The sequence below is a fragment of the Euleptes europaea genome, chromosome 6, assembly GCF_029931775.1.
Source record: "Euleptes europaea isolate rEulEur1 chromosome 6, rEulEur1.hap1, whole genome shotgun sequence".
Lineage (NCBI taxonomy): Eukaryota > Metazoa > Chordata > Lepidosauria > Squamata > Sphaerodactylidae > Euleptes > Euleptes europaea.
The window spans coordinates 35,548,688-35,620,776 of NC_079317.1; the positions used below are offsets into that span (position 1 = coordinate 35,548,688).

The window sequence follows — 72,089 nt, forward strand, 5'->3', positions numbered from 1 at the left end:
TATGCCCATACTGATAAAGAAGCATTGGCTATCATTGCAGGAGTGATGGCATTTTGCAGTAACGTTTATAGCTGCCCTTTTGAATTATGAACTGACTGCAAGCCATTTCTTGGCCTTTTTAACTAAAGACAACAACAAAAACCCATTGATAGTATCTCTTTTTAATTATATTTATGATAATGGTAGATAAATTTTGCTAGGAGATTTCTTTTTGTGGTAGCTGTGAACACACTTATTTGTTTATCCAGTAGACTGACAGACTATGCTAAGATAATTGAAAACAAGCTTTTAAAGAAAGGCAAGCTGGGCATTATTCATACATATTTGTCACTGAAATAAAAGAAAGTTGCATTTTGAACAGTTTGTATATTGCATAGACAACTCATGAAGACATGTTGAAACATGTTTGGTCTCTTGCTCTATGATTGATAATAGAAGTGTTTGATAAATTATGATTATTTGGAGACATCCCCTACAAATTGTCCAAGTGGTCCTTGTCATATATCCACATTGATTCCATTAGGTAGGCCCTTTCCACTTCTTGTGGATTCATATTCAACATATCTAGAAGTAACTATTATTCCAGCCCTAACTTCAGGTATAGTTACATAGTTCTCTGTCAGTTGTTTTCATCCCACAGAGCGCCAGATGCTATCATCTCTTGACAAAGAGACAATTCTAAGACTTTGCTAGCCTCAACTTCATTCATTGTTACCATAGTACTTTGCAGACCTCAGGCAAATGTATAAGCTGAGCAAATGGTAAAGATCACAAAAAATGCACTGGCAATGAGAAGTGCTGTAAGAGACAGGCCCACAAGACTGGCAAGTACCCAACAACATATTACCTACTGCCATCGTCCTTAGAGGAGAGCCAGCATTGTGTAGTGGTTAAGAGCGGTGGACTCTACTCTGGAGAACTGGGTTCAATTCCCCACTCTTCCACATGAAGCCTGCTGCATGATCTTGGGCCAGTCACAGTTCTCTCAGAACTCTCTCAGCCCATGTGGAGGCAGGCAATGGCAAACCACCTCGGAACATCTTGCCTTGAAAACCCTACAGGATCACCATAAGTCAGCTGTGACTTGATGGCTCTTTCTACCACCAATGTCTTTAGAAGGGGTTTAGGCACATTCATGGAGGATAGGTCTAACTCCTGGTTTAGCGTGCTGTGATAATGGCAGAAGAAGGATATTGCATGTGTGCCCTGCTAGGGGTATTCAGAGACACTTCAGAGAGGCTGGCCACCGATGGAAACAAGAGTTGATGTTCTGATCCAATGGGGTTATTCTTGTGTTCACTCTCACTGCCCTTGTTTAGTTCTTGGGTTCATCCTTGCTTGAATTTAATTTAAGCCTTTAGAAGAGGGTAGTTTCTGCTAATACAGACATCTCACCGTAGATTCCCCACTTTGCCCCAGAGTTGTTCCTGAGCATCTGCTGCCCACCCCCAGGAACTAAATTTGCAGGAGATCGTATGCCCTACTCCACTGGGTAGAGGAAGTGGGAAAGTTCTCCTGATGGCTGGAAACATCTGATTTCTGCTGTTTTTACAGTTTTTCTATTTTGTACTGCTATGAGTTTCATTGATGGTTTTATATATGTTAAGAGTTAATTTATATATGTTAAGAGTTAATGAGTACCCAGCTTGCTGGGGGTAAAGGGAAGATGACTGGGGAAGGCACTGGCAAACCACCTTGTAAACAAAGTCTGCCTAGTAAACGTCGGGATGTGACATCACCCCATGGGTCAGGAATGACCTGGTGCTTGCACAGGGGACCTTTACCTTATATAAGAGTTAATTTTATGGTTGGTGACACTCCTAATTAATTTTGTTTTGTTTTTTTATTTATTATTTTGTTATAATCCACCTCAAGAGTAAAAATGCTAAGAGTGGAGGATGGAATTGTCTTCCAATAAATAAATGAGATCATTTTCCTGAACTGACTGCTAGTACAGAGAACTCACCAACATATACATTTTTGTGGCTGTTTTGCCAAAATGTACGGTGCTATACAATCGTTTTCATGCACACAGGAGACGCTAGAACAGAAGATCCCATCTGGCAATGGCTCCAATAGTAACATGATGTTGTGCTTGGTCTAAGGACCCAGGTGTGGGATTCAGACTTCCCCCATGGGACGTGCTGAGTTTCTTGATTTTAATCACAGCAACAGGGAAGCTGTTATCTGTGGTATTAACAGAGACTACAAGTAAAGCCTAGGTTTCAGGTTCTATAGTAGCTATGAAAAGCAAGGATTCCTTCAGAAAGGCCATAGTTTGGAGGGTGGAGTGGAGCCTGTGTCTTATTGCTCAAACTCCTTCTTAGGAACTCAGAATATTGTTGAATAATAATGGGCAGCATAATAAGGTGGAAGGAATACCTTTGTGTGGAATCTAAGTTGGGAGGCCACCCAAGAAAATCCAACAAGAGAGCAAGGCATCAATGTTTCAGATGAGAGTATCTGAACCAGTATGACCATTGTCAGAATAACGTATGTGAAATATTTAGACCACTCAAAAAGTGCTACATAAATGCAGATAATCCCTCCATCTTGCAACTCTGAACCTGTCAGGGTAACCAAACTACTCCAGGTTGGCCATTCTCATGACAGAGTAGCTTGGTTGTCTGTATCACCCTGCCAAGTGATTTTTCTATTGTTAGCTTATTCTCTTAATATCCGCCTTGAGCCCAGCTTCAGTTGGGGACTGAGGGCGGGATAGAGATTTAAACAAACAAACAAACAAACAAACAAACCATTTTAAGCCTACTTGAGCAGGACTCTGATGAGGCAGCCCAGAAATCTCTTAAATAAACAAATGAAATATTTAAGAAAATTTTGCCACATATTCCATGCAGATGTGAAATAAAATCCCCCATCAGCATTAACTCTCATGTTAAACAGTCTTGGGGGGGGGGGTTTGCTTCCCATCCAGTGACCATTTAACCACACCTTCTACCACACATTGGCAGTTAAAAAATTTCTTTCTACTTGGTAGAATAATAACAGCTGAGCTACCTGTGGGTGAGAGAGCTTAAGGGTAGTTCAGTCACCTGGATGAATTCTAGAACTTGAACCCATTAACACAAAAAACTAGATCAAGCTGTCAAAGCCACCATCATTTGGGACAATTTGAACACAGATACAATCCAGAGAAATTCAGGCACATTTGTTAATTTCACTGAAATTAATAGCTGGGCTTGTCCCCTAAGTTCTACTAAAGAATAAGAGTTAACAACTGTGTGTAAGATTGTAGCTGCTTTACAATATTTAAGATACAGATGTTAACGATTTTCACAGGTTAGTTCATAGCTCTATTGTTCCACAGAAGCCTAGCTTTGCGTGCAGCTTTCTGTTCATGACATTTTAATGCAAATGAGCTACCCTGGGGGACAGCAAGTGATTTGCATAGAAGCATACACATCAAGTTTATGGAAATGTTGTGCGCTCTCTCTTCTAAGAGAGGTGACAAATTAGCAACCCCACTGAACCAAGTTCTTTGTTTATCTAAAGATAATCTTTCTAAAATGTCACCTGACTGACTCAGAAATAATAGAGCCTTCTCAAGGGCATTGATGGACTTGGGCCCTGGGGCTGCTTTTCTAGACTGGCCCCGGGGGCAAAATCAAAGATACAATCTAGCCCAAATTCAGCACTTCTTTTCAATGTGGAAGACATTGGGTTGCCATCCTCCAGGTAGGTCCTAGAGGTAGGGTTGCCAGGCTGAGCGTGGCAACTGGCAGGAGAGTTGGGGGTGGGGACATGGTGGGAGGTGTCATCGTGAGTGTGATCATGTCACTTCTGGGGAAAACCCAGATGCAATAGTGGTAGCTTTAGGAATTTCAAGAAACTTTATTGTAAAGCCATAGAGTTACTGGCAATTCATAGGGTTGCCAGGTCCCTCTTGGCCACCAGCAAGAGGTTTTTGGGGCAGAGCCTGAGGAGGGCGGAATTTGGGGAGGGAAGGGACTTCAATGCCATAGCGTCCAATTGCCAAAGTGGCCATTTTCTCCAGGTGAACTGATCTCTTTCAGCTGGAGATCAGTTGTAATAGCAGGAGATCTACAGCTGGTACCTGGAGGTTGGCAACCCGAGGGATTCATAAAGCTATTGCTGTCACTTCTACGTTTTTCCCAGAAGTGTCATCACAATGCTTGTGAGGCTGGTGAGTTTTGGAGCGGTGGCAGGCAGTGGGAGCTCTGCAGGGTTAGCAGGCCTACCTGGAGATCTCCCAAAATTACAACTGATTTCCAGACTACAGAGGTTAGTTCCCCTGGAGCAAATAGCAACTTTGGAGGGTAGACTCCATGGAATCACATCCCTGCTTAGTGCTTTCCCCTCTCCAAACTCTGCTTTCTCCAGGTTCTGCCCCTAAATCTTCAGGAATTCCCCAAGCAGAGCTGATAACAACCCTATGATATGTGCTGTTTTTATTTTTGAAATTTTGCTCTGGCACCTTTAGCTGAGCCTGGACTTGTCAGAGATTGGGAGTTAAGAAGGGTCAGCCACGGTTCGTCCTTGGATAGGAGACCACCAAGGAAAGCTGGGTTACTACGATAAGGAAAGCAATGGCAAACAGCCTCTGCTCATCTCTTGCCTATGAACCTTGGATGGGGTCACTACAGGCTTGCCAGCTCTGGGTTGGAAAATACCTGGAGATTTTGGGGGTGGAACCTGAGGAGGGTGGGGTTTGGGGAGGGGAGGGGAGGGACTTCAATGTCATAGAGTCCAGTTGCCAAAGCGGCCATTTTCTACAGGGGAATTGATTTCTATCACCTGGAGATCAGTTATAATAACTGGAGATTTCCAGCCACCACCTGGAGGTTGGCAACCCAAGGTCACTATGAATTGGTTGTGACGTGATGGCATTTTACCGTTAATTCTAGCTTCATCGTGTTGTTGACTTTCCCATCCCAATTTTTAAAATTCTAACAAAGTATTTTTCTCTATGTCAAGTATTAGACAATACCACAGCAATGTCTTTTTGAGGCTTCAAAACAGCCTCAAAATTGGATCATGGCTGAGCTCCTGGAGCAGGGGAAGGATATATCTATCATGGTAACATTATTTGCTATAGCGATCTAGCAATTGCTGATTTTCGAAAAGCCCTCTGGTGGTGTGGGAGGAAATGACGGCCATGGGGGAGGAGCTGAGGCAAAGAAAATAGTACCAATGTGGGTGGGACCTGTCAAAACGCATGCCTTTCTGTACGTACAGTGTAAAAAGGCACTTTGTCATATTTTCAAAAAGACAGAGTAAAACCAGGTTTGGTAAGGCTCTCATAAAAGAAGTGGAAACTAGTGGATGATACAGGGATGTCATTATACGGATGCTGCAGAAAAAAGTCTTCCAATTTGGATACCAAACAGGAGCAAAACTTCCTTCTGGAAACAACCAGAATATTATGTTTTAGTTGAAAACCTTTCAGCACAAGTAACACTGTTCTCGCAGCAAAGGGATGCGGTGATTGCAGAAACATTTCATAGCAGCTTTCACGCCCAGCACAAGGACTCGAAAACTCGAAGCACCATTTTGTACCACAGCAAGAGTGGGTGGAGTTGTCAGCATGACTTACTAGCCAGACAGCTGTAGATGCTGATGCTGGAAATGGATATCAGCAGAGGGACAACATTGGCAAAATGTTCTGCAATGACCTGTAGCCAGAGTTCAATATCTCGGGTCATTTTTGTATGGAGTTTTTGTTCCAGCTTGGCTTCTTAACTACATGGTTTCCCCCTGCCCTACAAACTTACATATAATATCACTTGCTAATCATTGCTCTGCCAATTTTCTGACAACTTTCCACCATGCTTTTCAGACCACCCTTGCACCAATGTTTCTAGAAGGAATGCACAGAAGCATTGTTTGGGGGAGGGAATCTGTACAGTTTACTGCACTTTTAAAGGTCCAGCCCACATCCAACCATTTCCCCAGCCAGCTTCCTGCCCACCTCCTTTTTTTATCTCAGTTGCAGCCATTTTCCCTGGCTCCCCCTGCCATTTTTTAAAACTTCATTGACTAGATGGCCTCTATGGCCCCTTCCAACTCTATAATTCAGTCACTCATACACAGACACAGTTCCCCCCCCCCATTCTCTGGGCACCAGGGACCCCCAGAGTGGCTGGGAATGGGGAGCGGGGAGTAAGCCCCTTGCTGTTGTGTGGCATTGAATTTTGACCCAAGGGGCTTTGGGGGAGGAAAGGGGTTGCCCATAGCTGGGAGTCAGAGGCTTGGAAGCCAAGGCTGGCCAATTTAGAGAAAGAGGAGAAACAGCAGTGGAAAGAAATCCACCAGGAAGCAAACTTTTGAGAGGACTTCAGCCAGAAGTGGCCCAGCAACAGAAAAAAAAAAATACAGGACAAGCATTCCATGCTTCAATGGCCTTGGTCATCAGAACTGAGCCTTCAGAGGCTGCAATGATAAAACCTGTATGAGGGGGGAAACGCCACAAACTACCTAAAGTTAATCGAAATGCCAGCAAAATTTAACCTTTTCATAATGGATCATGTGCAAATAATTTAAAAATGCTGAGATCCACAGCCATTACTTGGAAACAGTTGTTCAGAATGAATTCAGTTGGCTTTCTGGTGAACTGGGTTTGCTTCCCCTCTCCTCCACATGAAGCCAGCTGGGTTACCTTGGGCTACCTCACAGGGTGTCTGTTGTGGGGAGGAGAGGGGAAGGTGATTGTAAGCCAGTTTGAGTCTACATTAAGTGGTGGAGAAAGTCGGCATATAAAAACCAACTCTTCTTCTTTTGAAAGAAGCTACCGAGCACATTCTCAAGCAGCAGAAAATGACAGCTACTACTCTATGATACCTGCCAGTCACATGGAACAGATGACATTAGTCACTCCATTTGTGTCCCTAGGGCGGAAAGAATGAAGCATCTTGAAAATCTGCATTCAAGAAAGATTTCTAGGGTTTATCCCAGTTCATAATTCTTCTGATGCTAGGCTGACAAATTCAACACTTACAGAACTACAGGAACTAGAAATTCCTCCTGGTGATATGAGGGGTGAAGGGCGACAGCACAGCAAGTGCTCTGGGGTGCAGAGAAGAACACATGATGGAACAGAAGAGTCTCCTTCATCCAATACAGTGCTCATTCTTTGAATCTGGTAGTGGATGAGGCTGCTTTGTCATCTAAGGAGGCTCCATGGTTTTTCTCTGTGATGTGTAGAAAATACATACATATTTATCATGTTCAACACACTTGAGAGATGTTCAGGGGGGAAAAGACATCGTATTATCCAGCCTGCCAGTTAGAATCCTTTTCCCTAGCTCTGCTTTCTGTGTTCCCATCTGTAGAAGTGAAGTAAGGGGTGCCAGAGACAGGGCTTTTTCCATGGTGGCCCCTTGCCTTTGGAATGCCTTCTCTCTTGAGGCTCACTAAGTGCCTACCGTACTTTCCTTTAGCTGCCAGGTCAAAAATTATACCTCTGTATTTAATTGAGGGATTCTATTTTAGCTTTTAGGGTCTGCTTCTGGACTGAGAACTCTTCTGTGAATATCAGTTTAGGGTGCTGATGAGCAGTGTGTTATGCAGCTTTTATGCTCTGGCTTGTTTTCATGATTTTATAGCTTGTTTTATGACTTGTTCTTATGCTGCTGGTTTTATTATCTTATTGTATTGTTTTACTTTGGGAGCCAACTCAAGCAGGTTTCTGGATAGGTGGCATATACGTGTCCTAAATGATTATGATGATGATGACAGCAAAAGCATCACCAACCTGACAAGGGGGCTTTGCCGCATTCTCATTTTCCTCACTTGTGTGGTCCTATTGCTTGGAGGGGGGGGGGTTTCCTGTGTTTTGCTCCTTCTAGTGGTTGATTTGATATTACATTGGTTTATGTCCAACATCTCTCCCTGCAGAGTTAAACACATATTCCTGCTGCCCAGTGACCATTGGGTATGCGGAGGGGGAAGGGTACATTACGAGTTCCTGGGGTTCCCTTGGTGTCAAGCCCCACCTCCGCATTGCCCTGTGTGCAGGTGGCATGACCGTGGCGGCATCTGGCAGCATCAATGGCCAGCATCAACCTAACTGGACCAAGGCAGAGAAGACACTCCTGTATGGGTTGGCAGTGGAGCATACCGGTGTGGCCCTTGCCACTGCAAGAGGCAGCTTGGCTACCACTTGCCGCACCTTTCTGGCACATGGCAGCAGAGCAGGTTCTCTGCTCTGGGCCATGAGGCCTGGATGGAGATGTCTGCCCTGAAGTGCTGCAATAATTCCTTTGACCCGGCTCAGAAGCATGTGTATGCTCTCATGGCCAAGGACGTACCATACAAGTGGGTGGTGGAGGATGGTCTGCCTGCAGCTGAGACCATAATGTGCAAAGTGATACCACCTGGCACAGTGGGTGACCACCACAACACTGAGGTTTTGTCCAGTGGGTGTGAGGCCATGGCTCATCCTTGGGTGGAGGCTTGCATTCCCCCCTCCTCATTGTAACGATACCCTTCTATACCCCCTGTAATAAGGACACCCTTGGACTCTTGTGTCTGTACATTGGGACTGTTGCTGAATGGCAGGGGAGGCACGGAGAGAGACAGCACCACACTCCAAGACACAGGAGCATCCCAGGCACCCCACCGGACGTCGCTGTACGGAGCCAGCAGGGACCTGCGAATGGCACACAGCACCTGGACCTGGAGAAGTGAAGGGGACCTGAACTCCATCTTGGATCTGAATGCAGAGCAGAACAGAGAACTCCAAAATCTGCTCCTGAGCCTCTCTGCCAGAGACTCACCCCTGCAACAGCTGCCTTCCTGGACACCTTTTGCATAACCAAAGAAACGACCAGCATATCAAGATCTGCCTGACGACTTCAGACTCAGAACAATAGCGTTCTCCCCTTCCACACCTTACAGTCCTTCTCAGGGCAAGCTAATCCCATCTTCTCCTTCCCCTCTCTGTTCCCAGTTCCTGCCAGCTGTCAATAACACAATCACTGAGTGATTGACAGTCATCAATAATCCCCTCATAATATTGTCGAAGGATTTCACAGTCAGAGTTCATTGGTTCTTGTAGGTTATCCGGGCTGTGTGACCTGCCACAGCTGCTGGCGAAACGTCAGGAAAGAAAATACCAAGACCACGGTCACACAACCCGGATAATCTACAAGAACGAATCCCCTCATATTCCGATCACCCTGGCTCCCACCTTTTCACCACTCGATATTTCTCCAATTTTGAAGCAATCTTACCTTTGTGCCCCACTGCTCACATGCCCTGTGAGTCAGTCTGTCCCAAGGGCAGAATTTGACTATAAAACAGAGAGACCTGGCACATGTCAGTGGCTTCTCATTTTGGATCCAGAACACAAGATGCGAGTCCTACACCTGGCGTGGTGTCCTTTTTCCCCTTCCCTCGTGCAGCTGCTATTCTGGAACCTCCTTCTGCAGGAAAGGTGACTATGAACCGCTTGGGAATCTCAAAACCTTTACTTTCTTAGCTCTCTGTGTGTTGGGAATTAACTGTTCGTTTGTGTGTGTATGTTTTCACCCTATTTGATTACTTTTAATAAAACCCTTAAAATTCATAAAGGCCTCCTCATTATTGGGTTGCTCTCCATTTTGGCTTGCTCACCTAGTGGCAGAATTGGTTTAGAAAGATCCCCACGCCAGCCTCTTGCAAAGCTCTATTTAGTCTCCAGCTAATTTCCCCAAATAAAGGAGACCCTCTGTGCTTGGCGTAACATCATACCCCATGTCATTTGTTCACACCCACCCTTTCCCCCTGCAGGCACCTCACTCAGTGGTAGGGTTGCCAACCCCAGGTATTAACTGAAGCTCTGCTGCTATTACAACTGATCTCCATCTGATAGAGATCAGTTCACCTGGAGAAAATAGCAGCATTGGCAACTGGACTCTATGGCATTGAAGTCCCTCCTTTCCCCAAACCCTGCCCTCCTCAGGCTCTGCCCCAAAAACCTCCTGCCAGTGGTGAAGCAGGACCTGGCAACCCTACTCCGTGGGGAGGGCATTACTGGACCATCAACTGCTGGCCGCGAGGGGGTGGCCAGGCCGTCCTGGGCCCTGGGCATCCAAGAGCCAGCCACGGAGCCAGAAGGGGAGAATGTTGGTGCCATCATGGACACCCTGTCTGCCCTGGTTGTCGCTCCACCAAGGCGGCGGTATGCAGCACCCCTCCATCCCATCGTGGTGAGCCAGGAGGAGATGGAGGCCAACGATGCGGTGTCAGACCCCAGCACCCAGGCTGGGGACCCAAATGGTGAGAGCGGTGAGGTGGCTGTGGGCATGGGGCCATGGACTCATGGATCAGCCAGGCCCACCAACACCCCTGCTCCTCTCTGCTTCCCCCTCAGCCTTTCTTCGCCCAGACTTTCCCTGCTGACATTGTGGACCACATTTTACCCTGACCTATCTACATGCTATGTAATTCTGGGAAAAGATAGATAGCTGTGTCGGTCCATAGCAAAAACCAAAGATGTTTTTTGGATATAATATATGCAATGCCGTGTGGTTTCCTCTCACAAATTAGACTGTGATTGAACACAGGAACTACCCAGTCTGAGTACTTGTGGTGGGAAAAGCAGCTATGACACATGTCTTAAAGTACAGTTTATATTTCTCTCTGGATATAATTTCTGGGAAATTCTCCCATGAGAGACAGAAGCCCCTCACTGTCATCTGCCACAGCGTTATCCTATAGAGCTCCGCTGAGCCTTAAAATAGATTTGCAACATGTCCCTTAGGTAGAGACTCTACATGTAATATAAATCAGGGGCCAGTTTCAGTGAAGTGTCTTCAACTAGACCAGGGGTCGCCAAACTCATTAGTCAAGAGAGCCAAATATCAACAGTACAACAATTGAGATTTCTTTTGAGAGCCAAATTTTTTAAACTCAAACTATATAGGTAGGTACACTGTTTATTAACTTAATAAACTTTAATTAAAGTTTAGCAGAAGTGGAAACCAGTAGAGCACCTACTGCACAGTGGGGTGGTGAATGGCTGTGGGGAGAGTGTAACCCCCCCATTCCTTTTGAAAGAGGCATAAAGTAGCAGGAAGAGGGGAAACCTGTAGTAATAGGCCAGGGGAGGGCTAACATTTGCCAGACAAAAAGGCCCACTGTTTCCTCCCCCCCCCACCATCACCCAGTGAGGGTCCAGATGTCTAGGGATCCCAGGCACAAAGGAAGAGGCCAGCAGGTCCCCGGTCTGTGTGTGTTCCATGCAAACAAACAAGGTGGAGATGCACAGTCCATCCATCCTCCCCCCCCCCCCCCGCCATGGACATGCCAGTTCCCTCCTGGCCAGAGGGAGGGACAGGTGCTCACCCCCCCCACACCATTCTGGGACCGACGGGCTCCAGATTCAGGGCAGGCGGTCGGGCGCCCGAGCAAGGTGGCTTGGCTGGAGGAGCCCCCCCCTCCCAGGCAGGGGGGCCACGCGCCCAGGCGGCTTCCACGGAGGGGAAGAAAGGAGAGTCTCCCAACTGCCCCTCCCTCCCCCGAGGCCACGGCGCCAGCCCCCTCCCCCCTCCCAGGGGTGGCCTGAGCATGGCCTTGGGCCCGCTCTGCAGCCCTGGGGGCGAGAGCAGCCGTACTGAAAGAGAGGCCCGCGTGGAAAGGAAAGGGGAGGTGGCGGCCACTGGGGCAGCTCGCTCTCTGCCTCCCCCTCCCCTCCGGGCTGCGGGCGGCCTGAAGCGAGAAAGGTGCCGCGCAGGTATTCCTCGTCCGGGCGAAGCGCACCCAAAGCAATGAGAATTTCTCTTGAGCCTTTCTGAAGAGGGACTCGAGGAGCCGACAGCAGAAGCCAGGAGGCAGCAGGTGGGCTTACCGTGCAAATATTGAAACGGCGGCTGCTTCCTCCCCTGCTTAAGAAACCCCCAATCCCCACAGCAGGCCAGCCAGCAGCAGCAGCACGTGGTCGCTCCTTTGTAATTCAAGCACCTCCTGCGCAGACTCTCTCCCCACAGCAGGCCCCCCAGCAGCAGCAACGGCACATGGTCGCTCCTACACCCAAGCGCCTCCTGCACAGACTCTCTCCCGCCCCCCGCCCCTTTCGCTACTCAGCCAGGCCCGCACATGGAAAGAGCCGCACTCAAGGGCTCAAAGAGCCGCATGCGGCTCGGGAGCCGCACTTTTGCGACCCATGAACTAGACTGTTGGAAATAAACCTGGTCACATTCATTCTCTCTCTCTCTCGCTCTCTCCTCCTTCCCCTCCACTAGAATTTCACTTGTGGTGAAAAACACAGGCAAAACAACTGCGGTGTGAAGGAGAAGGATTTCCCCTGGTGGTTCAACAAACAACACCTCAGCACTCTCGTTCTGCAGAACTCTGATAACATCAGGGCAAGGTGGAAGCTACTGGTAAAAGAGTCTGTTCTGTGAAGCTTCATCGGACACACGAAAGCGCACAATAAAACTTCAAATACCCAAAGTTGTCCTCAGTTACATCCCAACTGTTTCTCTGCAGAAGAGCAACTGGCTTTTCCCAGATGAGTCTCATCTCCATTTCTGATACCTGTTTGTGCTAAATATTATCTCTTTTACCAGAGTGTCCAAGATATTAATGTTGTCTCCCTCGGGGAGGAGTGTGTGTGTGTGTGTGTGTGTGTAAAGTCACAGCTGATTTATGGTAACTTGGTAGGGTTTTCAAGGCAAGAGATGTTTGGAGGTAGTTTGCCATTGCCTGCCTTTGCGTCGGCTGAGAGAGTTTGGAGAGAACTGTGACTGGACCAAGGTCACCCAGCAGGCTTCATGTGGAGAAGTGGGGAATCAAATCCAGTTCTCTAGATGAGTCCACCACTCTTCACCACTACACCATGCTGTCTCTTTTAATATGGTCACAATTTCAAAAATGGCATCCATACCTAAAGAGAGCTACATGCCTCCTCCCGCTTCAGAGTTCTATGACCTCATTGTTCTATGTGCCAGGCCTTTCCCTGTTTTTCTCCAGAATTACAACAGTGCTTTCTGCCAGGCATTAGGATCCCTTAATAATATGTCCAAGCTTATTTGTTTTTCAACATAAACTCTCCCAGGAATAGCAAGTTGGGATGTGCATTTATAGAGTCATAGAGTGGGAAGAGTCTCTAATCGCTTTAGTGCATCACCTAAGACTAATGTATAAGTAGAGGCCTGAGGGGGGGGGACTGTAAAAAGCTGGGGAAACATTTTTTTCCTGAGAACCTTTTCTGCCATTAATATGTAATTATAACTAACTAAGGTATTATCAGTAACTTAGGGTTAATAACCTGACCTGGATAACCCAGGCTAGCCCAATCTTGACAGATCTTGGAAGCTAAGCAAGATGAGCCCTGGTTAGTATTTGGATGGAAGATCACCCAGGAAGTCCAGGGTCTCTATGCAGAGGCAGGCAATGGCAAACCACCTCTGAATGCTTGCCTTGAAAACCCCACAGGGTCATCATAAGTCAGCTGTGACTTGACAGCAAAAAAGGGTTTTTAAAATTTAAAATAACATAGTTCAACAATATTCAGAAATCTTTACTTTTGTACATTATTCTAGCATCTGGCTGTCTGGCTTAGAGTCCAAGAAAGTCAAAACGCAGGGTAGAGAATGAAGAAAGAGTGTCAAGTGCTGTCAAGTCACTTCTGACTCATGGCAACCCTATGAATCAATGTCCTCCAAAACATCCTATCTTTAACAGCCTTGTTCAGGTCTTGCAAATTGAGGGCTGTGGCTTCCTTTATTGAGTCCATCCATCTCTTGTTGGGTCTTCCTCTTTTCCTGCTGCCTTCAACTTTTCCTAGCCTGATTATCTTTTCCAGTGACTCTTGTCTTCTCATAATGTGACCAAAGTATGATAGCCTCAGTTTAGTCATTTTAGCTTCTAGGGTCAGTTCAGGGTTGTTTTGATCTGTAACCCACTGATTTGTTTTTTTTAGCAGTCTATGGTATTTGTAACACTCTCCTCCAAGAGTAACTCAGTGGATATGCAACCAATAAGAATGTTGCCAAATCACAGATTTATATGCAGCTCTTGCCACAAAAGAGAATAGTCCTAATAAGATCTGCCTTCCAGAATGTTATTTACTAGGGAAGTGCAGGGAGGATAATATAGAATCAAAATCTGACCCAAATCAAATCCATTCTTTAATATAGTTAATATAACTAATCCTACTGATGTCATTTCCAACATCCAGACACAATCAGAAATATTCCAGTGTGGCCATTAGTCCAGCACTTTGCTACAGCAGCAGGAAGGGCAGTGAGAAGAGCCATGGGATGCAACAGATATGTGACAGGGATGTCAAACCAGAAGAGGTTCGTCCCCACTGGCACCTCTGTGCATGGCACTTCCACTTTCTGCCAACCATAGTACTATTTCCATGATTTTCAGAGAGTTTTCTGATTTGTACATAAGCATATGTATATTTGAAATGTGGTGTTGGAGGAGAGTTTTATGGATACCGTGGACTGCCAAAAAGACAAATAGCTGGGTTCTAGATCAACTCAAGCCTGAATCCTCCCTAGAAGCTAAAATGACTAAGCTGAGGCTATCGTACTTTGGTCAGAAGAAGAAGACGACAAAGAAGACAAAGAAGACGACGAAGATGACGAAGACGACGACGAAGACGACGAAGAAGAAGAGTTGGTTTTATATGCCGACTTTCTCTACCATTTAAGGAAGAATCAAATCAGCTTACAATCACCTTCCCTTCTCCTCCACACAACAGACACCCTGTGAGGTAGGTGGGGCTGAGAGAGTGTGACTAGCCCATGGTCACCCAGCTGGCTTCATGTATAGGAGAGGGGAAACAAATCCAGTTCACCAGATTAGCCTCTGCCGCTCATGTGAAGGAGTGGGGAATCAAACCCGGTTCTCCAGATCAGAGTCCACCACTCCAAACTACTGCTTTTAACCACTACACCACGTTGGTATAGTATAGTGAGAAGACAAGAGTGACTGGAAAAGACAATAACGCTAGGAAAAGTTGGAGGCAGAAGGAAAAGAAAAAGACCCAGCATGAGATGGATTGACTCGTAAGGGAAGCCCACAGCCCTCAGTTTGCAAGATCTGAGCAAGGCTGTTAATGACTGGAAGTTTTGGAGTTCGTTAATTCATAGGATTGCCATAAGTTGGAAGTGACTTGACAGCACAGAAGACCCACACACACACCTAACTACATGACATGTTTCATTGTTGGTGCTGTTCCTGCTGAGCAGGGGGGAAGCTGGGCAGCCTGGTTTTTGGAGGGGGAGGCAAGCAATTTCTTTATTTCCAGGCCAGACAGCATTATGATAACCATCTTCAAGTACTTGAAGGGCTGTCATACAGAGGATGGTGCCGAGTTGTTTTCCGTTGCCCCAGAAGGTCGGACCAGAACCAACAGGTTAAAATTAAATCTAACAGTTAGAGCAGTTTCTCAGTGGAACAGGCTTCCTCAGGAGGTTTTTAAGCAGAGGCTAGATGGCCATCTGTCAGCAATGCTGATTCTATGACCTTAGGCAGTTCATGAGAGGGAGGGCATCTTGGCCATCTTCTGGGCATGGAGTAGGGGTCACAGGGTGTGTGTGAGGGAGGTAGTTGTGAATTCCCTGCATTGTGCAGGGGGTTGGACTAGATGACCCTGGTGGTCCAACTCTATGATTCTATGATCACCCATTTATGTTTTAAGCAGGGAGTGGTTGGTTAAGGACTATTCCTGTGTACAGTCCCTAAGAATTTCAAAAACAAAACAGACTACAAGGAAAAAGGTGTTCCCACTGAAACCAGTGGGAATGAATAAGGAACAGCCAAAAAGAATCTGAACAGGTGCAAAAACGAAGGAAAAGAGTTAAAATATTAAAGAACAATAATGAACCCCAAACCACTCACATTCCTATTTGCATCCCTCCCGCTGGCTTTGAGAGGGATTTTATTTGATTTGATACAAGCAGTGGCTCCCCTGTGCCTCGGCTTGATGTTCTGTTCTGTATGATGCCTGCCCCTGCCAGGTTCACTTTGCTTGCATACCTTGACATGGAGGGGGTCAGCAGATGTTATATTTTCCTCCCCCCAACAGTAGGCAGCTCTGCCACTGGGGAAGGGAAACTGAGGCAAATGTTTAACTAGTAGAGGCTGACATGCAGGTAAGCAGTGCTGCAGACTGAGGGAGTTCCAGATGCCAGGCAACATCTGCCCTGCCATCTTAATATGTGTTCAGAGCGATCAGTAACACAAAAAAAGACAGGCCGAATTAAGGCCAAACCAGACAAGATGTAAAATGGAGGTATAATCTCTTGGTGTCCTTAAAGCCCCCTGCAGAGTGGTAGTTAAAATCTGGCAAGGAGGATCCCTTCATGGAGGGGCACAATTCCTGAGAATTTCATCCCAATGTAATGTGGGTGGTGGGGGGGAGAAAAGCAAGTATTCAAATCCAGGTCCGAGGAAGAGGAAGAAGAGGAAGAAGAAGAATTGGTTTTTATATGCCGACTTTCTCTACCACTTAAGGAAGACTCAAACCGGCTTACAATCACCTTTCCTTCCCCTCCCCACCACAGACACCCTGTGAGGTAGGTGAGGCTGAGAGAGTATGACTAGCCCAAGGTCACCCAGCGGGCTTCGTGTGTAGGAGTGGGGAAACAAATCCAGTTCACCAGATTAGCCTCCGCCTCTCATGTGGAGGAGTGGGGAATCAAACCCGGTTCTCCAGATCAGAGTCCACTGCTCCAAACCACCGCTCTTAACCACTACACCATGCTGGAGGGAAGTTAACAGCCAAAAACCAGCAGAAACAAAGTCTGAATATAAGAAAGAAAACAAGCGTTGATTCATCTGCCACGGAATGTCAGCATGTTGCGGCTGATTCTGGGGCATGTTCTAGGATCTGCAGTTCATTCAGGGCTCTAATCAAGTGCCTCACCGTTGCATCCCATGAGCGTGCAGCACAGAGCATACCCACACTCCACACATTGCATAACAAGCCCTTTCACAGTAGGCAAGGTGAGGGAAGCTAATCTTACCTTTGCAGGTTTCCTCATTGAGGAATGACTCAGAAGGATGCAAGGATCCCCAGGGGCTGAAAACCACTGGTCTAGATGGAAGGTCTATATAAGCAATGGCTGCCCTTTCTATGTTGAATTCATACTATTTTCAGCTGTATGTCATTGTCTTGACATCCTGCTAGATTCCTCTACTCACTTCTTCCTTTTTTGGCTACTTCATGCTCCTATATTAAGGTACCTTCTTCCCCCTCCCTTGTTTTCAGGAGACTGCATCAAATCTATTGGGCCATGTCTGGGTGCACAGTTGAAAATGTTCACATTCAGTTCTTAAAGACAAAAAAGGCTAAAAACCAAGCATGCAGTTCTTGAAGGACAAAGGACAAAGATACAGGAAATATGAAAAAACCAGGAAGGTGAATGTTTCTTCAAATATATAACCAGATTGAGATTGACTAGGAAAAATTCACTGTTCTCTTTTATATATTTATAGCAAGCAAAGGTATAGGGGTGAGGCAGAGAAGAGAAGGAAGAACATCTCTTCCTCCTTCTAATTATCGGGGGAGGGTGTTTCTAGAATCTAGAAAGAAGGTACCAGGAGCGGACTGTCCATTGAGCTTACAGGGAAAGTTCCCGGTGGGCCACTGCCCTGGAGGACTGATGGCAGCCAGGACCAGGAAGAGCCAAGCCTCAGTAGCTCTGCCAGTGCTGCAGGAGCCACTCAGCTGAGACCTGGCCAGCAGCCCCATTGACAAATGCCAGTCCACCCATTGCATCTCCTGCACAGCCACCAGTTGGCAGCAGTGTAGAAAGAGGCGATGGCCATTTATGCAGGGGTATTTGGCTCGCAATCCCTGCAGGACTGCTTTGAGGCTTCCTTTGCATAATTCATGATTTTCAGAAGTGACTTCACTCCCGCCTCGTTCTTTCCCTGCAGTTCTAGGATGCTGTTTTATAATGAATTTAAACTCTGGTTGATGGACCTTGGTCTGATCCAGCATGGCCTTTCTTATGTTCTTATGCATTCATACATTGTGAGTATAAAATGGAGAAGCGAATGACAGAAGCCCTGTTGGATCCTTGTTGGGGAGAATGGCAGGATATAAATGAAGTGCACGCATAAGAGACTGGTGCTCCAATTGCCTTGAATGTTTTTTTTTAATCCATAAACCAAGAGATTAAATAGCCAGGTGGGTAACAGGGGAAACAATGAGACGTCATCTGGGTTCCTTGGAATAATGGAATGAATGGATTATGTCATTCTAGAGAAAATGACTAGTGTGGAAACGCTTCAGTCCTCAGGAAAGATATGCAGGTGGCAAGGGAAATTATTTGGATTCTCAGAAATAGCCAAGTTAATTAATTATGCCATTCCAAAGGAAGTCAATAACGCGGAAGCACTGGAAAGGTCTAATCCCGCAAATTCATTGCCACCAGGCCATAGCAATGTATTTCAAAGGGCCCAGCAGATGGCACCAGAGGCCTTTTACAGCTCCTCTTCGTAGGAGAAGTTAGGTACGAAATTTACTCTCAGTTCAAAACCTGTGCTGTTTGGGGACCTTTCTAGGCAACGTGGTTTATCTGGAAGACCTTCTCCGCCTGATCTGCATTAACTGGGAGAGGTTGCTCCAAAAAGTATTCCCATTGTGGGGAAACAGCTATTTCCCATTTCAAAGGAATGAATCCAGTTGTTGGGAAATGATTTCCCTGGAAATAGGACGGTCGTGTTACTTTCACTGTGGAGGCGACACCAGAGCTATTATCACGAGCATGTGCTCTTGAGTGGAACTGGTGCTCGTGACAATGCCTTGCCACCCCCAGGCTCACCATTGCCTATCCAGACAGTTTTGAATCCCCCTTCCGTTAAAAAAAAGAGTCTCCTACCTGCTGCTTCTTTTCTTTAAAAAGAAAAGAAATGGTGTGGTCCTTCTATGGGTTGCTGCTTTGTGCATATCTTTATATATTGAAAGGTTGTTGCCTGAATGCAATGCTCTGCTTTGGCCACCAGGGGGCCTAGCCCCTTCCGTTGTGAGTGAAACATGGTCAGTGATGCTGTCAAAAGGAAGTGATGCCCCCTTGGAAAGGATCATCCGCCTGCAGACTCTGGGTTTGCAAGGCTGGTTTCATATCTGATCAGCTACTCCTTTTAAGAAAATATATATATACTGCTGAGTTGCAAGCAAATCTATTACTGACTCAGCAATGGGCTCTGTAGTGCCAGCAGATAATTATCCCAATCTTCCTTCATGTTGGTTCTTGTAGGTTATCCGGGCTGTGTAACCGTGGTCTTGGATAACCTACAAGAACCAATGAACTCTGACCGTGAAAGCCTTCGACAATATTCCTTCATGTTGTTTTCTTCTTCCACTGGTTGGCACCGTTTTTGCTTGTTATTGCTGCTCTCATGGATTACCCTTTCTTTACATGGCAGATAGGGTTGCCAACCTCCAGGTACTAGCTGGAGATCTCCCGCTATTACAACTGATCTCCAGCCGATAGAGATCAGTTCACCTGGAGAAAATGGCCGCTTTGCCAGTTGGACTCTATGGCATTGAAGTCCTTCCCCTCCCCAAACGCCGCCCTCCTCAGGCTGTGCCCCAAAAATCTCCTGCTGGTGGTGAAGAGGGACCTGGCAACCTTAATGGCAGATTAAAATAACAATAATAATGTCTTGTTACATCCAAGTGATGACAACCCCAGAGGTGGTTTGCCATTGCCTTCCTCTGCATCACAACTCCAATCTTCCTTGGGGTCTCCCATCCAAGTACTAACCATGGCTGACCCCACTTAGCTTCCAGGCTCTGACAAGATCAGGCTAGTCAGGGCTATTCAGACTGCTTTCTTCTTTTCCACCTCGAGATGTTACAGTCCATGTATAGTGGAAGGCTGGCAGCTGGAGGAAGCCAAAATTCCACACACTGCCCCTTTCGGACAACATGGCAGCTGCACATATCAGAAGGAGCCAGGAGTAGTACACCTGCCCAGTAAACACAGTTGGCAGGCTGCTGCTGGTATGTATGACTGGCACATCTGAAAAGGTTTGCTCTTTCGTTGAGTGTAAAAAGAAATGTAAAACTTTTGAGCAAGACATATTGCCAGCTAGCAAAATAGGCTTTGAAAAGCCCAGTTAGAATTCCTGCATAAATATTAGGAGTCCAAGAATTTTATCTGGCCTTGGTAGCCAGCCAGTGTGGTGTAGTGGTTAAGAGAGACAGACTCTAATCTGGAGAACCGGGTTTGATTCCCCACTCCTCCACATGAGTGGCAGACTCTAATCTGGTGGACCTGGGTGGTTTCCCCACTCCTCCACATGAAGCCAGCTGGGTGACCTTGGGCTAGTCACAGTTCTCTCTGAACTTTCTCAGCCCCACCTACCTCACAAGGTGTCTGTTGTGGGGAGAGGAAGGGAGGAGATTGTAAGCCGGTTTGATTCTCCTTAAAAGGTAAAGGCCATATCAAAACCAACTCTTCTTCTTCACTGGTGGTTGCTACTGATCCTGCACCTCCCAGAAGTCCTCTGCTACACACACTCTGGGAAGAGGGGCAGGGTCTCCTCTGGGCCCTTATGGTGGGTTTCAGAGGCACAGAACTTTTCAAAGCTTGTTGTGAAGTCAGAAACGAACCCCCCCTTCTCCCCCAGGTTCCAGGCTTAAGAAGGATGCAAGGCTTTGCCTCTGTGCTCTCCCTCAGAAGTTCAGAATGACTCTACAGTGGAGGGTGAACACAGAAATAGGGGAATGGGCAGTCCTCATAGGTGGGGAAGTTGCCTGATGATCAAATTTGTAACCCTTGGTTAATATTGATTGGGAAAGTTCAAGTAATCAACCAGTTAAGTAGCAGGGAACAACTGAAAGCATCAAACGATATGAACTCCAAAAGGAATTTATAAAAGGTTGCAGCTGATCCATCAATCTATTCAAATGGTTGCCGTCCCACCAAAACATGCAATCTGGTCATTGCATGACTTTCCTTAATTTGTCAGCTTCATTATTTCTGCTGTGTTCCCTGCTTTCAAAATAATTGCTCACACATTGTTTTGAGCAGTGGTCATTATCCACCTTGTTGTGCCTTAAGATCTAGCCAGAATCAAAATACTCATAACTGACCATTCCTGTGGTGTAATGGTTACTCTTGAGTAGGAGAGCCCAGCGTTCCCCACTCAGACATGAAACTTACCAGATTACCTTGGATCAGCCACTTTCCGTCAGCCTAACCAACTTCACAAGGTTGTTATGAGGATAAAATGGAGATCATGAAGGGTGGAAGAAGGGTGGGATAACAATATAATAAATAAGGATAATGATTTCCAAGTCTTCATTCACTACAGTGCAAATGAACCTCCAAACTAGAAACACTCCATGCTCCCACCAGTTATCTCTTCCATTTCCATATTTTCTCTTTGTTCACCGCAACATCCATATCAGGAAACTACTGTTAGGACTAGCCTCCAGACCACGATCTGTAATCTCACTTCATCCCCTGGTTTCAAATCATTGCAAGTGAGTTGTCATAATTCTCCATTTCCAGGTTTCCTTTAACCTTTGTTTCCTGTGACATTCAGATCCTAGTTTGTGATATTTGGTTATGAAAGCAAAAAAATTATGGTTGCAAAAAAACTGAAAACACAGGAAAGAACTGGCATGGAAGAGGAAGGAGAAAGAGGTATGAGAACCCACAGAGCGATTCCAGCTGTCCAAAGCCATGGAATGGAATGTTTGGACCAGGCTGCCATCTTTCCCACAATGCAGCCAAAGAGGTCTGCCACTTTTTTTTTTACACAAAACTGTTAACATCTTCCACACAAGGTTCACAGTTGTTAATCCTGCTAAGTTTCAGCAAGAGTATATGCCCTCCTTTCCAGTGGTACAAATTAACCTTACAAAGGTGGCCCTTATTGATATAACAATATTCTCAGTGTAGACACTGTCAATCACTTGCTGATTAAGCCCGCAACTTCAGTCCTGTGGGATCAAATCGATTTGCAGTTTTTGTCTCATTTGCATTTGCAATACAGCAACTCTTTTGAGGGATAGATTGAGCAAAGGCTGAGGGCCACCACACATTATAGCATAGCCTTTAATGGGAAGCCTACGTGCAGACTATAATATGAAACACAGCTCTGTGCTTTTCGACTGCATGTGCACCTAAGCGTAGGATTGTCTGATGCAGTGATTTTACGCCCTGGTCTCTTGTAATTCTACATGGAGTTGGTAATGTGAAGCAGCCCTGAGCTTCATGGCTGAGCAAAAATTTGCACATCTTATTCGCAAACCCAATACACTCCACCAAGTGACTTTTGTAGACTAGTTTCCAATGGCCTTCAAGGCAGGGATAATTCCTAAGTGGGAGCGTTTCTTGGAAGGGTGATCAGGGCTCCTGTTTGGTTATGTAGGAGAGGGAATTTTAGGAGGCAACGCTTTTCTCCCCCCTACATGACAAGCTGCATCCACTCAAAAATAAATCCTCTCTTCTGCATGACTGTAGACTGTTCCCAATTCAGGAGCTCAGATCTGGTCACTCAAGCTGTGTAACAGTTGCCCTTGGGTGAACAGGGAAAGAAAACTCTGAGGTTGGTTGGTTTTTTTCCAAATTTTCAAATGAACACATTATATTTTTATCCCACTTTCCAACAAAAACAATAGCTTCCAGAAAGGTCTGCAACAGTTAAAAACATCTGTAGGCTTGTCTTTCTCTGTAAGCCTAAGTCTGAGGGGAAATGCTGTTAAAATATTGCATCATTGGCATCTTTCCCCAGCTAGATTGTCACGAGTATACACTTGGGTTAATCATCAGTGTAGGTACTGTGATACACCTCACACAGATCTCATACATATGTGGTAGAAATGTATTAGGGCAGTGAACTATTGGGAAATGGTTGCTATAATTATTTCCAAAGGAATCGTGGATAACATTGAAATGGTACTGGAATTCTTTTTAATGAATTATGTAAGCTTTATTCCTAAGAAGTATAGAATAGTGGTTTTATACGCTGTTACTGCAGCTAGACTGACATGGGCAATAATGTGGAAACTGAGGAAAATACCAACAAGGACATCTTTCATAGATAAAATCAAGGAATCTTATGTGCTTGTCAAACAAAAAAGAAGGTGTATCAATAGGGCGTTTTGGAGGACATTGATTTATAGGGTCTCCATGAGTTGGAAGTGACTTGATAGCACTTCACACACACACACAGGATTTAGATTCAGCATGGCATGAAGTTTTGTTATGAATGGAACAGACTATGTAGTTTTTATTTTAAAATTTAAAAAAAACTAATCTATATATCATTATGATATGGTTTTGGTAGGATCATGCCCAGGCATGACAGCAAAAAACAAGACTCCAGTAGCACCTTGAAGACTGACAACATTTCTGGCAGGGAATGAGCTTCTTCAGTTTGAGCTGTGGCTCACGAAAGTTCACACCCTGCCAGAATTTTTTTATTATTATTATTATTTATTTTTATTTTTTCCGGCCAGAAATTTTGTTAGTCTTTAAGGTGCTACTGGACTCTTGCTCTTTCCTACTCCTATTGACAGACCTTACTCCCATCGAGGACGGGGTCTGTAGATGCTCTCAAACGAAATCCCAGTGGGTGTCATTATAGAATTCTACCACTGGAGGGCAGTGAGAGAATTCAAAACAGCTGTCCTCAACGGCAGAAGGCGCCTTAAATGCTACATCAGGCAGCCCTCTTTTCTGGAAGGCAGTGGATTTCCTGGAACGAGTGCCCTTCCAGCCAGGCTGGTCATTTCAGCTGCATTGCTGATTACACTGTTAAGTTCTGTAATGTGACAACACTACAGATACTGTTGCAGTGATTGACCAGTTCATGCACATAAATATTGAGATTGAGATGTACTGTAGGGTTGCCAGCTTTCAAACCATTCCCTCTATCTCTCCCTTGAATGTCAGTTTGACCTGTAAGCAATTCTCAGGTGATGTTATTTAGCTCTGTGCCATGAAAAGCTTCAACTGCTCATTTCTGCATATTAAACCTCTATTAAAAGGACAGTTCCCCCCACCCCACCCGGCTGGGCTGGCATCCTCAGATGTAAACTGACAGCATTTATGTGCATAAACCTATGTGGCTAAAATTGCCCACACTTACTGAGTGGCTGGCATTTTTACCAACCGTGGTCTTGTGCTTTGAACAAAAAAGCCTGACGTGCAGAAATTTAGTCTGCAGAACTTTTCTTAGCAGGGGTGTGAAAAGAGGCTCCTGCTTGACCATTTCCATGCCAGTCTGCTCTTGAAAGCACAGGATTGAGGCCAGCAAGAAGGCCCCCAAACCTGGCAGCATTGCAACAAAAGCCTCTGGAACTGATGGAGCAGGCCTGTGTTCTCCCTGCCTGCCCCACACGTACAGTTGCTAACTTTTTGACTGGTCCCTCTAGCTGTCCCTTTAGTATCCGCTTGAGCTGCAAGGAATTAACAGGTGATGTCATGACTTCACACCATGAAAAGCTTCAACTCCACTCATTAAGCCTCTATTAAAAGGACATGACATTCCCCCCCACACACACACCATTCAGTTGACAACTTTAGGCAACACGCCTTGGCATCATTTGGAGTGGATGTTCCCTTAACACCACTGCTGGAATTCCTACAGTTTGTCCTAATTTAGGACTGAGTCGGAATTGTCCACACCTCTTTAGAGTCTCAAGCTGCAACTCAGAAGGTTTAGAGGTAAACTAGTTTTAGGGGAAGTCAAACAGATGTCCTTCCTCCTTCCTTGGATGAGGAGCTTCATTATGACAGTACCTGAAGAATAGATATACTTAATTTAGAGGGGAAGTATTAGTTATCCAGTGACCTTTTCAAGAACTATCTCAACCTCAGACTCCATTATGCCTTTCATGAGTTATTTTTCACTGCTCCTTTTGAGTTCTTCAAGATTGGAGCAGTCTGTTCTCTCTTCTCACTCAAGCCACAAACTGTCTTAATTAGACTAATTTGCTCATAGCTGAGGCCCAGCCAAGTATGACCAAAACAAAAATGACCTCAGCTGAGCTGCAGCCAACAGGGAATAGACTGAAATGCAGCCCCGGGACCCTGACGGGAATGGAGCTGCATAGAATGCTCTTCCGCACAATTCCTGGAGTGACAGAACCACAAAAAAGTCTCACGTAAGACAAGATCCCGGATTGCGTGGTTGGAAGGCACACAGTGAAGCCTCCTTGCTGAACCCTAGCCAGGTCTGGGACTCTGGGTCTGACCACTGCCTAGAGGGGAACCCTCCCAATGGAGTCTAAGGTTGCCAACTGGGCAGGTAAAGATGTTCTGCCCTTTGAATAGAAGCGTAATGCATGGAAATGGTCAACTGAAGCTTTTTGTGGCCTGAAGTTAAATAACATTTCCTGATAATCGCTTGCAGATCAAACTGATTTTAAAGGGACTTGTTTAAAAACTGACAACCTAACTAAGGTCTTGAGCTGCTTGAGAGAAGAAAAGTGGGATATAAATCAAATAAATAAGGAAAGGTTGTTTTTTGTTGTTGTTGTTTTTTTAGAAGGAAGGTTAAAGATCTGGGATTTTTTAACTTAGAAAATTATGAATGCAAGGGGTGGGTCCCAAAAGAGTCTAATAAAACTGGGAAGAGTGTGAAGAGACTCGGGGGGGGGGGGGTTCCCTTTTAAAATTGAAATTTTAGGAATCTTCTGCCGATACTAAAAAGCAACAGAGTTAATCCAAAGCAAAAGTACTTTATCCACCACAGAGCTAGGGTATTTTTTATGGCGTTTCCCTGAGCCTCCCTTTCATTACTTGTGCCCACTTACCCAAGCTGTCAAGTGTTAGCCATTAGAACACTTCTGATTCCTTGAACAGACTAGCAGAAGAGGCCTGGAAGAGGCTCTGTGCTCTCAACAGCTGTACACCAGACTCAAATTGACACCAGTTCAGCCTTTCTCTGCATAGAGACCTAGTTGTGGGATGCACTATACCTGATGAATATCTGGCTGCCATGCAGCTCTTAAAGGCACAGAGGGAGAAATATCGCATCCCGACTGCAAAAGCAAGGCCTCTGGAACGGAACCCAGGTCTCCAGTGAGGGCCGCACCTTGATGTTTACTGCAGACGCAGAGACAGTAGCATTCTCACCTTTGTTCACCTTTGGCCAGGACCAAGCCGAGTGGGGGCGATGCGTTGTCCACATCCCTCGCTGGCTGAACACGCTGTACCATCTGGAGCTTGTTGGCTACCAGTGCTTAGTATCCCAGCTATTTTCCAGTTGTACTAGCTAACCCAAACGTAATATTGCCACTTTTTTTTTCTTCTGGCAAAGCTCCTTCATTACAGGCCGAAATGCAACCGGCCATTTTATTTTTCTTCCTCTGGAGATGCCGTGAGCGGACCTTTTAGGGGCAGAATACTGGCTGTCATGCAGCTGTTAAAATCTTAGGAACCTTTCTTCTCGAGGAAGGGTGCCAGCCTTCCATGCCAGTCAGAGCTGCAGAATCACGGGCCTGTGCTAGATGGGTGGGGGGCACAGCTTCTGACTTGGCAAAGATTCAGAGGCCAACTGACCAAAGGAAAATCTGGCTTGGCTAGTTACTGTGCTTTTAACAGCTCTGCTGCACAGAAATGAACCAGCAAAGCTTTTCATTGCATGGGAATCCCCTGCTAATGCCTGTCTGCGAGCTTGTGACTGTTAAAGGAGCAAGGACAGAAATCGATAAGAAGCTCTGCTAAGGATAGGTAGACGTAGGATGATCCTGCATTGAGCAGGGGGTTGGACTGAATAGACTGTATGGCCCAACTCTATGATTCTATGTTTGCAAGAGCCACTTCGTGCCAGCATCAGTTCTTAAGGCCTCAAAAATATGAAGTATCTTAACAGATGCTGAAGCTGCCATACAAGATCAGACTATGGGTCCAATACCGACTGTCTGTGATTCTCCATGGCCTCGAGAAGAAGAAATCCTTTTCAGCGTGACTACACAAGTCTTTGAGATGTTAGGAAACACACCTGGAACCCTGTGTATATAAAGTGCAGGCTCTTCCATGAGCCTGAGCAAATGATATTGGTGAGTTTGCTAAGGTCACTATTCCAAAATGTTGAGTTCAGAACCCATATTGTCAGTCAGTGTCTTGTCACTGAGTTCTCAGACTACAAACACTGTATCTTGAGTGTAAAAAAGTCTTTCCTGCTTTCTATGTAGAAACATGTGATCTCTCTTACTGAGCTGCAAATATTCAAGTTGAACAATAGTCTTAATCAAGCAGAATGTAAAAATAGCTTATTCACAGCACTTCAGATAGTATAGCTCACTACAACTATTTGCAGTGTAAGCCCTTCAGATATAACTGTGGCTTAATACAAACCACCTAAACACCAAAAGAACCCTGAATTTATGCTGTAAGAAAACCTTCACTGTCTAATGAGCTTTATGTGTCTTGAAGGGCTATAGGCCGTCTGTATCTTTGAAGGGGCCTTGATCTGGATAACCCAGGCTAGCCTGATCTCAACAGATCTCAGAAGCTAACAGGGTCAACCCTGGCAAGTATTTGGATGGGAGACCTCCAAGGAATACCAGGGTGTGATGTGGAAGCAGGAAATGGCAAACCGCCTCTGAATGTCTCTTGCCTTGGAAACCTCACCCAGGGTCACTATAAGTCAGATGTGACTTGAAGGCCAAAAAAAATGTATGAAGGGACTTTTGAAGAAGTTTTAGAAAGTTTAGTTTATCATCTCTTCTATTCCTGGTCTCTCAGAAGTTATTCTTACTCTCCAGAAATGAGTGGGAAGGGTGTGTGTGTACAAATTTATGGAATTTGTAAAGGGGAGAAAATGTGAATAAATCCAGCCACGTTTAATCCAGGATCAGGAAAGTGCTCTAATGCTTTGGTTCTGATCTTTGATAGCTGTCCCTGGATGCTGTTCACTTAATTCCAAGAGCATTCTGGAGACCACATCCTTGTTCCTTCCTATCATAGAGCTGCCAACAAGACTCCAAGGTGCCAGGTTAGTGCTAATGAGTGTGAAACACCCTCCTTAGCGTTTTGCCCACTAATAATGCCGAAGCTCTGGCAGATTCAGGGCAGCTGTTCTTCACACTGGGCTGTCTGGCCTTGCTCAGCAGTATACGAGCCCCCCACCCCCTTTCAGTGGAGTCTGTTCATTGGGAAGTGCACAGACCTGATTCATTCCCATTGCGCTCTAGATGCAATTAGGAGGCACCATTTGTTGCAAGGGCATTTATTGGACAACACTTAAAAAAAAAACCTTCCATGCACACAGCTATTGGCTTAGGTTTTGTATCCATTTTGGTGCCATTGTGAAACAGGATGGGCTGGAGGTTCAGCAGAGAAGCGTTTACACTTGCTGCCAGTAAAGGGGACACAGGCTTCTTCTCTCTAGAGCAGTGGTTCCCAACCTTTTTTTGACCAGGGACCACTAGGACTTTTTGTTCGGTGCAGGGACCCCAAGGTTCAAAGTAAAAATTCTGAGAATTTGAAAATAAACTTTAATCGTAACTGTTAGTTAAACATTAAACTTAGAATAATATTTGAATATATATTTTTATAATAGAGAACTTTTAATTGAAAATATTAATTTATTATGGGTTTATAACTTTGTTTCGCGGACCTTAATTTAGTTCTCGCGGACCCCTGAGGGTCCACGGACCCCTGGTTGGGAACCAGTGCTCTAGAGAGATGTCTCGTTCATCTTTGCGGACTGTGCTCCAAGTTCCCTTGTTCCAGGGAGTTCAGACATCAGCTGTACAGAGTCGGACCTTCTCTGTGGTTGCCCCAATAATTACAGGAAAACCTCATGAGCTTATTTGCGGTCCATCTCATTGCAAAAAAAAATTAAAATTGTCATTTGGGATGGAGGGCTCACTGGCTGATGCAGTGTCAAGAGGTTTTGATCTTATGTTGCTGTAATTATGAGATTTAAACAGTATTTTGTGAAGGTTTTGTGAATTGTTGTAAAATTTGTTGTAAGATACTTTGAACACTAAGAACAGTAAGCTAAAAATATTTAAATAAAAAAACCTCAGGGGCTTCTTCACAAAAGGCATACCTAACTTCTTTGGAAATCCCCAGTCCCTAATTCCCTACATGCACCATCCTGTGTGAAAATCAACACAAGTTTTTATTTTGTTACAAACCTTTGGAAACCATTCTATGGAAATCATTATAGTAAACAGAGACTTGCATGATTTCTACTCATTACGGCATTCAGTTTTTTCCCTACATGTAGGAAAAATATCACATGGAGGTGACCCTTAACAGTGAAACCAACCTCAGTTGCTCTCTCCTTCCCATGAAATGAAACATTCCCTCGTATTCTACACCATTTCCTTCTTTACTTCAGCCGGAATGAAGGGCAAACAGCAACTAAAAATAATTTAACCTAACATTTCCCAGTTTTTCATAGGCTGACAGGTGTTTGATAAGAAATGCCACAGAGCAACATTAGCAGAGTAAAATTCCTTTCCTTTGGAGGGTGCAGCTCCGGCCAGCATTCCTTACTCCTTTATGTCAGGGACGGACATCTACACAGGTCACAACAGACAGGAAGAAACTGAGAGAAGTATGGAAAAAGAACAGGAAGAAGGAAGGTAGGTCAGCTACCTTTACTTCACATCATCTGCAAGTTACATTATCTGGTCCATGGCCAAGTGTCAGTTCTCAGCTCTGTGATCCTTATCACGAAGGAACCAGTGTAATGTAGCAGTTAGAGTGTTGGACTAGGATCTGGGAGCCCCCAGTTCTAGTCCCCACTTTGCCATGGAAGCTTGCTGGTTGACCTTGGGCCAGTCAAGTGTTAGCCTCAGCTTCATCACAGTTTTTGTTGTGAGGATAAAACAGAAGAAGAGTTGGTTTTTATACCCTGCTTTTTCTCTTCCTTTAAGTGGCTTACAATTGCCTTCCCTTCTTCCCCTTCCCACAACAGACACCTTGTGTGGTAGGTGGGGCTGAGAGAGTTCTGAGAAGTTACCCAAGGTCACCCAGCAGGCATCATATGGAGGAGTGGGGACTCAAACCTGGTTCATTAGATTACAATCCACTGTTCATGTGAAGGAGTGGGGAATCAAACCTGGTTCACCAGATTAGAGTCCACCGCTCCTAACCACTTCACCACCAGAGGAGGAGAAAATGATGTTGCAAGCTACTTTGGGTCATCATTGGGGAGGGGGGAAATGGAGTATAATTATCTAAATAAACAAATACTGACCCAGCTTTTTTTGCAGGCCCCCAGTCTCTAGTGTTTTTATAACTAAATGCATAGCGCCACCAGATTGGCTCTGCACTCAGCACATTCCACCACCAACAGCCAAAGAACAGGCGAGCCCCTAAATACAATAAAGCCAGCAGGGCAAACTACAGAACAAAGCACAAGACAGTGAAGGATAAGTAAAAGTTTAACATTTACTGAGAGATACAGGACCGAGTATTATGAATGACATACATGGATGGACATGGCGGCAGAGCCCGGGTGGAGGCCCAGGCTAGTTTCCCAGCATGCCAAGGGAAAGGAGCCAATGCCACCAAAACAAGTAACACAATGAAGATAACTGTGGCATATGCATTTGTAACAAAGAGACCATAATAACATACATTTCTATGGGATCACATCTAGTGATTATATAAATCCATATAGAGACTGCTGTATAAAAAAAACTTTGTAAAAAATATAAAAAAGTGTAAAAATGTGCATTTTCAAAGCATGGCCTGGACAGCTGGGCTGTAAACATTATACTGAGGGTATGCTTGTGGGGGGGCGCCTGCGCCACAGTGCCACAGACAGGCCCAGCAATGAGGCAGGACTTGTGTCAAGTGTTTGCCATTCTTGGTTTCTGGTTTTAGTTCTGAAGAGCGTGCAGAGAGCACAGGCCGGGTTCGAAGTGGAAGGACGAAGGGACTGACGGGTTTGCCCGCCATCAGCTTCCTCCTCCCCTCGAGGTTCCGGAGACCTGATGTCCCTGCTCGCTGCCAACCATCAGCTGTGAGAAGAGGGCTGGGCGGGAAGCCACAACACCACCTTCCAGCGTCCAAATGCGTCCCAGGCTTGGCGTGCAGTGGGTGTCCTGAAGATTCTCCAGGGCTGGCAAATAGATTGAAGAGCCGTGATGAGGCACCAGATAAGCCCTCACAGCAGCTGCCCCACACCCACTGGGGTGAAGCCTCGAACAGGAGAACGGCTTCCTCCATGCTATTTCTGTGGTCACCATCCACATTCCCTCCGTTTGGTTGGTGTGTGCAGTCCCCAAGGAAGTGCGCTGCGTGTTCCGTTTGCACCCATCTTTGGTGCACAGTTCTTCGCACAGTACGTAGATGAGAGACTGTTAAAGAGATCCTGATTGGTCTTTTGGTTCCTGACCCACCGTGCCCCCTTCATTTCTTCTCTAGCTGCTCAAGCAGTGGATTGGCTTCACTCTCGGGTGTTTTGACACTATCTGTCCGCACAATGCAAGTGGGGCGGTGGCGGTTCAGCATCAGGATCAGCTGCTGTCTCTCCTGCTTTAGCTCCTCTATCTGGGCTTTCAGCTCAGCGTTCATGAGCTCCAAACGTTCAGACTCCTAAGCAGGACCAAAGAAACAGGAAGAATTAAGTTGCATGATCCACAAGGGTGACTCCAGGGGAGGGCCTGTGACTCAGTGGTAGAGCGTTTGCTTGGCATGCAGAAGGTCCCGGGTTCAATCCCCGGCACCCCCAGCTAAAACAATCAGGCAGCAGGTGATGTGAACAACCTTTGCCTCAGACTCTGCAGAGCTGCTGCCACTCAGAGAGCCCAATGATCTGACCTATTATATTAGGTGCTTTGGAACACAGGCAGGATAATGCTGCTGCAGTTGTCTTGTTTGTGGGCTTCCTAGAGGCACCTGGTTGACCACTGTGTGAACAGACTGCTGGACTCGATGGGCTGTGGTCTGATCCAGCATGGCTTTTCTTACGTTCTTATGACATCTGTATAAAGCAGCTTCAAGTGGTCATAGATCCCAGGAAGAAGTCACACCATCACTCCGTCAGATAAAAGAAAAGAGCCAAGCTCCCTTGTGAATACCAAGTGGTGACACGTTCACACAACACAGAGAAGAGGAGCAACATGGGGGCTTCAAGTGGAGCCGGACTTCTTCAGCTACCTTTTGAGAGGAGCAGAACGAAGGGACACCCACACGCCTAACAAGACCAGCTCACTTGCTGATGCTTTTGGGGGGGGGGGCATTTGTAGTTATCTGAACACAACCCACCCCAGGAGGTCACCATTAGGAACACATGGAGGCATTTTCTTCAACTAACATTGTATTCCTAAGGAGAATTACTCCAGTCTAAGCCCATTCATTTCAGTGGGCTTAGACTGGAGTAACTCTCCTTAGAAATTCACTGTAAGTCTCTCTACATAAAGTTGTAGAATCTGTCATGCCACATCTAAGCTTTGGGGAGAGCTGCACGCCATGAGACTGAATGTGAGTGGCGCAAGAGCATGAATCTGGGGTGAAACAACAGCTCCCGGGGGCTGAGGCACTCACCCGCTGCAGGAACTCTGTCCTCTCCTTCTTTTTATTCCGACATCGAGCTGCGGCTACTTTATTCTTCTCTCGCCGCCTTTTCCTCCTTTCCTCTTCTTCGTCTAGCTGAAGAGAGAGACAAACAACCACACTGTTACACCCAAACAGTAAGGAAGCCAACACTACAGCCTCCCTCTCTGCCTTTTGCACTCAATATTCCTCATGGACTGCTGAGCTTGGACTAGGCTGCAGCTTTCCGAATGTAAACATTAACAGTGCAGTCCTCAGCAGAACTGCACTCTTCTTAGCCCAGTGACTTCAGTGGGCTTAGAAGACAGTAATTCTGCTTTGGACAGCACTGTAGATGAAGAACAAGCATGCTTTTATGCACCCATACCAATTTGATTGCTAGCATTTTTTGTTGTTGATGCAAACATTGCATGCTTCCAAAAATTGTTAGAAGGTTCATATGTTCAATACTCATGTTAACACAAATCAATGCTTAAGGCATGTGCAAGTGGCAGAGAAGGCCACCAAACACTCTTAACCTCTGAAGGAGGAATCAGTTTAACAATCAAATATTAAGGAAAAATCAGATCAATCTGCCTTCTTGTTCTAAAATCATAAACGTGAGTATGTGCATCTTTTGATTAAACGGCACACATGAAGCAGCCTCACACTGACCTTTGGTCTATCAAGGTCAGTATTATCTATTCCAACTGGCAGTGGCTCTCCAGGGTCTCAGGTTAACATCTTCCACATCAGCTGTTGTGGTTAACATCTTCCGCAACAGCTATTGAGTGCCATCAAGTCACAGCCAGCTTATGGTGACCCCATAGGGTTTTCAAGGCAAGAGACGTTCAGAGATGGTTTGCCATTGCCTACCTCTGCGTAGCAACCCTTGACTTCCTTGGTGGTCTCCCATCCAAGTACTAACCTGGACTGACCCTACCTAGCTTCTGAGATCTGATGAGATCAGGCTCACCTAGGCCACCCACAGCAGGGTCGCATCAGCTACTACCTGAACCTGTTAACAGAGATCCCGGGGATTGAACAAGGGACCTTCTGCATATAAAGAAGATGCTCTACCACTGAGCTGTGGCCGTGGCCCCTCCCTTTTGGTGCCACAGAATGTATTTTCTTCTCCAGCAGGCTAGTCTGAGCTTCCTGATTGGCATCTACTGTCACTGGGCTTCTGCATCCCTTTGTGGGCACACATACTACACTCTTAAAATGTTTTCTGTGAACTGGAACAAGAAAATTCCTTAAGATAAAGATCCATTGGGATTAAGGCTAGCAAAAGAATTTTTTTTAAAAAAAACTGTATTAATTTATTAGATTAAAATCCAGATTCATCCTTTATATTTGAATGAAACAGCATATTTACCAAATGCTCAACACATATGCTTTTTGGAGGATAACGAAAGAAGTATAGGGTTTCTCTTAAGTGCAGAATAATCAATTTTTTAACACTTCCAATAAGGTAACCTATAATATTTTTTTCTGGCCCTGTGAGCAACGAGCCCGGACAGCTTGGACAATGGCACGACAATCTCAGCCCTATGAATTGACCAAGAATAGGGAGATCATGAGTAGGGATCCTTAATTTACATTTATACATTATTTTGAGTGTTCAGGGTGCTTCACATCCATTATCTCTACAGCTGTAATATTATTATCCACCACCACCCCGAAGCCTGGGAGCAGGGCTGAGTCTGAGGGAAAGCCAGCTTAGCTAAGGCTATATAGTGAGTTCACAGATGAAGTAAAGCAGAGACATCCAGCCTGGCCGCTTCACTAGATCTCTGTGACTAACCTGCACTTGATTAAGAAACATTCCTTCTCCCTCAGGAAAAGCATTTAGAAAGCCAGGAGAATGAAAAGAAACCAACTCTCTCTTTTCAGAATTCCCTGAGGAAGTGTTTGTAGGAGTTTGAAACCCATTGGACATTTAAAGCTAAGTGATATTAAAGGATATTTATAAGCACCTTTCAGGGACTCCCCACACACAGAGACACACTTTTAAATGGGTTTTCACACAAACTGTCAATCTCTCAACTAATCTCTGAACTCCCTGCCTGTTGTCTTGACAGTTTCCAAATACAGGCCCTTAGCGCCACTACTGGGCCTTTTCCTAAGGTGCATCATATTCAAATGGGTTCAATTTTTCATTAATTATCGTTTCTTAACCATCAAATAATTTCACATATGTAAATATTTACAATGAATGTCACCCATTAAGCCATTGCTGTGATGGAGTACCTGAAGACTGCTGCTGCTTTCCAATAGGCCTTAGGAAAAGCATTCCTCAAATTTTCACTGTCTTTTGGTCTTGTGCATGAGTTTCATATTAAAGCATAACAGCACCTATTACCAAATGTACTTGTGGGCAGGGCAGCATGTGAAAAATTCTTTGCATGTGTGAACAGGACTTAGGTTGAGGCCCAGATGGAGAGGAATGAATACGGTGTGCCCAGAGGTTTGGGATCAAAATGAAAAGTTCCAAAGTAGGCTTAAAAAGAAAAACAGAAACTGTAATAAATTGGAATTGTCAGAGAGAACAGACGATCCAACAGCAGTTCCAGCCAATAGGGAATGAGGCTGGGCCTGATCAGCATGTCAAAACTCAGGGCACAAAGATAGGAGCAAATGCAGATTGGCATGTGCGTGCAAGTTGGCAGTCTGTGTGAATTTAGGGGAGGGAGATCAGTTATAGGGAGTGAGCACAATCACAAAATAAAGTTGACTTTGGCCCCTTTCAGATTATCGTTCTAAACCAGATGTCATCTGTGGCTGGCCCTTTTCTGAGTAAAGTGATACCGAGATGGGTGTTCATAAAGCTCATTTCAATCTGTCTACGAGCCGTCTCTAAAGTGCTCTGGCCAGTTCAACAGCGCCAGTATTGTTTTCCTGCCTTTTTGGAAGCCTTTTCTGGCTTCAGCGACAGGCATGTCAATGGGGTTGTTATAGCACGATAGCGCTATAGCACAAATCTTAGGATGTTAAAAAAAATCTGAAAAAGAGCGCCGTGCGGAAGAAGGCGGCGGGGCGGGGGGGAGAATAGTGGTCCTTTCGGAAGCACTCCAGGCAGTTCAAACAGCACAATGGAGCAATTCAGACGCACAAGGAAGAACTGAAAACAGTTGAAAGCAGGTTTCATCAAAAGTGGCAGAGCCCTGCGATGCAAATGGGACACAAACAGCTTTGTCTGATCAGGTAAAAAAAATCCATTAGCAACCGGGAGCCAAACCGGTTATGTCTGAGCTGACACTCAAAAAAATCGGTTAGCAACCTGCTTCTCAAACAGATTGAAAGGGACCTTTGGCAGACTTGCCAGGATGAGGGAGGAAATCAGAATTAATGCTTCCGACTGGTCCAGGAGGGAGGACAAGGCAGATCTGCCACTCGTCCAACCAGAGAAGGGGGAGAGGGACTGGAGATGTGAAAGGGGCTTTACTGGTCCATTCAAACAAGAACTGGCTGTGAAAGAATCTTTGGTATGAAGGGAATGAAGGCAGCCTTTTCCTAGACTATAGTTTTGCTTAGGTCAAAATATACAATACAATAGCCATGATGCCTTGGTCTTGCTGTGTTGGGCCTATTTCCCAGGACTCTTCTAAAGATCCTGCATACTTTAGCTCTTTCATTGATTAGCCAGCCATTGTTAGAGGGGGCTCAGATGCACTCCTGCCAAAGATTCCAATTCTTTTCACCAGCCCACCTCCATCCTAGAGACTTCTGTAAAATCTGGGAGAGCAAAACGGTAAGGAGTGACGCCAACAAAAGGAGGCACATCAGTCTTGGCAAATCACCATTGCAAAAGACAGCATAGCGTGGTGTAGTGGTTAAGAACGGTGGACTCTAATCTGGAGAACCGGGTTTGATTCCCCACTCCTCCACAAGTGGCAGACGCTAATCTGATGAACCGGGTTGGTTTCCCCACTCCTACACATGAAGCCAGCTGGGTGGCCTTGGGCTAGTCACAGCTCTCTTAGAGCTCTCTCAACCCCACCTACCTCACAAGATGTGTGTTGTGAGGAGGGGAAGGGAAGGTGGTTGTAAGTCGGTTTGATTCTTCTTTAAGTGGTAGAGAAAGTTGGCATATAAAAACCAACTCTTCTTCTTCTATGTGAATCTAAAGGTGAGCCCCACAAAATCAGTAGCCATGTTTGGTCAAAACTGTGCCTATAATTTCATCTGCTTAGTTGTGGTTCACGGAAGCTGGCCTTGGTGGATCATTGTTAAAATGATAATGTCACTAGGAAAAAAGTCTGCAAACATCATTGCTTATGGATGGCTAGAGGCAACAGTCTACAGCAACAGCTGGCACTTGGCAACATCTTCCTGGAACTCACCTCACTTTTCACTGGCTGAGGCCTTTTACCCAGTTTCACTTCCAGGAAATGCAATGGTGAGATCATGGCTCCAATGCTGCGAATGTCAGCATACTTGAGCTCTTCTGCTGTCAAGGTGGTACCAGGTAGTCCCGTCAAGGGGCCAAGGCCAGGCAGAGCGCCAGCAGTGAGGGATGGGTCTGGAATCTGCCCTGGCATCATAGCAAGAGGTGCAATCCCACAGTCTAGAGAAAAGAAACAGAGGCCATCAGTTACTAGAAGAAGCTATGCAGCCATAGCAATCAAGGAACGATTTGTCTCTGCTTAAGTATCTTCTCACAGGAAAACCAGTCCATACTAAATTGGAAGCCTGGCCCTCAGTGCAGTGAAGAGATAGCTTTCAAGGAGGTAGCTCAGACACTCTGAAGGAAATCCAGTTGAATAGAAGTTGCTAGCCTGATCTCGTCAGATCTCAGAAGCTAAGCAGGGTCCGCCCTGGTTAGTATTTGGATGGGAGACCACCAAGGAATACCAGGGTTGCTGTGCAGAGGAAGGCACTGGCAAACCACCTCTGTTAGTCTCTTGCCATGAAAACCCCAAAAAGGGGTCGCCATAAGTTGGCTGCGACTTGACGGCACTTTACAAACACACACAATACCATGCCATCGCTTTATTATTGCCCTGACCTGGATGGCCCAGGCTAGCCTGATCTCGTCAGATCTCAGAAGCTAAGCAGGGTCAGCCCTGGTTAGTATTTGGATGGGAGACCACCAAGGAAGTCCAGGGTTGCTATACAGAGGAAGGCACTGGCAAACCACCTCTGTTAGTCTCTTGCCTTGAAAACCCTATAAGGGGTCGCCATAAGTTGGCTGCGACTTGATGGCACTTTACACACACACACACACAGAAGTTGCTATTAAGAAATCCCATTCGTACTGTTTAGACAGAATGCCACGCAATGGTTACACAAGGGGGGGGAGATGACAAGGTAAGTAGTTGGCCAAGATAAAACCCTATTCAAAGTCATGATTACCGAACAACATGTATTTTGTGTTGCGGTCACACACCCACACCACTCTCTAGTCAAGTATGAACAAGGTTGGTGGACAGAAAAAGATAAGAAGTGTTTATTGATTTCTTTGCCAGAGGGTGATATAACCAGCTTTGTGAATTTCTCCCTTTAACAAACATTAAAAAGGCAGTGATTACTTAATCTAGAAGTCAGATTGTTCAGTATGGTTACCTCAAGGAGAATGGCAAAATGTTCAGAAGGAATTTAGAACCAATTATTTAAGACTAGGAAGGATAGAGTTATAGCAGATGATGAAGAAGAAGAGTTAGTTTTTATATGCCAACTTTCTCTACCACTTAAGGAAGAATCAAACCGGCTTACAATCACCTTCCCTTCCCCACAACTGACACCCTGTGAGGTAGGTGGGGCTGAGAGAGCTGTGACTAGCCCAAGGTCAACCAGCTGGCTTCATGTGTAGGAGTGGGGAAACAAATCCAGTTCACCAGATTAGCCTCTGCTGCTCACGCAGAGGAGTGGGGAATCAAACCTGGTTCTCCAGATCACAGTCCACTGCTCCAAACCACCGCTCTTAACCACACCACCACTCTGGCTCCTTCAAGGCAAATTATCAATTCAAATCAAGGTTACAATACAAGGAGGTCACTTGAGGGGGGGGAAGCATTCCCATTCCCTACCTTCCAGCAGTAAATAAGACTCCTTACAAAATCCACTTTGGATAGGATTGGCTAAAAATCCACAACTCCAACTCAGAGAAAACAGGAAGCAGAAGGAATAAGATAAGCTTCATATCCACAGGAAGAGAAACACTAATAACGAGACAGATACTGCCACTAAATCCAAACATTCACCTGCAACGACCATCTCTACAAGAGATTAGAAAAAGTCAGGAAACAAAAATGTTTAATGATACCATGTGTGAAATAAGAACCAGAGGCCCTCAGGCTATGACAACTACTTTATCAAAAAGAAAATTAAGATGAAATTAAGATGACTGTCAACTGACAGAAAACTTTACTTATAGAATCATTTTGGATAAAAACAACTGATATTGTTTCATATTAGTGAGAACTAGAAAAATATGCAACACCATAAATATAGCACAGAAGATGATTAAAAAAACATTTTCTATGCAAAATCCAAAGGGTATTATTTATTTATTTATTTAGGATATTTCTGTGCCACCTCTTCAGAGTCCTGCTCGACTCAACAGCCATCATAAATGAGTATGTTTCTGCAGAGTTACTTTTCACTGGGCACAATCCAAAGCAAGTTAAGCAAACAAATTGCATTTGATTTCAGTGGCACTTGGATGGTTGTTTTTGTGTGTCTGTTAAGTGCCACCAAGTTACTTCCAACTTATAGCAACCCTATGAATTAATGACCTCTAAAAGTCCTTTTGTTAACAGCCTTGCTCGGATCTTACAAACTGAGGGTGGTGACTTCCTTGATTGAGTCAATCCATCTCATGTTGGGTCTTCCTCTTTTCCTGTTGCCTTCAACCTTTCCTAGCATTATTGTCTTTTCCATTGAGTCTTGTACTTTGGTCACATTATGAGAAGACGACAGTCTCAGTTTAGTCACTTTAGCTTCAAGGGAGAGTTTGGCTTGATTTGATCTAGAACACACTGATAGGTCTTTTTGGTGGCCCACAGTATCCATAAAATTCTCCTTCAACACCACATTTCAACTGAATGGGTGCTTACCCCAACACAAAGTATATAAATTCCATTGAAATCAACTGGACAAGAGAAAGTTAAGAAATTATGCAACTAGATACATTCATTTTTACTAGGAATCAAGACCTACTGAGTTGGACGGGACTTGTTACATCCCAGCAGGGTCTTAGGCTTACAATCAGCCCCTTTGAGATCAGTAGGACTTTCACATACTTAAAGTTCAATCCTAAGCTGTTATACCTTTCATTGAAGTTAATGGGGTTAGAGGGGTGTAACTTTGTTTACAACTGAAAGAACAAAAATAATCATGACTAATCATTGTAATTAAATCAATTAGCAACCAAAGCAGTGTTGTCGTTTTGAAAACTCAAGATTTAGATTACTGTAGACAATCCATGGGATGAGCAAGTGGCAAAGTATAGCCTGATCTCATCAGCTCTCAGAAGCTAAGCAGGGTTGGTATTTGGAAGGGAAACCAACAAGGAAGACTCTGCAAAGGAAGGCAATGACAAACCATCTCCACCTCTCACTTGCCTTGAAAGTCCCTTGATGGAGTTGCCATAAGTCGATTGCAACTTGACAGCACCTCACACACAGAGACAATCCATGATTCAGGAGGTTTATAGGAAGGTTTTTCCAAAGTAACCGACTAAAAAACTGCATCAGTGGGCTGTTCTAAAGGGAGCACTGTTTCTCTTTTATCCTTTCTTGGTGGGTTGTTATGAAGACACTTCTCTCTAGAAACTAATGTCTAAATCTATGAAATATCTCTGTAAATATGAAATAGTGACACTCTGAAGGCACTACTCAAGGCCTGAAAAATGTTTGGCAGCCTTCAAGTCTCAGTTGATTTCTTCATTCTCCATAGCGTTGATCCTTTAGCCCTTCATAACACAAAAATCCATGGCCTCTCCCAGAGCACTGCCATGCCAGTCCTTCAACATTGCTTCTTTCCCTCCCCCTCCCCTTCCTATCTGACCAATGTGTTCAATCTCTTTTTCCCGTTGGTTACTCTTTTCTGCATATGCCAGGACTGCATGCATGCATGGCCACACACAGAGCAGGGATTAGATCACAAACTAGGGCTTAAAATGTATTATTCCTTCAAAATATATTTAAAATACAGGCTTCCTCCACCTCACACACACACACTATCGCCACAGGATTGGTACTGGTGCTAAAACAGTGCTTTTAGGAAGATGCCACTATTAGCCCTGGAAACAGAACTGCCTTTTTATACAAGCCTGAAAGACATTTTCCAGGCCGGCAATTGTCAAGACAGTCCAGAACTCAGCATAGTTTACCTTCTTGAGATTCCTACACATATCTACAATTTAGAGTTCTTAGCCATTTAGGCAGTAGCCTGATCCACACCAGCCGCTATCTGAAGTGTATTTCCTTTTGGAGGATTTTGAAATTAATGCCCCCAAGTTTTGTGTCCTGGCTCTAAGAGCTAAGATTAAAGAAACAGATTAGCCTCTGGAATCACAATCTGTAGAATGTGAAAACGTTTGTTTCCTACCATTGTGTACGAACGATCCAGACCAATAGCTAGCATGGTATAGTGGTTAGAGATTAACAACTGGAAGAACTTCCACTCTGCCATGGAAGCTCAATGAGTGACCCTGGGACAGCCTCTCTTTCTCGGCCTAACCTACCTTATAAGATGGTTATTGTGAGGATAAAATGGAGATGGGGAGAACAATTCTGTAAGCCACTTAGGGACTCCAGCTGAGAAGAAAAGCAGGGCATAAATATCTAAATAAATAAACTCTGACCTCACATGGAAATCTACTGTGAATTCAACATTGCAGGTACCTCATGTTTTTCCCTGTGGGCAAATAGCAGCTTTGACTGGATTTGCAGGGTAGAATTCAGATAACAGCAAGGTGAATTAACTCCCAGCATCACAGCTCCTACCCAATCCAGCTGTCCTGCATCTACATATTTTAAATCGAGAGATCTGGTTGCAAATCTCCTGACAACTCATCCATCTTGGCCCTTAACTTCCATTTCAGAAAGTTTAAGCTCAAGATGTCATTCAACTTCCTCAAGCGTAGGAATCCAAAGGACATTATTCCCAGTGGGTACAGCACACAGGAGAGTCCTTCCACCCCACGTTTCCTGGAGATACAATATGATGCTATTTTACACTTTCACAATGGGAAATGTTTCAACCAACCCATATGATGTAGGAGATCTACGATCATGATCACCTGATATTTGTTTTTTAGATCAAAGCAGCTGAGGAGAACCTAGAATTGGGACGCTGTCGCTGAGAAAGAGGATCTTACAACCTTTCCTCTGTGCTGCTTTTCCAGTCAACAAACCTCAAAGCTGTTATTTGCCCCACAGAGGAAAACCCTACTGCCATCTTTCTGGATGTGACTTATGGCGACCTTGTAGGGTTTTAAGGCAAGAGACATCTGGAGACATTGCCATTGCCTGCCACTGCATGGGCTGAGAGAGTTCTGTGAGAACTGTGACTGGCCCAGGGTAGTGGTGGTGGTGGAGGAAGAGGAGAAGGAGAAGAAGAGTTGGTTTTTATATGCCGACTTTCTGTCCCACTTAAGGAAGAATCAAACCGGCTTACAATTACCTTCCCTTCCCCACAACAGACACCCTGTGAGGTAGGTGGGGCTGAGAGAGTAGGACTAGCCCAAGATCACCCAGCTGGCTTCATGTGTAGGAGTGGGGAAACAAATCCAGTTCCCCAGATTAGCCTCCGCCGCTCATGTGGAGGAGTGGGGAATCAAACCTGGTTCTCCAGATTAGAGACAACCACTCGAAACCACCGCTCTTAACCACCACAATACGCTGGCAATAGACTATTATACAGCTGGCAATAGACTATTATACAGCTACCTCTCTGGAACACTTCTTTCCTACCCAGTTAAAATACAGAGCTTGTTTTCTATAGATAAAGGATTTAGATCTGCTTTAGCTATCTTGTTTACTTCCACTTGGATGGTAAGAACACAACAAAACATTTTAAAACATTCACAATAAACAGACAATCTGCCATCTTGATTTTCAGTGAATAATAAACTTACTGGGAAAAAATCAGGAAAAGAAAATCTGGCCATCAGCGTGTGCTTTGCAAAGCAGTTTCTACAGTAAGGCAGGTAGTTTTAAGATTAGCTAGTGTGCCACCTCACTCCGCTTTCAGCTGAAATTATCTCTGTCCTGCAACTAGTCCCGCAATGAATTCTCAGCCTGAAGCCACTGCAGAGTTGGAAGCACGAGGCTTGGAAAGCAGCAATGTCTGGAGCCGGGCATAGATGGCAATCGAGTATAGGGCCAGAACACTTAGCTAAGGCCAGCCCTGGTTCCCCTGCTATTTTCACAGCACTGCTGCTACATTCCCACCTCCCAACAAGTTTGCAGCAAACCTACAACTTTCACCAACCTAAAGCATCTCCATTACAAAGCCATTACGTAGCACAGAGTTCCTGTTCCTTTTTTCAATACCTCTTCCCTGCCTATTAAGGGCTTATTCTATATATCCTCTTCAATCTACAAAGGAGCAGTTCTTGTGCCTCCTAGTTTATGACAAAATCTCTCTCTCAAAAAGAAATACCGAAACCTGTTATATCAGGCATGATGGTGGCATAGGTATGCGTCACAATAAATTCAGCTGCTGAATTGCTATAAAGTGAGAATGGCAGGTGAGAGGAGATGCTGAAACCTTCTCCCACCTTCGCTTTTCTTCCCCAAATGGCTTTTTAAATGCTGTATCTTTTCCACTGAGGCTCCAAGATTAGAAGTAACACCCACTGGGAGGAAAACTGCTTTTGAGGGGGGTGAAAAAGCATGTGGGGGGAGTATTCAGAGGCACCTCCCCCATTTACGGCAAAGAGCCTTTAATTTGCTCCACCTTCAGCCCTTATGAGTAGCCCCACGGCGCAGAGTGGTAAGCTGCACGACCTGAGTTCGATCCTGATGGAAGTTGGTTTCAGGTAGCCGGTTCAAGGTTGACTCAGCCTTCCATCCTTCCGAGGTCAGTAAAATGCGTACCCAGCTTGCTGGGGGTAAAGGGAAGATGACTGGGGAAGGCACTGGCAAACCACCCTGTAAACAAAGTCTGCCTAGGAAACGTTGGGATGTGACGTCACCCCATGGGTCAGGAATGACCTGGTGCTTGCACAGGGGATCTTTACCTTTTACCTTTTTTCAGCCCTTATGGTGAATCGACAGCGGACTTGATTCTGACACACAGAAGTCCAACCATCAAGTTCAATTTGGTCCTAAGAGGTTCATCCCACTCCTACTGATGAAAATCCATCTTTTATTTATTTATTTGCTTAATTTATACTCTGCTTTTCTCCCCAATGAGGACTCTAAGCTGCTTACTTCGTTCCCTTCTCCTCACAACAACCCTGTGAGGCAGGTTAGGCTGAAAGTGGGTGACCAGCCCAAAGTCGCGCAGCAAGCTTCAGTGGCAGGTTGGGAGCCCGGGTCTCTCAGATCCTACTCTGACACTCAGTGCCAGATTTAACTATAGGGTTGGCAGCCGAGGGCCTCAAAATCTAGGGGGCCTCTAGCCAAGGTGTATAATATTTTTGTATTGTAAAAGAATATATGTATTTTAAAGAATTAACAGTAAACTCACAATTTCATTTTCCTAAAAATTCCTGCTTATTCCACAAAATGTTTACAAAATTTGGTTATTGCAAACGTTTTTGACAATGTTACTTTTAACATTTATGCTTTCCCCCCCAATCACTACAGTATTTAACAATAACATCTTATGTCCTTTAGAGGAGGGATTGTGGATTGTGATATTTTAAACAGCCCGTCATCATCCTCGGCTTCACTGAATTTTGTTTAAATTACTCTTCCATCTTCCTCTAGCCGTGAGGGTGGGGGCTTGGGAGGGGCCTCACAAGTGGAACAGACTAGGACCTCTCTTCGTCTAAATCCAGCACTGCTGACACTTCTAACCACTACTCAATACTGGCTGTCATACTTGAAGGCAACAGGTTTTTAAAAGAGTGTTATACATTAATTCAAAGTAGAAACTGAGCCTGGAAGTGATTCCATAAACTGGGAGATAGTTTTTTTGGGGGGTAGCTGTGTTGGTGTGCAGTTGAAGAGCACATTCAAGTCCAGCAGCACTTTAAAAGTCCAACAAGATTTCCAAGGTATAAGCTTTCAAGAGTGAAAGTTGCCTTCCTCAGATCTGATGAAGGGAGCTTGGACTCTCAAAAACGTACACCTGGCAAATCTTGGTGGTTTTTAAGGGGCTACTGGTCTTGAATCATGCTCTCCAGAAACTGGAAATAACATTTCCATGGAGAAAATATGACTATAATGACTTCAGTGACTACATGCAAGCAGTAGGCGTGAAGTTTTTATGCTAAGATTCAGCATAGATTTTTCATTCTCACCTTGCTAGCAGGTATAATTTATACTTCATTGGATCACAGATTCTCATTAAAGATTCCTAAAGATTAGAATAATAGAATCATAGGAAGGGACCACCAGGGTCATCTAGTCCAACCCCCTGCACAATGCAGGAAATTCCAAACTACCTCCCCCCCCACACACACACACCCCAGTGACCCATACTCCATGCCTAGATGGTTCATCCCACTCCTACTGATGAAAATCCATCTTTCATTTATTTATTTGCTTAATTTATACTCTGCTTTTCTCCCCAATGAGGACTCTAATGATCTGCCTAAGGTCATTCTCCATGTGGACAGAAGATCTGCCACATGATCTGCCTAAGGTCATTCTCCATGTGGACAGAAGAACAAGCACACCCTCCTCCAGAGCAACCAAATAAAATAACATCTAATGTGGGAACTGCATGTATATGCTCAAATGAGCACATACCCCAATGTGTGACCCCGTTTTGTTTTAGAAGGAAGAAGGGTCACACTCGGCCTAAGTACATATATGTATGCCCCCCTCTCCAAACCTTTTTATGTGCCTACTGAAGAAGGTACAGCAGTTGCCATGCAAAGAGGCAAGGGTATAAACCACAGCTTAGATTTTTCCCTCCAGTATCCATCATCCAATGAATATGTTCATTTAGCAGCTCTTCATGCCCTTGTGTTTTTAATAGAGTTTGCTCTCACCTACACAACTCATGCCAAATAAGCTATTTAGTCCCTTAGCTGGCGCAGCAGTTTGTGTTCAATCACTAAGGCAGGAATGGGCCATTAGCGGATTAGGATTTACATCTGGACTTCCACTCCAAGGTTTACGAATTGCAAACCCAAGTGAGACATAAAAAAAGATGTGCTTATGTGCACCAAAGGGAATCTGCTTCCAAAGAACTACCAGCATCGGCAGAGTGATAATTTCACACCATTTGCAATCTTCTTGCTCATCACTGCCCTAATGAGACCTCAAAGCCACATGTTGTATCTGTTGGAAGGTCCTTCTTGGCCTCTCATTCAAATAACAACCCGAAAAAGCTACTGCTAGATAAGATGCTAGACTTCAGCAAAGATACGAGCACCACCTACAATGCTTGGATAGGATAGAGTAGCAAAGAGAGCGTAATGTCACCCACTTTACAACTGTCTCTATAGCAGCACAATCTGCAGGTGCTACCAGTAACTCTTTCCTTGAACAAAGGCCACAGCCATGCAGAACTTCTCAGGACCACAATGAAGAAATCACTAATATTTGCGAAAGATGGTTCTATACCTGGGTCTTTAGGAGCACAGAGCTCAGATGTTACTGAAGGAAAAGGCAGCCATTTGCATTGAATTTCTCCAGGAATTCTTCTAAATCCTCCAAAGCAAACTAAATCCCAGGGCAGCCAAACTGTGGCCCCTTACAAGGAGGGCGGATTTAGACTGCAAGCCCTAAGTCTTCTCCACCCACCCACGCAACTGGGTCTGTTTAAATTGTCAGAAATACCACAAAGAATCTGACATCCTAACAAATGTTAACCCAGACATCCCGCGTAAAAACAAGTTATGGATTCCCCGTGGAAATCTCTTGTGTGTGTGTCCCCCGCCAAAGCCCTGCTGAAAATTTTCATGCAGGTTTCAAGAATCAAGCTGAAAAATTCCTAGCCTGACTCAGTGAAGTATTTCTCTCTGCTCAGCTCTACTCTCCAAGCCCCAACGCACACACACACAGAGTTTGGCAGTGGTTGCGTTCCAGAGCTGGTAATACAAGCCATGAAGAAAGCTGCCAAGACAAGCAAGAGAATGAGCCAGGCCCCATTTCATTGGCCACCATATGCTGCATATGGCCCAGGAACCAGCCAAATGAGCGCTCTCACCCACCTTGAGGGCATAGGAGACCCTGTGTTTTCAAACGCACCTCCACAGGGCCTTCATTAAAGGGAAATGGAAACACAACGTGGCTCTCGCTCTTTTCTCTCTTGGTTTTCCCCCCCCTGTCCTCTCAATTTGGTCTCCAACCTTTTCCTCTACAAGGGTATGGGGGGGGGGGAAAGAACTTGGGAGGAGGAGAGAGAGACACACACAGACAGAAAACTACCTTCTGGAAATGAGCTCAGAAGACTCTTAACTCCACTGCTGAAGCGGACTTAGGATATGAACAAACAGAGGCTATCTCTAGAGGGCCTCCCTTTTCTCAGGTTAGCTGGAAGAAGAAAGAACATTCATGGAAGCGCATGTGTGCAGCATCAATCCCCCGGAGTAGCAAAAAAGTAAAACAGCTCAGATGGAACTGAGATTTTGCTCATTTTCAAGGCATGCAGTTATGAGCGTGCACTACCACAATGAAGCGAGAAAGAGAGCTGTAAAAAGGACCCCACAGCTAGTCTAAATGGAATGAGAATTCCTTGGTCTCTGTTACTGACCAGAAAACACAGTGCAGGGCAGAAGGTAAAATTCTGCCCCAATCAGCAATTATGGATCTCCAGGGCTCATGCATTTGTCTCTATGCCTAGGCAACAATGCCATCAGACTTCTGCAGTGTGCCAAAAACACTGAAGGGAAAAAAACCCTCAGAAGTGAGTATTTTGCCTATAGTTGACCAGCCACGAGAACTATCAAGGATTAATGTAGTTGAGGATTCTATTAGCAACAGCAGCCCCATCAGATGCTGTGCGGCAAAACAACACTGGAAATAGGCTATCCCGACATGCTTGCGCTCCTTAATATGCCAGGAAAGGTGTGGCTAAATGAACAAACATCTCAAAGGTGTGGAACTTGCAAAATCTCAGAAATCGTTTTTCTGACTCCTGCGGGCAAGGCCTAAAAAAACACTGCCAACTCAGATTAAGTAACAGCAATGTGTCGGTGACACCAAGCCTGTTACTGATCGTGAGCATCTTCATACCTAGAGAAAATTGATGGCCTGGTCACAAAGGAGAAGCCCCTATTCCCACTATCCTTCCAGCTTCACCAGCTATGCAAACTGAAGGAAATACACACATCCAGGTCCAAACTCACACTCAGGGCAGGAGCAGGCAACAGGAAAATTTGTTATACTCAATACAGACCTATACGGAATACTAGGATGGAGGGAAAGGCATTCAGTTGCTACCTGATACTTTTTTTTTGTACCACAGCCCTATACAACATAAGGTTTGGGAGTAGATTACAGCAGCTTTTCTGGCTATTTGCAACCCCCTGGGGGGAATTCCAAATTCCCGTTGTCTGTGTCCTTTTCCCCACATCTTTGTAGGGTTGTCTAAGGCCTACTTAAGAGCATCAAAAGCAGAGTTTTTCAGGCAGTGCAAGTTTTTCCAGTTTGTTTCAGTCAGCCCAACCATACTGTAGAGCCCCCTTTGCAGCTTCGTTGCTGGCAGAGGGAAAGCCTTGTGTGCTTCTGCCACTGAACCCACAAGGGAAGAGCAGCGATACAGTGTGAGGTGGAATGGCGGGAACAACAAAAACAGAGAAAAAGAAAGGCTGAGATTTGGGGGTGCAGAGAGAGACATGTGGGGTGGGGGGAGAAACAAACAGCAAGAGACAGAGCAGTCTGAAGACTGGTGGTAATGCACAGAGAGAAGGAAGAGATCAAATAGGAGGCAAAGGAGATGTGGGAAAGGATTAATAAATAATGTGATTAAAAAGAACACACTAAATTGAAATTATTGTTAACACCGTTCTCTTGATTTATCAGCGCTTTCAGTTATTTGAACTATGCACACAAGTTATAGGGTCACCTCTGACTGGCACTTGAACCGGCACACCCTTGCTGCAGCAAATTCTGATCCGTCGACGGATCTATGAAGGTTTCATTATGAAGGATCCTGCCTCGATGCCACGGAGAGATTAGATTAGCCCCAGTTCCTTTTTCAGCCTAAAACACTGAGCCCCACGGAGGCAGAAGACGACCCTTCGGTGACACCCAAAGGAGGAGGCCGGTGCGCTCCGGGCATCTTGTATATGCTCGCTCCCAGGCACTCCGTGGGTATTAACCCAGAGCAACTATGACCCCGCAGGCTCCTACTGAAGGCTCGCTGACACCATCGGATCGCATCACATTCCAGATCCAGAAAAATTAGTCTGGATCCAACCTTACGCGCGGATAGCAAGTTGTGGATGAGGTCTTCATAAGATTGCTGCATAGTCCTCTCCTACCACATTGCCCCACGACAAGCATGCCACTAGTGCGTCTCATGTGAAAGTTCATCTTAAAGCTGCAGCACATCTCCACAAGCCCTCCGCATACCGGGTACCTGTAGTGGGAACGGTGCTACTGGTGCAGGAGAAGATGCCCTGGGTGCTTCAAAAAGAGGTATGGGAAGGCACAGGCTTGCTGGGGAGGTATGTTGTGATGTAACCCCCACCCACCCTCTGGAGAGGCCCAGCCGGAGGCGCCACCAAGGGCGAAAACGCACGGGCGCCTGAGCCTCCTTTCTTCCCTGTTCCAGACAGGATTCAGCCGGGATCGAACGCACGAACGTTCTTCCCTGTTCCAGCCAGGATTCAGCCAGGATCGAACGCACCTTCGTGCGTTCGATCCTGGCTGAATCCTGGCTGGAACAGGGAAGAACGTTCGTGCGTTCGATCCCGGCTGGAACAGGGAAGAACGTTCGTGCGTTCGATCCAAGAACGTTCGTGCGTTCGATCCCGGCTGGAACAGGGAAGAACGTTCGTGCGTTCGATCCAAGAACGTTCGTGCGTTCGATCCCGGCTGAATCCTGGCTGGAACAGGGAAGAAAGGCGGCTCAGGCGCCCGTGCGTTTTCGCCCCAAGGGAGGTCCCCCCGCAGCCTTTGCAGCCCGCCCGCCCGGGAACCGCCCGCCCGCCGCGACCCGGCGCCTCACCCACCGTGCCGACGGAGCAGGCGGCGAAGGTGCCGCCGGGGCCCGGCGGCAGCGGGAAGCGGGCTGTCCGCTCAGCTCCAGCGCAGCCGCCCCGCTCCCAGCGCGGCTCTCGGCCTCTCCCGCCAGGCCTGTCGGGCCGAGTCGAATCGAGCCGAGCTGGGTCCGGGGAGGAGCCGCCGCCGCCGCCCCCCGGCTCCGTCCTCCGCCGTCCCTCCCGCAGGCTGTGTGGGGCGGCTGGGTGGGTTGCATCAGCCCCGCTTATATAGCGGTCCCTGGGCTGGCGGGGAGGGGTCGGGAATGCGGAACCGGCCGGGCTGCCAGCTCCAGACGTCAGGGCGGGAGGAGGAGGAGGAGGAGAGGGGACCGCAGGGGAGGAGAGCGCAGGCCGGGGGGCGGGACCACTGGCGCGGGCAGCGCTTCTGCCGGAGAAGGGCGGCGAGGGTCGGCCCCGGAACTCGCGTTCAGCGCCGGCACTCTCCGCTCGGCCACGCGTGGATTCCCCGGAGGAGAAGCGGGCGGCTGGGGGCACGTGCGGAACGCCTGCCTTCGTTGCGTAACAGATCTGGAGGCAGACGAGAGGGCTTCCAGGTCAGAGGGCGCAGCTGCCACGCAGAGTTCAGTCCCAGCATCGACTCTGGAGGAGGGGAAGCTTTACCTGGTACACATCTTCATTAGGAGGAGGAGGAGGAAGAGGAGGAGGAGAGCGCTCAAGCGCCGCAGACTATTCAGCGTCCCTTCGGCGCGCAGCGAACGGGAAGGGAAAGATCAAAAGCGATCGATGATTGTTCAATGCAGTGCGAGTCGAAACAGAGTTGCAGCCTTCTAAATCCGTTGAAGTGGATGGGTTTTAAAAAGATGTACATCTGTTTAGGATTTAGGACTGATACACCGTTCAAAGTTACCGCTGTACTTACTGGCAAAAAGGAGGCAGGAATTGTGATGCCACTTCTGCACCAACGACTAGTTCAGGCCACCTTCTGCCACTACTTTGCTCAATACAGAGTTCCCACATTTTAAATTTTGCAGCACCTTCTTTCCTCACCCGTTTTCTTCAGCCACCTTGAACCCAGTGGAAAGGCGGGGTCTCAATGTTTTAATGAATAAATAAATATCTAGACTTTGGATTCCCCTCCTTATGTTGCTGAATTTCCAAGAAGTGATCTGGTCAGATCTCAGAAGCTAAGCAGGGTCAGCCCTGGTTAGTATTTGGATGGGAGACCACCAAGGAATGCCATATTTGTTGTGCAGAGGAAAACATCGGCAAACCACCTCTGTTAGTTTCTTGCCTTGAAAACCCTACAGGGTTGACATAAGTCAGCTGTGACTTGACTCCAGTTTACACACATTAATACTATGTCATAGGAAGTCAGCAAGGGATGGATTCATCCACAAATATGATGGATAAACGGAAGTCGGTTTCAGGTAGCCGGCTCAAGGTTGACTCAGCCTTCCATCCTTCTGAGGTCAGTGAAATGACTACCCAGCTTGCTGGGGGTAAAGGGAAGACGACTGGGGAAGGCACTGGCAAACCACCCCACAAACAAAGTCTGCCTTGGAAATGTCAAGATATGACGTCACCCCATGGGTCAGGAATGACCCGGTGCTTGCACAGGGGACCTTTACCTTACCTTTATTGCACAGTACTCACTAGCTTGATAAATGTATATTCAGGTTCTATAAATGGGGGAGGGGATCTAAAAACATGCTTGTTTGCAATTATCCTTCTCTATTACACTTAGAGAAGGCTGAAACCTTTGTGATCATCCAAGTGGCCCACTTCTCAAGTGTTCCCTAGGAAATATAAACCCTTCTGTTTATTAAGAGTGATCTAGCACTGAGAGCATGCTGAATAAATGGGACCTGCCTCCATTACCTCCCATCCCCAATGCACTTCTCTCCAGCCAGCATGGTGTAGTGGTTAAGAGTTTGAAGAACTGGGTTTGATTCCCCAATCCTCCATATGAGCAGCAGACGCTAATCTGGTGAACTGGGTTTGTTTCCCCACTCCTACACACAAAGCCAGCTGGGTGACCTTGGGCTAGCCACAGCTCTTAGAGCTCTCTCAGCCCCACCTACCTCACAGGGTGTCTGTTGTGGGGAGGAGAAGGTGATTGTAAGTCGCTTTGATTCTTCCTTAAGTGGTAGAGAATGTCGGCATATAAAAACCAACTCTTCTTCCATACCATTTATGCCTTCATCCTTCCTCTTCCAGTCTCTTAGAAAGGAAACACCAAAGAAACAGAGATGGACTGATAATGGAAATAAGTTTATATGAAGAAGGTATTAGCCTCAATAGGACTGATTTTTAAACATACATGTCTTCAATAATACATCTTTATGGATTAGTATATCAGTTTAGAAAAGTCCCATTCTGCTTACAAGGGAGTGTGCATTGGACCGCAGCCTTAAATGTTCAAAAATATACCATTTATATTCATCTAAGAAAACATCTAGCTAAAAAGAAGAGTGGAAACATGAAAAATATTACAGAAAGGGAATCAAACACATAAAGAGACTAGTTCTTCCTTTCTGTAGCTTTGAGCCTAATATCTGGTACAGAATACCCTTTCAAATGAATCAAGAGAACAACTGTATGAATATTGCATTTCTATAGCCATGCACATAAATATCTTCTGACTTTCTAAGAGCATGTGACCTGCAGCATTTGTTGCTTATACAAGAAACATAGAGCATGTTCCCCATCCTAGCACAATGATAAGGCATGTCCTATGAAAGGCAAGGCTAGGTAGTATATAGAAAATTAACAGAGATGGACTACCAAGGGCTTATTTAGGCCTCAGTTCAGAGAAAAACACAGATATTATTAAGTACCTGCTTAAATTCTAATCTAAATAGTCTTCTTTCTGGAATGCACAGGAGACTGGGCAAAAAATGCTCTGCTTCATAAAGTATCACCAAAAGGACATTTCACCTAGAATCTCTCTTCTCCAATGCCGTTATTAATGAACACAATTTTGACCAATACAATGGGGACTGAAATGATAAAAAGCCAAGTGCACACTGATGTGAGCTGAAACTCTATCTTGAGGAAATAAAAGGTATAAAGAATGTATTAAGAGCCTTTAGTGGGAATGTGCAGTCATCCACACAAAAAAAATATTATTTGAAAAAAAGTGGTTTGAGGCAAGGAGGAAGCATTAAAAATAGACAGTGTCCATTAGAAATCATTAGTTTCCCTTTTGTACAGAGTAATGAAGAAAGATAGCCAAGATTTAAAAATATATATTAGATAGCCAAGGATTTAATGAACTTTTAGACTGTAATCACATGCCTAAACCCTGTTGGATCCTGTGGAAAATTTCTACTGGTGGAAGAGATGTCATTCAGTGAAGCTGGACCTGTTCACCCCCCTCCCCTGCTCCTGGGGCGGGGGAATACAGAAACAGCATGAAGAAGGAGTTAGAGGTCTGCAGTGGGAGGGGGAGTGAGTGAAATCACCCTGCTTGTGGAAATCCTTCATGGGATCCAACCTCATGTGATTACATAGACACATTCTTAAAATGTAGTTCTCATCCTATTCCTTCTTACAAAGACAGCATTGCTTCTTAAGTCAGTTTCCAGTTAAACCTATAAACGCCTTAACAGAGTAGCAAACTTATGGTATATGGATCCATTTTTCCTACCACCGCTAGGATTGTTAGATTTTGTTCCACCAATAGCAGTATTGGAGGGCACAAGATTCAAAATCACTATGAGCATTCTAAACTCCCTGGAATCTAATCATGCTCAGAATCAGTCTCGATAATTGCAGCTTCCTTACTGGAAAAGACTACTACCAGTGAAAATATTTTGACAGCATCATCTGGGAATTTGGATTATCATCATGTATAATTGGGTCTTCTGCTGCTACTGCTGCTGCTGATTACTAACAGAGACCTCGAATGCAGGCAGTCTTGGCTGCCTTACAATAAAGACAGCAGTCCCTTGTATAGACCCTGCCAGGAGTGGCAGACTAGCCCTTTAACTTACAGGGGAAATTCCTGGTGGGACCTTGCCCTGGAGAACCACTGGCTGCCAGGAGCAAGCTGAGCCAAGTGGCCCCACAGCAACTCAGGATGCTTGGCTCCACTGGGGTTGTTTTAACATCTTGGTCTGCTCCTGCCTGCTGGCCTGAAGTTTGTTTTCCCATTTGTGTTTTGCATGACACAGACAGGGTCTTCCACGTGGGATCAGAGATGATTGCTCTCTTTCTGATTCCTAATATTGTCTCCTTGCTTCCAGACTAGTCAGCATTTTTTTTACATTATCCAGCCATTGCCATCTGTTACCCAATCATCTTAAACCAGCCAAATCTTCTAGACTCTTTTTTCCATTATCCCTCAGTATTTCCTCTGACTCCAGGCATTAGAATTGACTCTAGCTTTAGAGTTCTCTTTATGATTTCTCTTACTGCATGCCCTAGATGTTTATTACGACATTGGTACCTTGATGTTAATCTTCCCAGTGGCAGTGCTTATGGATCAAAGGTTGTCTTATCTCACAGTATGGGAAAAAATAATAGTAAGGGAAAGGAAGACGTTCTCTCCATTCTAACAGAAACAGCAAGAAAAGTAATCCCTCCCCAATGAACATGAAAATAATGACTGGTACACATAATAATAATAATAATAATAATAATAATAATAAAAATAAAAATATATGTATTATGGATGAAATATATTAAATATACACCCCACAACTTTGAAACTCCCTCAGGAGCTGAGAACAGTTGCTTCTCTTTCCAGATAGGTTTGAAGAGCTACCTTTTCCAAGGGGCCTTTGAATCAGATCAATAAGAAATGGAGTGGCAGGGGGCTAGCACTGTTGACAAACTGATTTTTATTGTATTCCAACAGAATTGTTATTGTATTTTAGCTTTTTATTGACTTTTATTGTATTTCATTGTATGGTAAACCTTGGGGACTTTTGAAAGTTGAAAGGTGGTTTATAAATAAACTAAACTAACTGAACATTTTTTTTGTGTAAAGTTCCCTTTCTCTAGACTTCCCATCACTAGAGTTCCCCCCTGAGGCCACAGCGGTATAGCCACATGCCTTCACAACTGAAATATGGGTGTCCTGACTGGGGTTTATACTGTGCTTAGGTACCATGTAACTGGCAGCAGGCTAAGGTCTAAAATGCATGGTCGCTTTCGCCTCCTTTATTCCCTGTTTCAGCCAGGATTCAGCCAGGATCGAATGCATGTTCGGCGAAACGCATGCATTCGATCCTGGCTGAATCCTGGCTGAAACAGGGAATAAAGGAGGCGAAGGCGACCATGCGTTTTCACCCTTAAGTATCCTAAACTGCCCCATGGCAGTGTAAGCATGGCAGGAGACAGGCAAGGCAACCTTGTTTTTCACTCCCATTGAGTCCATATTTATGCCAGCATGTTATCTGGCATAATCTTATGCCAGTGCCGGGGAGTGGGAGGAGGCAGTATGTGGACTGAGGGGGTTTATAATACCAACCAAGCTCCTCTCATGGCATGCCCTCAATGCCATTTGTTTCTGGCCCCCACACCAGCATGGCATTAAAGAGGCGCAATGCTGTCATATTACTGTGTTACAACAGTGTGGAGCTTACTTTACATATTGACCTTAGGATTGTACTGAAAAGCACAGGTCACTTACTCAGAGGGAGGGAGGATGCATTCACATCTTAGTGGAGTAAACAGAACTCTGTGGAGGATGAGATGGTCCAGCATCTGAAGTGGTGTACGATACCAGCGGTTTGGATCTAATAGGCCTGTGCATGCAAGGCCTGTTTTCATTGAGGTAAATATGCCTTGCCCTGAGCGCCTTCATTATTATTTCACATTTCCAAGACGTAACAGTGAAAACAGTCCTTAAAAAGAGCTCACATATTCTGAGGTGTAGTAGTTTGTGTGTGTGATGTGCATGTGTGTGAGAGACTGCACGTGTCCAGTTCCCTTTGTATTCCTGTGTTGCATGTGTATAGGTAAGAGACAGAAAGGGGATACTTGCAATATGCCCTGCATGTTGTGTTCCTTTTTATGTGCTTTCTATGTGTGTGTATTTTTCGGCACTATACTTTTTACACTATTTCTTTTATCTTCTGCTTATTATTTTACCAACACCAAAACTATTTTGAGAATCCTGCTTCCAGAAGAAAATACGTAGCTCTTTTCTGACTTTTGTGTTACTGTGTATGTTGTGTGTGTGTTACATGCTGTCAAGTCATTTCCAATTTATGGCAACCCTATGAATTAACAACTTCCAAAATAGCCTATCATTAACAGCCTTGCTCGGGTCTTGCAAACTGAAGTCTGTGGCTTCCTTTATTGAGTCAATCCATCTCACGTTGGTCCTTCCTCTTTTCCTGCTGCCTTCAACTTTTCCTAGCATTATTGACTTTTCCAGTGACTCTTGTCTTCTCGTGGTATGACCAAAGTACGATACTACTCTTATTGATCCCACCTGGAAAAAAAGATTTTTAGATTTTTAACACAACTAGGATTTAGCTATTTATTTGTTTCTTAAATTTATTTTATTTTCGCATAACTGTTTCTGCACAGCTGTTGTATTTTAAACTACTAATATTCAGTGCTCTGATTGTAAACATTATTTAAAGTAAATAACAGGCAAAAACGCATGGTCGCTTTAGCCTCCTTGATTCCCTGTTTCAGCCAGGATTCAGCCAGGATCGAACGCATGCGTTTCACCGAACATGCGTTCGATCCTGGCTGAATCCTGGCTGAAACAGGGAATAAAGGAGGCTAAAGCGACCATGCGTTTTCACCCAATCTCAAGAAATTTAGTAAATGTTTAAAAGTCGTTACTTTAAATTCAACCAGCAACAAATACTTTTTATGTAAATGAGACTTACTTCTGAGTATATATATGCTTAGACTCAGACTGTGTTGTTTTCTATTAAGTGATGCTAAGAATTCAGTTTTCAAATCTGAATTCCGCCTTACTTTTATCCCTCCTAAACAGCTTCGGTACAAGTCCTAGAATCCAGAATTTCACATTCAGTGCTGAAGTAGTGATATCATCCCCCCACATCTGCCTTGTACTTGTGGGGTTGCCAACATTGGCTTGTTAAATTCCTGGAGCTTTGTAGAGGGTGGCGTTTGTGGAAGGGAGGGAGCTCAGTGGAGATCTGATGTCACTCTAGGACTTGTGTTTCTCCTATACTCTGGAATGGCATAGAGTTATCCCTCCAAGGCTAGTATTCCCACCTGGGAAACTAATTTCTGTAGTTTGTAGCTGCAGTTCTGGGAGAACTCCAGGCCACACTTTGAGGCTGATAATGCTACTTAGTCTCAGTTTGTGGTGTGGGCCAACCTGATGTAGTTTAGCGCTATATTTGTAGTGGCTAGCCAAATGCATCTGGGAAGTTTAAAAGTACAAAGCACAAAGGCAACAGTATTCCCCAGTTGTTTGTCCCAGGCTTTGGCATTTAGAGAGAGGGGTCTGAGCACATGAGAACTGAGGTATATGTTCTGTATGCAGGTTATTTCCTGATTCCTGGCTTGTGGCATGGCTGTGTACTGGATAGCACTATGAGCTGGGGGGAGGGGAACCTGATGCTGGGGACCGATGGAATTGCTCAGTAGCAGCAGACTTATAAGAATATAAATAATTGTCCACCCTAGGTGAAGATATCTTTTGCGCTTATGTAACCCTTAAATACAATTTTTACAAGGCTTACACTTACGACTTTAGCCGCCCTAGGTCCATGACATTATCACTCAGAAGTCTCAGGATCTGGGCTGTTGGAGGTCTGGCAACCCTGTAACTACCACCTTTTTTCCCCCTTTTTGATCAGAACACCAAAGTGTTTCCATTCAGGGGCAGATAGAATGCGTGATATTAGAAATCCAACAAGTAAGCAACTCCCCCACTTTGTATCACCAATAAGTGCTGCACCTGTTGGATTTCTGTTCAAAGTAATTATATTTGTTCCAGACATCGTTTATCACAAATTTATTGTTTCAAGCCAAGCCTAACGGGTTACAACCGCATAAGCAAACTAGTCATAAACAATATTGTATTAATTCAGTGGGTAGCTGTGTTAGCCTGCCTGCAGTAGTAGAAAAGGGCAAGAGTCCAGTAACACTGTCTATGGGAGACCGTCCGACAAACTGGCAAGAAGATATTTAATAAAATATTAGAAAAGGGCAAGAGTCCAGTAGCACCTTAAAGACTAACAAAAATATTTCCTGGTAGGGTATGAGCTTTCGTGAGCCACAGCTCACTTCTTCAGATACCAACAGCTCATACCCTACGAGAAAATATTTTTTGTTAGTCTTTAAGGTGCTACTGGACTCTTGCCCTTTTCTAATATTTTATTAAATATCTTCTTGCCAGTTTGTCGGACGGTCTCCCATAGACAGTTCTGGGGGGGTGGGGAGAGATGTGTTGTACAAGACGCTCCTTTTTTTTTTTTTCCAGCTGCCACTGCAAATAGTACTACCGCTCTACAAACAGTAAGCCTGGGCTGGCACACGGGAGAAGGACGACAGACATCCCCGCCCCTGCCAGCATCTTTCTTTGCCCAACACACAACGCACGGGCGCTTGAGCCTCCTTTCTTCCCTGTTCCAGCCAGGATTCAGCCAGGATCGAACGCACGAACGTTCTTCCCTGTTCCAGCCGGAATCGAACGCACGAACGTTCCTCCCTGTTCCAGCCAGGATCGAACGCACGAACGTTCTTCCCTGTTCCAGCCAGGATTCAGCCAGGATCGAACGCACGTTCGTGCGTTCGATCCTGGCTGAATCCTGGCTGGAACAGGGAAGAACGTTCGTGCGTTCGATCCTGGCTGAATCCTGGCTGGAGCAGGGAAGAAAGGAGGCTCAAGCGCCCGTGCGTTTTCGCCCACAGACTGTTGAATTTCTGCCTCTCCTTCGGCCGCCCCCGCCCCTCCCGCGCCCCCTGCCACCTCCCCTTACACTCTTCTCCTTGGGGCTCCTGGATCCCGCCCCTTTTCCCTTCCCCCCCCTCCCTGCTTCCATGTTGGAAATCCCCGCCCATAGCGACGAAAGGAAAACAGCATCACAACACTGCAGCCCGAGGAGGCCGCCAGTCGGGATTTCTTCCGAGAAATCGGAAGAAAGTAGGGAGGAGGGGGAGAGGGCGAGCTGTGAAGCGGGAAAGAGGGTGGCTGGCAGGCGAGCTCCAAGCTGGGAAATGAAATGCAGCGGAAAAACTTCATGGAGAAGAGCGTATTCGCTTCTCTGTTCCTCCCTCCCGGAAGAATGGCTGTCTGTTCAGGGACCCCCAGCCTGAACGCGAGCGCATGTGCTTCGGGGCACTGCCGTTTCTTTTTTTGGAAGATCAAGCTGCAGACCTGCCCTGGGTGCGGTTTTCCGCACATGAAGATGCATGGGGGTACTGGGACGCCATACCTGGTGGATTTCTGCCTTATAGTCCGCTGATAGGCAGAGGGCCTTTGGCTGACATAAGTCGAAGCCTGCTAGATTATTAGGTGTGTAGGCATAGAAGTCAGCCCTGGTTAGTATTGGATGGGAGACCACCAAGGAAGTCCAGGGTTGCTGTGCAGAGGAAGGCACTGGCAAACCACCTCTGTTAGTCTCTTGCCATGAAAACCCCAAAAGGGGTCGCCATAAGTCGGCTGCGACTTGACGGCACTTTACACACACAGGCATAGAAGACCACTGAATGGTGTTGCCATGTTGGCCTCACAGGACGTGGTAAAAAAAAGAAGCATCTCCTTGTTAGACCTGAGTATTTTCCGGATGGAAAGCCCTCATGGCTGATTTTTGCATTGTAACACTTCAACCCAACGTGAGGGGTTAGGAATGCACAAGAGATGTGCAGGGTTTTAATGCACAAAAGTTACTGTTCAGAACCTAGCCTGTACACTGAACCTGTAAAGCTTTGCAGGCTGCTTGAGAAACATGTAGGCTGGCACCAATTATACACTTAATCGCTTGACTTTTTTTCTTTTTAAAAATCTAACGGATGCATTTTTACTTACTTTGATGTAGGAGTTTGCAAGTTTTTGAAATTCCCAGAAATCATCTTTGGGCAGACTGATACAGAGTTCAGTGAAAGTCAAAAGGCTGTTTACTCTCTCACCAGCCTAAATTAGTCCAATAGAATATGTGTTGCCTATTTTGTATTTTCAGTTTTGAAGATCTTTATTGAGTAATTGGATAAAATAATATAATGGGTTGGGTCCCTGTTACCAAGATATTCAAATGGAGAGCTCTTTAAGAAAGATCCAAAAACAAAAGATATATAATATCCTGTCTTAAGAGTAACCAAAATGACAAAAAAGAGCTCACCAGAGCTCTTCATTAAGTCAGATATTACTTTTGGATTTTTAATCGGATGAACACAAATATCTGGACCTTTTAAGAAACAGTAAATAGTCGCTTAGGAAGGGTTCATGATATCTTTAGGAGAGGGTAGCAGGGATTTTAAAAAATAGCAAATGAAGGATTTTTTAAAATCAAAATCACAGCTTTCCTCCAAAGAGCAGCCTTCTCGTTTAGGCTGAAAGACAGTCGCTTGGCGAAACCACACAAGTGGGATTTGGGGTTAGGTTTTCCATATCCAAGATCATACATGCCTCTCAATCAGTGAAGCAACAAGCCACCAAGGAATCTCGGTGCCAGCAAGTGAAAGGTTAATACCTCAGCAAACCTCATGCAGGATACAGCCTTGACCAAATATATGACATGTTTATGGTCCAGGGATATGGCCATCCTGTTGAGACTCCCTGCTAGTGAGGGGTTAATTCTGCCCAGGGGAATATGCAGTCATAGGTGTGGTTTTCTTTTCAGCGCTCAATAAAGAGACATTTTCTCTCTCAACCAGTCTGGACAGGTGAGAAATCGGAAAAGGACTGGAGCCTGTGCTTCCCACGGACACAAAGCAGAGTTGTTAGCACAGGCTTCCTTGTTTGTACGCAAACTCCATCAAGATTACTTAACTCCCTACTGCCTGATGTCAGAGTCCCCTGACAGCCTCTATGAAGTCTGCTTTCTGCTTATTCTTATGGCAACAGGATAACAGGATATTCTGAATTGCTGAAAAAGGGAGGGGATCAAGACAGCAAAATTAGATCTAGTTTATGGGGCAGTGCACAAATCTTCACCCACAATGCTTTATGATTTGGTTGTTGACTATATAACCCCTTCCTCTGGCCCAAGTCAGTCTTGGCACACAGACTCCTCGGACACGCTTCGCCACAAGTCTGCCAATTTGAAATAATAGATTGGGGTGGAGCCTGTAGGGAGGAAACCATCTGTGCCTTCTGCCTGATCCTGCAGTGAAATCATAAGCCAAGTTTGGGATACTACACCCACTACTTCCAAGGGAACAGATGATGAAGCCATAACACAGGGCCAGTAGGTCACTGGAGGCCGAAGTCTGTGGTGGAAAGAAACCTCCCCCAATATGCAATCAATTAGCACACTAGCAAGGAAGTGATATCCTGGACTATACTATGCTGGCTGTGGTAGGTGGGTTCACACAATCATGATATGTGCAGGTTAGGACACAGGATTAGGACACAGAACATTGTAAAGGTGCCACTGAAAGGGATGTAGTATGTAACAGAGTTTGGCTTCATCAGGGGTCCCCAACGTGGTGTCCATGACGCCTGCCCATACCTTTTCTGGCACCCTCCAAGTGTTTTTAGAAAATGGATAGGGCCAAATAGGGCTTTTGCCCAGCAAGGCTTCTGATTGACTTGGAGATCTGATTGTCTGCGCAGATTTTTTGAAATGTTGCTTTGGCAGCAGCTGTCACCATAGCACAAGGATCTACACTATTACTGACGTTAAGCTCTGGCAATCATTTTGTGGCTGGCTCCGCCTCCTGTGGCAGCCATTTTGTTGCTGTGCCCACCATGCCATGTCAGAATTTCAAATGTGCCCACAGGCTGAAAACGTTTGGGGACCCCTGGACTACATGAACAAGAAGGTTTTGACTACACCACAGGACAGTTTCATGTATTACACAACTCTTACAAAGAAATAATTCCAGAGGGGTAGCCATGTTCGTCTATTGACAGCAAAAATAAACAGGTTTTAGGGCTCCTTAAAGAGCAACAAGATTTTATTCCAGCAAAGCTTCTGTGGACTACAGCCCACTTTGTCAGATGCAAGAAGAAACAAGCTCTAGTCCACAAAATGCTTATGTGGGAACAAAATCTTGTTGATCTTTAAGGTGCCACGAAGACATTTTCCTTACAAAGTGGTTACTTGTATATACACAACTGCATCGCTCCTCCCTGTAAATGTAGCAATTTACACATGTTTAGGATTACACAACCTGTGAGTACATGACAAGTCCTGGTGAGCCAGAGAAAAGTTCAGAGGTGTGAGTCACTTTCAGCAGTTAACAGCATAAGAGTGATGCATGTAAACAGTATTAAGATAAAATGAAAAGGGAGGTTTGCTGGTGTGACTGCAGAGAAGCAGTGTGGTTTCCCCACAATTTCCCTGCCCCAATCCCCCAGGAGGGGCTACCCCCACTCCCCTGGGCCAACAGGGCTTTTGCAATTTAAAAAAATCAGCAATAGAATATTGTTATATCAATATATCATTGTACCAATGGATGTAGCAGATTCTCTGAATTCTCAGCTTTCATTTTTTTAAAAAAAGACCCTAGCCCTTTCCCATGCAAAGCTGTGCCTTGTTCCTTATATCTCCGCAAGGGAAAGGGCTAGAGGCTTTTTTTTTTTTAATGAAAGCTGAGAATTTAGAGAACCTGTTTCACCTATCATTGCAGTGGTGTATTGATATAATGATATTCTAGTGTCAGGGTTTTTTTTAAACAAAAAGATCACTGGTGGAAGGGGGAGGAAATGGCTGCCATTGGGGTAGGGTCAAGAAAAATGGCTACCATTTGAGCCAGAAAATCCAAATGTTCACATTTACTCAGCAGCCATTCCAGCTTTACTGGAGCAAAGTAGGTTTTAGAAAGATTGCTGAAAAGCCTGGGAAATCACCGAAGACGTACAAATGCATCACGATGCAGTGGGGAAGCAGGGGGGAAATTCCCAAAAGCATTAAACTTGGGGCAAATAACCCATGAGGAAGACACGTATGAAACAGGAGATAATGGTTCATGGAAGGTTGGAAGAACACAGACATTAACATCTGTACTGTGCAGATGTTTCTGTGGCAAAATGATGTAACCCAGCATACCACAGGGAAAATATTTCCAGTAAAAAAGAAATCAATATAGATATACAGAAGTGAGTAATTAGAAAGGGTGTAGATTTTAAAAGAAAGCAAGACCATCAATTTGAACCTGCTTAGCCAAGATGGTGCTTGTTTTCTTACTATGGAGGACTTGCAGGGTTGTACTGAATATTTTATTACAATGGCATGGCAATGTGTATCTGATTAGGAAAACTAATCTTGCTTGGAAACTAGATTTCATACTTTGCTTATATGCAGTGAATCTTTAAATCCTGAATATTTTAGTAGGTAGGCATTGACATGTTGTGTAACAATAATACGAGCCAAGTTACAACGTATACATATGAAAGTATGCGTTCTGGGTCATAGGAAAAATGAAAAGATACTCTATTGTTCACACTTAGCTTCACTAGCCAAAGCTAGAGCACACAGGAACCAAGAGGAGAAGAAGGGCTGTCATTATTTCAGGCAGTGAACAGGGTGGTGATGCATGAGCATTTTGCAAAGTCACAATCGCTGGTTTTATGCCAGCGTGCCTTTGGGCACATGGAAGGGTTAAATCCGGTAGCTAAAGGCTTCATTCTACCCATTGAACCAGAAAGTCTTTCTCTCTTCCTCACATTTTTGTGTTGAGGAGTTAATGAAAAGAGAGTGAAAAGCTGCTGTTTATTTTGTCCCTGCTAGCGCTGTAAGGGGAGTTCTTGGAGGCGGACAGTGCAACCACTGTGGCACTACAGCCGTGAGGGAGGTGAACTGGGAGCTGAGAGGTGAAGGTCCCTGTTTAACGGCTTTCCGTTTGTTTACCAAAAAAATATTATTCCATCATAAAAATTCCCAAAATAGTTCCCGTCTTGACAGACTGACTGGCAGCTGTCCAGCTCTGCAGGGCCTTGCTAAATTAAAGGAAACGGAGTAGCTAATCTGGTACCAAGACAAGGCCTCACAACCTACATATTCTTGGGACCACTACTGGAGCGGCTGCTTGGGAGCTTGGGGGTGTCAGCATTTGGCAGAATTATCAGGCAGAATTTTAAACTCTGTCAGATAGGCCATTCCTTCAATAGTCATTCCTTCAATAGTCACCAGTGGCTGGTACTTTGACTAATTTCCCCCCCTTCTTTCCTTAGCAGAAGAAATTACAACAGTGTAATTCTATCCCAGAGTTCCACAAATTGGATGAGTACTGGATTGCTTCTAATTCCCCTGCAACTGTGGATCTAAAGGTACCTCAGTGCGGTGTCACCCTTATGCCAGCACAAGAGTGGCACAAGGGAGAAAAGTGGGCCGAGGGGGGCATAGTAGAAGAGAAGTAGAGATTAGGAATACTCCAATGCTCCCCTCTGTGAAGGATGACATTAAGACAACAAAAGAGAAATCACAGTCCGCTGGCAACAATTTCCTCTCTTCCATCCCCAGAGCCACACTGAACCACAGACTTCCAATTAAACTGCAGCTAAGCAAAGCATACCACAAGAGTATAAAAGATTAATCACAGGAGTTCATATAAGGAGGGCAGCCTAGGATAACATCATTCTGCCCTGTCTGTAAGTCCACAAGTAGGGCCTTTGCTCACAGGGCATGCTGCACAAAGTGAACAGCTTGCAAAAATAGCTTCCATGTAAATGTATTGTTTATAAATGTACTAAATAGATACAAGATAAATATCACTCTTTTCTTCCATCATGAAATTAAAGGCAATGCATGTAAGATTCCCAGGAATATCACCCAGATTGAGACCTGTTTCGCTTCCACAAGGCTCCTGCTTTACCCTTCAACCACATCCAGTTGCCAGTTGGAAACCCAAAAGATAAGCTTTCCCCTGGAAGCATCACCCCATCATCTCTCAGTACTGAACACAAGAAAAGCCCTACTGGATCAGACAAGTGGTCCATCTAGTCCAGCATCCTGTCTCACACAGTGGCCAACCAGTTATTCTGGAGGTCACAGAATCATAGAGTTGGAAGGGACCACCAGGGTCATCTAGTCCAACCCCCTGCCCAATGCAGGAGATTAACAACCACCTCCCCCCCCCACATCCCCAGTGACCCCAACCCTCCTCCCACCATGCAGGATCCCACAATCAAAGCACTCCCAACAGATGGCCATCCAGCCTCTGCTTAAAGACCTCCAAAGACGGGGACTCCACCACCCTCCGAGGCAGTGCATTCCACCATCGAACAGCCCTCATCGTCAGGAAGTTCTTCCTAATGTTTAGGTGGAATCGCTTTTCTCTTACTTTAAATCCATGACTCCTTGTCCTAGTCTCTGAAGCAACAGAGAACAAGCTAGTTCCCTCATCAACATGACATCCCTTAAATATTTAAACATGGCTATCATGTCTCCCCTCAACCTTCTCTTCTCCAAACTAAACAAACCCAACTCCCTAAGTCTCTCCTCATAGGGCATGGATTCCAGACCTTTGACCATTCTGGTCGCCCTCCTCTGGACACGCTCCAACTTATCAACATCCTTCTTAAATTGTGGAGCCCAAAACTGGACTCAGTATTCCAAGTGAGATCTGACCAATGCAGAATACAGTGGTAGTATTACTTCCCTTGATCTAGACACAATACTCCTATTGATGCAGCCCAGAATTGCATTGGCCTTCTTAGCCACCATATCACACTGTTGACTCATGTTCAGTTTGTGGTCCACTAAGACTCCCAGATCTCTTTCACATGTACTGTTGTCAAGCCATCTCTCTCCCATCCTGTACCTGTGCCTTATGTTGTTTCTGCCTAGGTGATTCTAGCACTTCTCCCTATTGAAATCCATTTAATTACTTATGGCCCAGCTCTCCAGTCTATCAATGTCATTCTGAACTCTGACCCTATCCTCCGGGGTATTAACTACCCCTCCTAACTTGGTGTCATCTGCAAATTTGATTAGCATGCTCTCTATCCCATCATCTAAGTCATTTATAAAAATATGAAATAGTGCCGGTCCCAGGACAGACCCCTGTGGCACCCCAATGGTCACTCCTCTCCAGGATGAAGTTGTGCCATTAATGAGCACCCTTTGGGTTCTGTTGGTCAACCAATTACCAATCCACCTAGAATACAGGTTTCGGTGGGGGGACGACCCAAAAAGAAGCCAGTGGTTCCAGAACCGGTGTTTGGATCAGTCACCGCTGTATGTCTTCTTGGAGGGGCAGTCTCTGGAGTGTGGGGATGCGTCATTTGGGGTGGTTCAAAGATTATTTTGGGGTGCAGTGTCTGTATGTGTATTGATGGTGGGGGCACCCCACCTGGGAGCAGCTGGCACAAGAACCACACTTTGGACCAGGACCCAGTATGTGCCATCTCGAAGGGCACAGTCCCCTGAATGTGGGGGTGTATGATATGTGGTGGTCCAATCCATATTTTGGGGTGCAGAGCTTTTGAATTGTCCTCAAAATCATTCAGGAACTAGGCAATGTGAATAAGGAACTGGGAATAGGGAAAGAACTGGGAATAGGGAACCAACTTCAGCCTCCTCTGCCAGAGGATGTCTGGAAGGCCTCCAAGTGATTAATAGGGTTTTCAAGCTTCAGGTACTAGCTGGAGATCTCCTGCTATTACAGCTGATCTCCACCCGATAGAGATTAGTTCATCTGAAGAAAATGGCCACTTTGGCCATTCGACTCTTCGGCATTGAAGTCACCTCCCCTCCCCAATCCCCACCCTCCTCAGGCTCCTCAGGCTCCGCCCCAATAAACCTCCCGCCAGTGGTGAAGAGGGACCTGGCAACCCTAGTGATTAACGCTTTGGAAGCATTGCAAGGCAAGAATTTTTGTGAAGCTGTTGAAGACCTGCTGTTCATATAACTGGTGTTGATATTAAGGTTGAGAATGAAGTTCTGGCTTCTTTGTTTTTATTTGTGCATGTGTGTTTTCTTCTAGTTTTAATAACTTTGGGAAGTTATTAAGTCCTTTGGGAAGAAAGGTAGGCTTACAGTTCTGTAAGTAAATAAATAAATATGGGGGAAAAAATATGGAAATGGCTGCAAGAGCTGTTGTATACCAGACAGTGTCCAGTTTGGATCTGCCCTTCACATTCATATCATTGCAGACATGTTGCCTCCCCTTGCAACCTTGAAGGAAGCTGTCTTTGTCCCAGCCATTGAACAAATAACAACTGTCTATTTATTGTGCCATAAACTAAACATATGGAAAGTGCAATAAACAAATGTTCTTGGGAGTTTTTCTCCAAGCCCAGAATAGATGGGGGATAAGTCTTTCATTGAGCTAACATTATAAAAATGTGGTTTTATTTTATCTTTTAATCCATTGTGTTTTTATGTACTAAAGTTTATCTTTATAAAAGTTCTTACCCATCCTGAAATCCTGAGTACTGAAAGGATTATAAATCTAAATGTATGAATAACAAATGCTCTGTATGCCTCTTTCCCATTATTAATCTGGCTTCCTCTGAGCAAATGTATCTTCTGCCATTGCCCCATTCCAGTCTACTTCCTCTTCCATTATTGTGTCTTCTGTGGAGCTGAGCTCCTTGAGTCAGCAGTCTCTCCTGAGCACAAACTTCTTCCCAAAAATCTTCCCTACACTCCTACCACATCACATTCTTTGCTACCAGTTGATTGAGAACACATCCTTGTCTTCTCATTGCAACTTTTCCCCATTGCTCCAACATGTACAAAAATGTCACTTATAACACCGGGACTTGGGAGAAATGGGATTCTGCCACTAGAATGGAAATCTTATCCAATTTTTTTTCTTTTTTTAACTTTATTATAAAAAATAACAATACAGTATAATTAAAATTGATCCTTCAATTACAAACATCACAAACAAAAAGACAGGCAAGGATCAATATTCATATGGTACTGAAATTCATAAGATTAAGCAATAGATACTATGCTTGCCAAAATGACTTGATATTTCCTAGTATTTCTTAACAGAGCCAACTCAGTAAGGTGGACATTACAGCAATTTCCCAAGATTGATTTAGCCATTCTAAAATGGCTGGCAGGTTAGCACAACACCAATATTTACATATTGAATTTTTTGCAACTATCAAAATATTCCAGGTGCAAGGAATTATCTCCCTAACAGACCACTTACGGTATTCACAGGTTCTAGCTGAAGCTTATAATTAATCATCTGTTAAATTACACATAATCCCTCCCCCCCAGGTTTCTGTACCATGAGACATTCTCACCATATGCGAAGAAAGTCTTTCTTAATCTGAGAACATCTCGAACATAAACATTTACTAAACATTCAATTCATTTAGAAGCTATTTTAATTGTAATTAGTCCACTATGTTCTATCCTTCATAGCATTTTCCTGTTGCAAGAATGACAGGGGCTACAAGTAGACTTTTGCTGTACTGGATGAGGCCCTGTAAATTATCCTGTGTCTCTTCATTGCTCTCCACAGGCTCTGAATCATTCAGTCAAATAAAGTATTGAGCACAATACACTCTGTTGCTTTAAGTCATCTGCTCATTTTATTTTTCCTCTTGTAACTTCCCATTAGATGAATTAAAAAAACACATGTCATCAGTGTCCTAACAGCTTCCAGAATGCAGCAACTTGTATTGGTGCAACTGTACGTCTGTTTAGAGTGACAGAAAAAGAATAACAAGCACAAATCCTAACTGGAGAAATAAACTGGCTGGGCATCCTTTTCAAATGAAGCATCTTTCATACTTTACAGATACACAAAAGAGAGCAGAAAACCTTGACTGGCAACAGGGCAGTGTCTTGCACTGCAAAGGACATGCTGAAACGCCGCAAACTCCTACACTTCGTGACTATTGGAAGAGCTGAGGAACTGTTCCATATTGCCTTCTATTCAATGGTCGCTTTAGCCTCCTTTATTCCCTGTTTCAGCCAAGATTCAGCCAGGATCGGACACATGCGCTTCGCCGAACGTGCATTCAATCCTGGCTTAATCCTGGCTGAAACAGGGAATAAAGGAGGCTAAAGCGACCGTGCATTTTCGCCCCATACTCCATTTAAAGTGGTAGAGACATCTTTCAATATTAGTGGTGTTTGTTCTTATGGATCCACGTGTATGTACATATGTGCCATCTAGTCGCAACTGATTATGGGAACCCCAGCAAGGGGCTTTCAAGGCAAATGAGAAGCAGAAGGGGTTGCCATTGCCTTCCTCTACCGAGCCTTCCTTCGTGGTCTCCCATCCAAATACCGACCCTGCTTAGCTTCCAAGATCTGACAAGATCAGGCTACACCATGCTGCCTTCCCTCCCAATGGATCTATAAGGGTTGCTGAATAAACATAGTATACCCAGTAGTTTCCTAGATTTCTGAAGGAACTTGTATTCCTTAAGCCTTTCCAACTGGACAGACTTCAGATATAAAGAGTCTGGAAGGTCTTACTGGTTACGTTACATTCCTCATGAACAATCTTGAACTTGGAGCCTGTGACTGTTTCAAAAACTGGAATACAAAGGAAAGTACTCTACGCTGTCCATCTGTAAGAATAACACAACTATATACTAGGCTGGAATTTTGGAGGTTTTCCTGTATGCTCAGACTCAGAATAAAGCAATTGGCATTTTTAAACTGGCATACAGTTAAAGGGAATTCACATGTGCAACCCAGCAATTGATTCATTTTTAGTGCTCTGGAAGTACTTAAGAACATAAGAACTTAAGTAAGGCTCTGCTGGATCAGACCAAGGCCCATCAAGTCCAGCAGTCTGTTCACACAGTGACCAACCAGGTTCCTCTAGGAAGCCCACAAACAAGATAACAGCAGCAGCATTATCTTGCCTGTGTTCCAAAGCACCTAATATAATAGGTATGCTCCTCTGATCCTGGAGAAAATAGGTATGCATCATGACTAGTAGCCATTTTTACTAGTAGCCATGAATAGCCCTCTCCTCCATGAACATGTCTACTCCCCTCTTAAAGCCTTCCAAGTTGGCAACCATCACCACATCCTGGGGCAGGGAGTTCCACAATTTAACTATTCGTTGTGTGAAGAAATACTTCCTTTTATCTGTTTTGAATCTCTCACCCTCCAGCTTTAGCAGATGACCCCACATTCTAGTATTATGAGAGAGGGAGAAAAGCTTCTCCCTGTCCACTCTCTTTATACTATGCATAATTTTATAGACCTCTACCATGTCTCCCCTTAACCGCCTTCTTTCCAAGCTAAACAGGCCTAAGCGTTTTAACCGCTCCTCGTAGGGCAGTTGCTATAGTCCCCTGATCATTTTGGTTGTTGCACCTCAAGCAAGAACTGACCTTCTCTGAGCCGGCTTTGGCCGGGGAGGGAGGGAGGGAGGGAGGGAGGGAGGGAGGGAGGGAGGGAAAGAAAGAAAGAAAGAAAGAAAGAAAGAAAGAAAGAAAGAAAGAAAGAAAGAAAGAAAGAAAGAAAGAAAGAAAGAAAGAAAGAAAGAACATTTTAATGTGTGATTCCTTCTGAGATTCCCATATGCTAGAGCAACTTGGAACAGGCAACCCCCCCAATACACATTAATTGCTAGAAGCTATGCTGGTCCACAGACAAATTCCCAAAATTAAAATTATATAATATCTTTTGTTAGGAACCAACCCAAATAGCACAAAACTATGAGCCTCACAAAACAGTGTGCAAGCTTCCCAGTTCTCTGGAACGCTTCATCAGGTTGAATGTTCAGTGCAAATACCCAAAAAAGGGGGTGGTGGAGAAAATGTGTCAAACTTAAAGTAGTAATGCTCATGTTATTTTACACTCCTCTTGATCTTTCCTTCATATCTGACCCATCTTTAGGGTTCTATTATGCTATTTTGATAGATCTCAGAAGCTAGAAGGTTGTGGTTTTTATTTTATTGTCTGCATGTAAATTAAAAAGTTCTCTTGCTTGTTTTTTATAATTGTGCACGTTTTGTATTGGTTATATGCTGCGTTTACTATTAAGTGTCCCAACAAGCCAGGAACTGTAATAGAAGTTTAATATGCAGAAATGGGCAGTCAAATCTTTTCATGTCAGGGAGCTAAATAATATCCCCTAAGAATTGTTCACAGATCAAACGGCAAAGGACGGTTATGATAATCTTGTAAACTGCGTTACTTACTGTTATGCCCCCCTGGCCAGGGGCCCCATCTCCCCAGGGATGTCCCATACCCACATGGTCAAGGATGTGTCACCATTCAAGAGATGACAAGCTTGCCTCTTTTATTGATTAACTCAGTTCCAATTAGCAGTTCCCAGGTTAACAGTCCCACTGCAGCTTCACTTGTTTGTCCCTGATTACCTCCACCTGCTTTCATCCAGGTTCTTAGGCCTGCTTCCCATGCTGAGGACCTTCCTCTTTTTTGCGAACCTCCAGGTATTAGCTGGAGATCTCCTGCTATTACAACTGATCTCCAGCCAACAGAGATCAGTTCACCTGGAGAAAATGGCCACTTTGGGAATTGGACTCTATGGCACGGAAGTCCCTCCCCTCCCCAAACCCTGCCCTCCTGTGGCACCGCCCCCAAAACCTCCCACCGGTACCAAAGAAGGACCTGGCAACCCAAGTTTTTGGTAGCTCCTCACTCTTGAAGTGCCTGGTTGTCTTATATAGTCCAATGATAGACAACAAGGAGGAGGTTAAAAGCAACAGTTCTTTATTTAGCTAAACACAGACCTGGGGTGAAATAACCCACAGATAAGATGCAGGGTTATTCACCAGAGAACAAAGGAAGCTCAGTATCATTTATGCATTCGGATGGGGCAGGCCTATAGCTGCTGACAAGCAGATTGATACACAAAAGCACCAATACACATTAGGGGTCTACTTCACATTAATTAGCAAAGCCTATAGATACTGCACGAAGGCGTCTCTAAGCAAGTGCTAGGTCTTGTGATCTAGGAAGTAGAAAACGCATTCCTGAGGTTTGAGGTAATTCAGAGCTCTCTACTGGTGAAAGGCCGTACCAGGCAAGCAATGTAATCTGTTGGCCTCTTATAGTTGTGGATGCCAACGTGCCCATGTGTGTGCGTATGAATACATAGTGTTCTATACCAGCCCTTATATCTGGGCATTACACTCTGGCCACCTCATCTTCCAGTAGGGTTAATGCTGGCAGTAGCTAGGACACTCTCCTTCCCAGTTCCTAGCAGGTCCAAGCCAGGTACCCTCCTCCCACCTCCTTCAGCGGAGCCCTTTTTATCTTCCTTCTCCTAGACCCGCATAGTCCCTGCTGCCCTGTGCCTATTCCTGAGCAGGTATTTTCTCCCAAGGACACTTTTGACTTCAAATAGGTCTTTTCTCTCTCAGGAAGTGGCCCTGGTTGTCCTTCCTCCTATCTGCTCCTGCCATGCCCTCACTGACCCCCAGGGCGCCTCCATCT

General features: G+C 45.0%; 1 protein-coding gene across 1 annotated transcript; it reads right to left on the minus strand.

Annotated features, from left to right (window-relative positions):
* Nucleotides 1-31,171: 31,171 nt before the first annotated feature.
* Nucleotides 31,172-49,660, minus strand: JDP2 (Jun dimerization protein 2). The gene is made up of 4 exons (XM_056850731.1): nt 49,654-49,660; nt 36,746-36,969; nt 32,412-32,516; nt 31,172-31,460 (listed from the first exon to the last, which is right to left on the minus strand). Exons 2-4 carry the CDS (start codon nt 36,944-36,946, stop codon nt 31,275-31,277), a joined length of 492 nt encoding a protein of 163 aa, XP_056706709.1. The 5' UTR covers nt 36,947-36,969; nt 49,654-49,660; the 3' UTR covers nt 31,172-31,274.
* Nucleotides 49,661-72,089: the final 22,429 nt, after the last annotated feature.

Excerpts from the sequence above, each read along its gene's own strand:
- JDP2 (XM_056850731.1), bottom strand. The coding sequence starts at position 36,946 with ATGATGCCAGGGCAGATTCCAGACCCATCCCTCACTGCTGGCGCTCTG. Across the intron at positions 32,517-36,745 it reads CTCAGCCAGTGAAAAGTGAG|CTAGACGAAGAAGAGGAAAG; the intron begins GTGAGTTCCAGG and ends CTCTCTCTTCAG. Across the intron at positions 31,461-32,411 it reads GGACAGAGTTCCTGCAGCGG|GAGTCTGAACGTTTGGAGCT; the intron begins GTGAGTGCCTCA and ends GGTCCTGCTTAG.